Source organism: Dipodomys spectabilis, unplaced genomic scaffold (assembly GCF_019054845.1).
Source record: "Dipodomys spectabilis isolate Male_0828 unplaced genomic scaffold, ASM1905484v1 ptg000783l, whole genome shotgun sequence".
NCBI classification, from domain to species: Eukaryota; Metazoa; Chordata; class Mammalia; order Rodentia; family Heteromyidae; genus Dipodomys; species Dipodomys spectabilis.
Genome location: NW_024871460.1, coordinates 16,773,984 through 16,834,931, shown reverse-complemented (window position 1 = coordinate 16,834,931; position 60,948 = coordinate 16,773,984). Strand labels below are relative to the sequence as shown.

The 60,948-nt window shown below is 37.4% G+C and overlaps 1 protein-coding gene across 2 annotated transcripts; it reads right to left on the bottom strand.

Moving 5' to 3' along the window:
* Positions 1-2,576: 2,576 nt before the first annotated feature.
* Lrp12 (LDL receptor related protein 12) lies at positions 2,577-59,050 on the bottom strand. Of its 2 annotated transcripts, XM_042673141.1 has the most exons (7): positions 58,875-59,050; positions 33,863-33,919; positions 19,853-19,988; positions 13,537-13,739; positions 10,672-11,776; positions 8,875-9,007; positions 2,577-4,842 (listed from the first exon to the last, which is right to left on the bottom strand). In XM_042673141.1, the coding sequence occupies exons 1-7, from the start codon at positions 58,951-58,953 to the stop codon at positions 3,979-3,981; spliced, it is 2,577 nt and encodes an 858-aa protein (XP_042529075.1). In that variant the 5' UTR covers positions 58,954-59,050; the 3' UTR covers positions 2,577-3,978. The 2 variants fall into 2 exon arrangements, with proteins under 2 accessions (XP_042529075.1, XP_042529076.1); XM_042673142.1 differs by lacking the exon at positions 33,863-33,919.
* Positions 59,051-60,948: the final 1,898 nt, after the last annotated feature.

Here is a 60,948-nt window from a genome sequence, read left to right as displayed (position 1 = left end):
GTGTGGCTGGTCATATCCTAGCACTTCCGAGAATTAGTCCTAAGAAGCCTTGTGCTTCTATCATGTCGGGAAGCACACTTAGCCCAGTGGAAGGACTATGAAGAGGATCCCAAGCTCCTGACAGAGCTCTGGCCAGCACCAGCACTGACTCACCAGCCACGAGTTAGTGATTTGTGACTGCAGTTACTTCAAGCATAAAAGTTAGGAGTAATCTGTTATGCAGCAATAAGTAGTCAAGACATGTATGAGATCTTTATTATTATCCTTACAATAATCTTATGAGATAGCTTTGATCATTATGGTGATAAATCTGTCACAGTGAGTTTGGATAACCCAATCTAAAGACTAGTTTTCCCTGATTGTTGTATAAATTCACCTTACAGTCCATGTTAGAACTGTGAAGTCAGACATAACTAAGTTTAAATCTTTTTCTTTTATTTCTTTTTTTAGGTAGTAGTAAAAGAGAAAATTAATTAGGATCTAGGCCCCAGGGACAGCATCTTGACCTAGTAGGTTGAAACCAGGTATCAAAGAGGAATGCAAACTAATAGAACAAATTAATGATATCCATTATATTAGAATCCAAAGAAGAATCATGAGTATCTCTACAGATGTTGGCAAGGATTGTAGTGAAATTCAGCATCTGTTCCTAAAAATATGCTTAAAATAGGGATTAGTGGGTAATGTGAGGACTAAGTCTATTTCAGTACCTCACTGTTGTATTGTCAGTGTTATTTAACATCAATCCAGAGTACTAGACAATCCAACTAAATTAAGACACTCGGAAGTATGTTAACTGGAACAGTTTACTGATCTGTGTTTCAGATGACATAATTGTGTGGTTGAAAAATATAAAATAACAAACATAAGTACTACTACGAAAGTTTAAGAAAATGAAGTTTTGGGGCTGGATAAAACAGTTACACCAAAAACCCTACTAGCTTTTCTATGTACTAAAATTTAGTTAAGTAAACAAATGGGAAAAATTTTTACCTATGGCAAAGTGATAAAACTTGTGAGAGTACATTCTTTAAAAACATGTCTAAAGCAGAATGTAAATAATATGTAGAAAACAACAAGACATGAGGGTCATTAGAGGTGTCATGATTTAGATGAAAAGCAGACAATGATGTCCAATTACCTACTGTACATTAACCTCTAATAGTAAACCTATCCAGAAAAAAAAGTTTTGTAAACTCAGGAAGTTGACTCTGAAGTTCAAATGTCAAAATAAGACTACCTGAAATGTATTTTAAAATGAGTTATTATACAATGAAGTATTAGTACAAAGAGATGCAGATTGATTGGAGAGAACAGAATTAGTTTTAAAACACAGAAATATTGTGGAAATTTACTATATACAAATTCTATTTCAGTGGGGTGCTGGTGCCTCACTGTTCAAAGCCAGCCTGGGCAGGAGACTGTGAGACTCTTATTTCCAATTAACTACCAGAAAACTCTAAGTGAAACTTTGGCTCAAAGTGGTAGAGTGCTAGCCTTGGGCAGAAAATCACAGGGCCAATGCCCAAGATTTGAGTTCAAGGCCTATGCCGACCAAAAAAAAACTTCTATTTCAAATCAGTAAAGAGAGAATTATTTAGTAGCTTTGGGAAAACTAGGTAACTCCTGGAAAGAGACCAAAAAAGCCCTGAATTTAGAGAAATAATTAATTTAAAGATGCATAAATATTCAAATTCTAATGAGAATATTCCACATGAGAAAGGGTATAGCAAACATGCGCTGTATAACCTACACTACAATGTATGGCACTGATGCACATATAGTATATGTTTATATACTGTATGTCAAATATATGATTTTTTTCTGTAGAAATATACAAGAATCTGGTGTCAATTCAAAATGGAACTAAAAGATGCGTTTCAGGAGCAGGAGAGGAACTTACCTTTTACTGTTTAAACCAGGGAATTATATAAGTCAATTAAAAAACAACACAAAACAAAGTATGTCAGCAGTATGCACAAGACTCTATGTTTGATCCCCAGAACTTGAGGGAAAAAAAACAGAGAAAATAAAACCACCAACCTCTCTGGTGGATAAGACTATTAGGGCCTACATACATTAGAGGTGATTCGGGAATGTCTGGTCCCTGGGCTGTAAATGGCCAGCGAACTCACTTGATCTGGCCCAACTTCAAGTGGGACTTGAAATTAGATAAATCTAGCTTCATCAGTAACGTGAAATTAAAAAATCTAGGCATGTGAATGCTATAAATATTCACATTGGCCCTTTGCAGAAGAAAAATGCTCCTCATCCCTAAAAAGATGACTAATTTGCTAACCTGAATTCTGCCAGTACAATATTTTGTATATGAAAATAATAAAAAGGGTATATTATATGAGACACATCAATTAGGAGACAGTTTTCTTAATAGGTAAATTGATATTCAAGTCTGTAGGGAATTTTACCCTTCAAGCAAGCTACTGCTTTACTACAAAGTCAAGGTTGCTACATCTCCTTCCATTTTCTTCTAAATGTATTGCGTACTCTGATGCCTGAATTTGTACATGCGTCTAGATTCAACGGAAACAAAGAACAACTTTGGTTTAAAAAGTACCTCAAGGCAATAAAAAAAATCATTTTAATTTCTGATACATATTAAAACATTTTAGTCAGTTCTTCCTGACAGCATAACAGGACAAATACACAAGACCTCAAACATGCTTTAAAATGACATTCAGCAAAGTATTTAAAATTTAATAAATAGCAATAATCACACACAGATACATTTTTCATACTCAATCATTAAGCTACTAAAACAGACAGCTAAAGAATAAATAAATAGGAATTAACAATAAAAAAAACCCTGGGTTTTTGCAACTCACTATACTTAAAAAAGGGGGGGCAATTTGAATTTTTAAATTTGCTTTTCTTCCAGAGTATAGCATGACCCCCATGAATAAAATATACTGAAAAAAAATCACTCTTACAATAATGAAAACTTTAAATACAACAAATAAATATGAAACCAGCAAAGCAATTTCAAATTGTAATAAAAATGATCCCCCATCCCTCCAGAAAGCTATGGAAATATATAGTCACTGTGGTAGCAAAGAATACTATTTAAAGTGATAGTGCTTATGCACTAAACTCATCTGAGACCTTGTTACGATTTTAGTGCAAATCCCGAGGGCCAATACAAGAGTACCCCTAGACTAGGGAAAGACAAGACCAGCTGGAACTTAGCATGTACCATTTTTGTACACAGTTTATAAAGTTCAAGATTTAATGCATAGTAGAATATCTTCATCCATTTAATTCTGTCCCAAAATAGAGATGAAAACAGAAATATGAAATGGGATTTTACCATTTGGTTTGTACCATATTTGAGTATTAAAGTCAATATTAGAAAATCTATAAAAGGTTTGTTTTTGCCATTAATTTATCTAACTCTACCTAAATTTCATATCACTATGTTCAACATAAGAAAAAAATTTTGAGGAAGTTTTTTCCCTTTGATAAATGCATATTATAATGAAATTCAATAATGGACAAATGTATGCAAACAAGGTGAGTATAAGTGTTTTCTTTTTGTACAACAACAACCTTAACATCTAATGTAATAATTTGTGTATTGGCAAAAGCATAAAAGACTCAATTAGAAGACATTTTGTACAAACAAATCTTTTTTAACATAGGACGGATAAAATGACAGTCAACTGAGTTTAAGCAGCTGTATTTCTACTGTGAACTACAGTACCAGGATGAAAACAATTAAAAACAAATGGAAGAACATTACTGAACAATATGAACACATAATGTAGTTTTAGCTGCTAAAAGAGTAAACTCTACGTTCATAGAGTTACAAGTTGTTTAACTATGCAGGCTAACATATAATAAGAAATCATCCTGCATCTTTTTTTTTTTTTTTGTAAACTAAAACTAGTTTAATTGTAACGTTACAAAACAATGAATGGATATTGCTCCAACTTGTATACAATCTCCCTTATGTGATTAGGACTAACAAAGTAACAAAGCCTCATCATCACTCGTTTCATTTTTCAATGCTGCTTCTAAGCAAGTGTCTGGTATCTGGGCAGTATGGACGATTCCACAGCGCTCACAGGGGCCATCGCGATTGCTTGGCCTTACTCCAGGGTTTGTTGCACTGTGCGGTTGCCTAAAGCCTTGTCCTTGATCGGAGGCAAGATCAAGAAGAGGTCTGGAGCAGTCATTAACATCAGTGTCTGAAGCTCCATCAGAAATCGGAATGAGCATTTCGACATCATCATCATCTTCTCTTCCGTTTACCCCATTATCAAGTTGTCTCAAAGGACTCTGGTTCTGACTTGCGGAATTTGATCGACCTAATGTAAAACGTACCCAACGTAGTCCCTGAGTCATACGACTGAAAGCACTGGAAAGCTGGTGCCGGGCTGGACTCACACTTGGGGGTTCCACACTGGTCACTTCTCTTCCATTATCTGGGTGACTGCCTCGGGTGCTCTGAGTTGAGGAACTTCCACCTGCTCCCACGACAGCCTCGACTGCGGTTGTGGGAGGGACTTTTTGGGGCAAAGGTGCTGCAATCCCACCAGAAGCTCCAGCTGTATCTCTTCTCTCACTCTCTGTGTCTGTGTCATCAGACTCCACGGAAAACAAACTTCTGTGAGCATTTCTTTCAGGTTCTCTGCTGGCATTCTGACTAGGGACAACCTCATCTCCATCTGCTGAGACCAAAGCCAATGACCCTGAATGACGTGATCTTGCAAAATTAAAAATGCGATTCCAGATGTTGCTTGATCTGCCTGCCATAGGAAGCCTGATTGAAGTAAAGCCAAGCTGAGATCGTACAGCTAGCCTTAGGTTTTCCAAAACAGAAGCCTAGGAAAATAAGAAAAAATCTTAAGTAACACAAAGAATTGAGATGGGTAACATTCTTGTATTAAGAATATGTTGTGGCTAAAACTTCTTCTACTCATTGTTATTAGGATGGATTAAATTCTCTGGCCTCTATCCTGTAGAATCTAATCTATACCTTGAATCATGTCTCTCTGTTTAAGATCTCTCAACTCCTTCCTCTCTTACTTCTCTCTCCAACTAGCTCTTTCCTCTCCCTCACTCACACTCCAGTACTGAGGTCTAAACGCATGGCCTTGTACTTGTTAGGCTATATCCCTTGAGCCATGTCCTTAGCCTTTTTTACTTTGGTTATCCATTTTGGAGATAGTCTTGTTTTCATCTTGGCTTGAGACCCATCTACTTACACCTCCTGTGTTAGATTACGGTTATACACCACCATACCTAGCTTATTTGTGGAAATGGGGTCAGGGAAGGAAGAGTTTCATTAACTTTTTGTCTAGGCTGTTCTTGAACAAAATCCTTCTGATCTTTGCTTCTTGAGTAGTAGTGTGGGTGTGGACCATGTCCTGCCCCTGGAAGATTTTCTTGATTCTTCATTTTAAACATTCAACTTAACAATGATTCTTAGTGTCAAATATAAAAAGTTACTGTTTCAAAACTATAATTATCCAATTCTAAAGTACAGTGTAACAAAGGTAGGGCATAAAATAACTTGGTACTTCTACAACTAGGAAGGAAGGCAAACATCTTTCATATGATTTTGCTAAGAGGCTAGTGTGAAAACTAGGCTTCTTTTAATGTTTGGTTTTTTAAAAAAAATACAAACAAGTTATACTTGATTTATAAGGCTGACCTGCACAAATATGTAAGAACTATATTTCAGACTTGGTTTTCAAGGATTTGTTGAATTAATAGATACTGAGGCAACACCAAGGTTATTATAGGCATTTAGATTCTGTCTTAATTTTTAAGGGTTATTTTGTTTTCTACAGTTTGTGTTGGGCATAAATCATACTGGTTTCTCTGCTTTTTTTTTTTTTTTTAGTGGTGACTTTTTTTCTCCCATCATAGTGTGTCTTTATCACTAGCTCCAATATGTCTCCTACTTTGAGCTTTTAATTCTGTGGTTAATAAAAATTGATTTTTAATCAGTACATATGAAAATGTCTAGCCCAACTAAAAGAAAAATGTATTTTCTCTAGATGGATAAAAATATTTTTACAAAATGCACGGAATATAGTCTTCATGCTCCACCTAGTGGTTATAAAACAAAGTATTCAAACTTTGAACCACTGTACTCAACCAGGCATTAATGATCATTTAAAATAAGGTGTATTGATATTCTCTCCTTCAAATGAAAAGCCTTCCCACAAACTCTTGTCTTTCCCCTCACAGAAAAAAGAAGAGAAGTGTCTGAGGAAAGTAGGATAGCTATGTTCTCCATTGGTCATTGTGACTGGTATGGATATTTTGTGGTTTCCACATAGGTCTTTCCATAGTGCTAGGAATGTCATCCAAGGAAGGCCACGAAGCTACTAAGATAGGAAAATGTCAGAGTTTAGTTTTACTAAAGTACAGATTGTCAACAGGAAATGTGGGTATCAGTACACATAGACCTGCAGTACAAGGGAGTTAGATTTTTCTCACCAATTAAGAGATACATAATGAAAAAAAGAAGTGGCTCCCATCAGAATGAACTCCTCCAGCAGTGATCAGTGTTTAGCATTCAGGATGTCTGGCTTTGTGTGAGCAACAGGTTGTGAAATGCTGCAGTGAATAGAAGGTTCTTCAAGTACCATTCTGTGGCTCCCACCCAGCTAAATTAATAATGTCTCCAGTATATATTAATACTACTTTTAACACTCGAGTCTGTCACAGTCCAGGTGAATAGCACCCTGTAGGGAGAATCTCACAGAAGTCTTAGAAATAATTTTCTACACTTCAGGTTATAAAACAGCACGTTCTCAGAAGGCCTTTCTTCCTTTTCTTTGGTGGTTTTGGGGTCTCAGCTCAGAGCCTGTGCTTGCTAGGCAAGTATTCTTCCTGTGGAGCTACCTCTATGCTGAAAAGCATTTATTTTAAATGAGATAATAATTTTTTTCCCCAAAACTGCTATGGAATTTTGATAATTACCAGAAATTTTAAACCTGAATTTAATCTCATTAAATAAAATTAAGCTTAGTATTCATGAACACACTTTAAATGTGTAGTTGAAGTAGAATGCTCTCACAGAAGGGTAAATTAAAACCTTGGAGAACGGGCTTTTTATCTTAGTTGAAGAATTTAATCTTACTCAAAGCCTTTGACCTGAGCTTCGGGGATATGATCTCTAAACCTCTGGAATGTCATGCCTGACAGAAATGTCTGCCTGGAGGCCTTGTGCTAGCTAGACAGCAACAACTTGACTTAGTGTGATGGTGGCTTTAGTCAGGTGATGTCAACCTTAGAAGGGTCTAGAGACTGAGATGAGCCACTTAGGCAATTAATTATGATCTTGATAAAAGCTCCAGACAGGGGGGCTTAGTTAGTGTCAAGTTGGTAATACCGCTTGTACACTATCTGTCACACGTGTGACACTGCTCTCCAGTTTCTGGTAAAATGGCAACTAAAAGTTATGTGTTCAGCATCCTTCCGAATTTCAGTTTTAATCTGAATCTAGTAATAAGTGGAAGCAAGAAGTAAACAGTCCCCAGTGACTTATCTGAGTGCTCCTACTGAAAATGAAACCCTGAGGGTTGTTGGGGGAAGCCTCTAAACTTGCAGTTGGTATTGGGAGTGAGGGAAGTCTTGTGGGTACTGTGTGCCTTCTAGTAAGTGTTCAGGGGTGCAGTAGTGAATGAGTAAGTGGAATTAACCTTGGTCTGGATTTCTACTTACAAAAAAATCCACCCCACCTCATGGCAGAGAAGATATATATAAAGAAGCCACAATTTAGATTTTTTTCCTATTCTATTTTACACACACACTTTCAAACAGTGGGAATTCTAAATTACAAGGAACATTTAGAGAAAGGTTCAAAAGCTACAAATTTTCAACGAGTATTTCCTATGAGGATAAAGACCATAATAATAAGCAAGCTCATCTATCAAAAGTGAAATTGTGCTTATTTTGAAATTACCTCACTGAGTTCTTAATTCTAATAGAGGACTATTTTTATAAATGTTTCTGGGTAAGTTTACAATTTAAATATATATGTATGTACACACACACACACACACACACACACACACACTTCTGTGCCTGATATGAACCCAGAGACATATTCTTAAATCTTAAAAAAGAAAGCTTAAGGGCTAGGAAGGTGGCTCAGTGGTAGAGTGCTTGCCTTGCATGCATGAGGCCCTGGTTTGATTCCTCAGCACCACGTAAGCAAAAGAAAAAAAAAAAAAGAAAGCTTAAAAACCCACTGGGAAATATAATAATAAATTCAGAAACATAAATAAAGAATGAGTTACTATTATATAGAGAAAATGGGTCGAATTCTTTTTTTTTTGGGTCTGGTCGTGGGGCCTGAGAGCTGTCCCTCAGCTCTTCAAGGCTAGCACTCTACCACTTGAGCCACAGAGCCACTTCCGGCTTTTTACTTTTTGTTTATGTGGTCCTCAGGAATCGAACCCAGGGCCTCATGCATGCAAGGCAAGCTCTCTACCACTGAGCCACCTTCCCAGCCCCTGCAAGAAAGATTTTAACGTAGTTCAGTTACTTTTACTTCTAACTGGTTAGTCTGACATGTGACATCATTAGTATATTAACTTTAGTATTCTTTCTCATCTTTGAATGTTTCAAGTTGAAAATAATTTGCCAGTTACTTATGAATTTTAGTGTATTAAATTACTCTAACAATGAAATGCTTAAGAATCAAACCAAATCAGAAAAATAAAAAAGTCTTTTGATTTTGTGTTAAAATATAAGAAAAATTATAATTTTAAATTCTCCATACATTTAGTCCTTAACTTGATTGCAAATTTCTACCAATCAAGGGTCCTTGTTCAACACACATTCAGGTATAGATTGTGTTTTATGAGACAATAAAAATCAGAAATTGCAATATACCTGATTAGGGGAACAGACAGGAAAATCTTCCACTGGTGGAATTAAACCCTGAGCAATCAACTGCCCATACGAAGGAGGGGCTTCTCTTCGTAACAATTCTGCTTCCACTCTTGACAACTGGGTTTCAAATGATCTTTAAGAACAGAGTATAGAAAAGGGTTAAAAAAGGCAATTACTTTCTACTACTTAAAAATATCTGAGTCTTTGTATATCTTTCTTTTTTTCTTTTTTGGTTGATCATGGGGCTTGAACTCGGCCTGGGCGCTGTCCCTCAGCTCTTCAGCTCAAGGCTAGTGATCTACCACTTGAACCACAGTGCCATTTCAGGTTTTCTGGTGATAAGTCTCACAGACTTTCCTGCCTGGGTTGGCTTTGAACTGTAATCCTCAGATCTCAGCCTCCTGAGTAGCTAGGATTATGGGCATGAGCCACGGGTGCCTGGCTTATATCTGATTATTTTTAAAGCTGAAGTCATTCAACCAAACTTAACTCTGTGTTATCTTTACCCTGGGAATGGAAAATGAAGTGGACAGTCTATCTACACAGGGCCTTTATCCTGCTTTTTTTTTTTTTTTTAACCAGTCAGGGCCTGGGCTCTGTTCCTGAGTTTCTTTTGCTCAAGGTTAGCACTCTACCAGTTGAGCCACAGAGCCACTTCTGGCTTTTTTCTGTGTATGTAGTACTGAGGAATCAAACCCGGGCTTCATGCATGCTAGGCATGCACTCCACCACTAAGCCACATTCCCAGCCCCATGCTGCTCTTTTGTTTAGGTGTGGCAGAAAGGTGCCTTGCCATTTCACTGTTCAAGGAAAAGATGCCATAACTATCATGATGCTGTGCTTTCTGTTTGTTTTTAAGCCTACTTGTCTGGTATGTCCTTTGTTAAACCTATTATTTGTGACTCCATTAGACTAGAAGTCATTGTTTCCACAATAGCCGTTTGGGGGCCTTCTGTAAGATTAACTTCTCCCAGGTCCAATTTCCTCTGCCCTACACTGAAAACTACTTTCCCTAAAGAGGTTATCCTTTTAATAGGTAATTGTCTTACTGAACTGAGAACTCTGAGGCACAGCTTTTATGAAACTGTATAATAGGATGCTGGATTTGTGCCCAATCTCATCACCTATTAGTCTTTCATGTGTGTCTTAGGCTCCAGACCAAATGAACTACATACTCATCTCCAAGCAATGCAGGGCATTCCCATTTCTACAGTCTCTTAGGTTTTTAACTCCAATGCCTTTTCTCTATTTATAGTCTACTCACACATTTCAAATGGCACCCCTCCAAGTAAACCCTTCCATATCCTTCTGTCAGATTACCACTCTGTTTTACAGCTCTTTTAGGACTTGCAGTTTGTAATATTATTCCATATACCAATTCCTTCTTCCTAACTGTAAACTGCTTGTGAGATTGTGCCTTATTCAATTTTCTTTCAATTCAAGATTGCTTTCCACAAATACATGGTATCACTGAACACTTGTAAAATACAAGTTAAAAAATTAGAACTGAGAGTTGTAGCATACAAAAGATCTACCAAACATGTTCATCTGAAAAGAAGAGATGGTAACATTGATGGGCTTTTCTCATAAATCTAAGCATTTCATAGTTGGAATGGGTTAGCCTTGAGTCTTAGGCTTTTCATACTAACATTGTAAGTTGTTAAACAATAGATACATTTCTAAACTAACATAAAACAAAAATATTTTGGCAATAACATGGAAGGACTTGTGGCAAACATAAGGGCCGTGTTTCTGTTGCAGACAGCACAATCACGCTAGTTTTACCTGGATACTGACCTTCGTTCAAACATTCTCAGGGAGTAAAGCTTACAAGTACATCCCAATGCAATGACGAGCAGCAGGCCACAGATAAGGCTTCCGATGACGGCTGCAGTTATGACTCTGGTAGGCACAATAACCGGGCAATTCTCCTCATCGCTGCCATCACCACAGTCATCTTGAGAATCACACACCCAACTTTCAAACACACAGCGATTATTTTTACAATGAAAATTTCCTGGCTGGCAAAAAAAGCAGTTTTTTTCATCAGAGCCATTTGGGCAATGGTTTTGGTAGTTGCAGCGATCAGAACGAGGATAACAGACACCATTTCGGGAACATGGAAATTCTTCCTTTTGGCACATGGTACAATTGATTTCATCCCTTCCATTTGGGCAATGCCAGTACCCATCGCACCGCTGCTGCTCAGTGTAACACCCCCAGTTGCCTCCACAGGGTATTTCCCAGGGCAAACAGAAGCCATCTACTTGGTAGGTAGCATTAAAACCTCTTGCAGCATTGACTTTATCAGCACAAAAATGTACTCTTATCTGTCCAGAAGAAGAAACAACGGTGAGAGGAGCATGCGAATCAAAGGCTGTCAACACACGTAAAAGCTTGTGTGGATTCTCCTCTAATCCATCATATATTTTCACATAGTCACCATAACCCGTACCATCAAGTTTGAAGTCAGTGAAGCGCAAAATGACTTTGCGATGGTCACCGGTGTCTATTAACCAGGTACAATTGCTCCCAGGAGGATAAAAGTCTGGATAGTTGGGCGAATTAAAAGTACCATAAAAATACTTTAGCCACTGCCCACAAGTTGGCACAGCACAGTCTATCTCATCTCCTAGGTCAAGGCAGTCAATGTTGCCATCACATTTTAAAGATTCAGGAAGACAAGTGTAAACTTTGGTAAAACGGGACAGACACTGGAATTGGTTGTAAGCGCAAGGCTGAAAAGAAGCGGCTGTTGGAGGACTGGCTTCTTTGGCACAGATCTCTTCATCGGAACTATCTCCACATTCATCCATGTTATTGCATTTCCAGGCTTCGGGTATACACTTTCCATTACCACAACGAAACTGATCACAAGCACAGTTTGGCTCCTCTGATTTCCCTGTGAGTATGTGGCCAGGGGAGCAGGAAGAAGAAAAACACACTCTTCAGAAGACATAAAGTAGGCACTGTTAAGGCTTTAAAAAAGTTCTGTTCAAAATAGGTTAAGTTCTAGTGACAAATTAGTACTGGCACTAATTACTAATTAATTAAATGCCAATTATTTTTTTCTATGAAATTCTTTGCATCCCAATCTGAAGAGAGAATGGATCAATTCTGTTTTTGCATATAGCTGGAAGCATTTACGGAACATTTAGTAAAATGGTGTACAGAACCAAAGTCAAGTAGGATATATACTGAGAATTTTAAGTAACACAATAGTTAAATGAATATTCTTTTTGTTGTTGTTGGTTGTGGGGCTTCAACTTGGGGCCTGCGTGCTGTTTCTGAGCTCTTTTTGCTCAAGACTAGTACTCTACCATTTCGAGGCACAGTGCTACTTCTAGTCTTCTGGCAGTTAACTGGAGACAAGAGTTTCACAGACTTCCCTTCTAGGGCTAGCTCCGAACTGAGATCCTCAGATCTCAGCCTCCTGAGTAGCTACGTTTATAAGCATGGGCGCCACTAGTGCCCACCTAAATAAATATTCTTAAAGAACAAAAATTCAGCTAGACACTAGTAGCTCATGCCAGTAAGCCTACCGATGATCTGGAGGAGATCTGGAGGATCTCTGGGCAAAAAAGTCCTTGAGACTCCTTCTTCAACTAACTGGCAAAATGCTGGGCTAGAGGTGTGGCTCAAGTAGCACAGTGCCTGTCCTGGCAAGAAAGCTGAGTGAGAGCTCAAGGTACCAGCACAAACCAAAAACAGAAGAAAAATTAATTCACTCCAAACACCTTCACAAACTTCTTTTCATATTCTTTACTTCCTTGTTGTCCCTCATATATAAACAAGTTAATACTTTGCTATATACATCATGGCACATTTTACGAACTTTTAGGCTTCACTTTTGCTAAGATTATCATTAAACTGTCCATATTTTATGCAATCATAACTATTTTTGTAATTTATAATTTTGTAATTTCTATTTTTAAACATAAACACAAAGTATCACAAAAAGTTAAGCTAAAGACATCATTTTTTATCAAAACACAAGGGAGAAAAAAAAGTACTGATGTGCTTATAGATTCCAACAGTTTTAGTATTCAACTTAAACAATCCTTATAATAACATAGGGTAAGCATCCAAACGACGCTAGAGTCCCACAGTTCCCAAACTGGCAATGCTGGAACAATGCTTACTTCTCCACCTAAAATTTATTATAGAAAATGTGCTTTGGAAGGTAAATATTACAAAGACTGTAATTTTAAGAAAAAAGAATGTGCATGATCTGGTTATACTTTTTGGAAATAGTTTCAGAAAAGCAAAAAAAAAAAAACTTCTGAAACTATGGAGGTGAAACTGGTCAAGTCTTTTCTTTGAAGATGTAAAGACTGATAGTAATTAATACATACAAAAGTATATTCTGAAGTAACTTTAGGATATGGGTAAGCACTTGGGAGAAAGGTCTACATTTTAGATAAATGCATTTAAGATTTTTAGGAAAAAACCAACCTCAATTTATGAACTTAATCATTTTATTAGGATTATACAAACCACCTTTTGGAGGTATAGTTCTAAGGTACTTGACTTCAGTGTCTAATCTTCAACTCAGCTACCTTGTTTACTCAGTTAAATGGACACAGAAGATTAGCTCTGAAGTGACTGAACAGTTAATACTACAGAACCTGGGTCAATAGCATCTTCTTTTTAGAAACACACCTGAAAAATATGCCAGTCTGAAGCCTTTTCTAGAGATGCTGTCATCTGAATGGAACCTGATCCAAACATGGTCTTGTGAAGAGATATATGGAGGTGGAATTGTGGAACCACAAGCTCTGTAACTTTCAATATTCTTGTACGTTTCTATGGTTAACCAGTCCAAACTGCATCTTCTGGATCCTTGAATATCAAAATCCTGAAAACTACAAAACATTTTGAAAAGTTAGAAAAGGCTACTTAAAAATTTTTGGAAAAAATTTCTTAATAATTCAATGTAACACAGGACACTGTTATAAACCTTTATAGTAACAATGATATATCTTTTCTTGGGATATCATTATTAACAAATTAACACATCATTAACAAATCATAATAGCCACATCATTAACAAATAATAATATTGCATTTATGTTCTTAATATTTGTGTTCTTTTCCAAATTCCAGAATAGCACTTCTTTTTCATAAGGTAATATGAGATTCCAAATGAATGCTCAAAACTAGGAGATAGTTGACACCTTTTTCCTTTTCCTTGGTGAGACTATTTAGAAAAACCCACTAATTTGCAACATCCTAAACTGTCTGTGTTTGAAACAGAAACACCAGTGTGTCTATCATCTCCTGAACTGAACCATACACAGAGAAAGTCAGTTTTGTCTTAGAGTAAACTTGCTCATATGCTTACTAAAAAGAAAATTTACAGCTCATACTTTTTATAAAGCAAATAGGAACAAAGTAACAAAAATGATGAAACAAGAAAGAGTTTGAAAAGCCTGAGACTGGGAATTGCTTTTATACAAATCACTTTATAAACATTATCATGTAGTTCACAAAATATGGGCACAAATAAAGAACAAAAAAAATCAAATAATAAATAAGAACATAAACAAAATCAGCCACTGCTTATGACAAAAGCAAACCTTTTTTCAGCATCTGGCAGACAGCCATTGTGGAAATGTCCAGACAACAATCATGTAAGCCAGTCTAATAAATCTACTTTAACAATTATGATGGTATGTACAGACACATTTATATTTATATATATATTATTAATTCTATCCTTCTAGCGAACCGTAATACATGATCCATTCCATCAAACTACACAAAAAAGATCTAAATAAAACTAGAATAATCTTTGATGACTTTTAAAATCAATTGTTTTCATTTATTGTACATTTTTTTCATTTTTTTCATTCAGCGCCTAGCCTTTTTTTTTTTTTTTGGTGAAAAACCCATTCAATTTTACTGTTTACCTGATTCTCCACCCCCCACCCCACCCCAGAGTTCAAACTTGAGGCCTTGCACTTGCTTGGCTTGCTTGCACAGCTGGCATTCAGCCATGTCTCCTCCAGCCTAACTTTTTGCTGGTTATTTGAAAACAGAAATCTCAGAAATTTACCTCCCAGGCTGGCTTTGAACTAAATCTCCTGGATCTCATCCTCCTGAGTAGCTAGAATTACAGGTGTCAAGAAACCATTGCTGGCTCCTTCCTTTTCTATTTTAAGGTTTACTCTGTAATTCCTTTTCTAAACCACTGAATTAAATGTTGAGCTTACCTATTTTCCATCTAACTGATTTTTAAAGTAAGAAATGCTTAATTAAGATGGTAAACTTTTCTAAGCATTCTTTTGATACACTCCCAACAGTTCTGATATACAATACTTTTTCTAAGGTTATTTAAAACACATTTAAAGGACATTTGTGGTAGTGTACACATGTATTTCCAGCTACTCAGGAAGCAGAGATAGAAGGATCACAAATCTAAAAGCAAAAGAACTGGGAGGCATGGATCAAGTGGTAGAGTACCTGCCTATATAGTGCAAGGCCTTGAGTTCAATCCCCCGTTATCATTTCCCTAAAATAGAAATTAGTCCCATTATGATTTCCTCTTTAAGGCAAGAATTATGAGTTTCTAAGAAATATACTTCCAAGCATATAGGCTTTGATACTCTATTTTGACTGTGCAGCAAGCAACAATGAGCAAACAAAAAGTGAACATTGTAGGTTTGAAATGCATGAAGAATTCTTTTGTGATTTTATAATCACTAAAAAAAAAGTCCCATATACTTGTGTATTTAAGCATAGGTATATTTAAAAACCTTCTTCTATAACTATGGCTTAGTCAAATTTGTTGGTAATTCTCTGCATTTTGCTTTGCATGTATTTTAGGCTATGTTATTAGAGACACCAAATTTGCTATTTTTTTTAATCAATCATTCTAGGGAATAATCCCATTTCATACTACTAACTAACTATGCCTCAAGCTGTATTTATTCTATCTGATGTTACTCTTCCTATATTATCATTCTCTTGGTTAGCATCTCTAAAGCTTTTTCTGTCTTCCCCTTTTAGACTTTCTATGTTAGTTTTGTTTTAGGTGCATTGTTATAAAGTAGTCTATAGTAAGATCATACAAACCAATCAATAAAATTGACTACTCAATCTGCTTTTTAAAGATTCAATATATTTGGTTAAGAATTTCCATTTCAGTGTTCTTATTTTCCTTCATTCTTGTCTCTTTCTGTGTGTGTGTGTGTGTATATGTGTATGAATTTTTTTTCCCCTACCAGTACTGAGGTTTGAACTCAGGGCCTTTTGCTTGCTTAGTTTGCTTGCTTGGCTGGTATTCTGCCACTTGAGTTATGCCTCCAGCCCAGCTTTTTGTTGGTTAATAGGAAATAGAATCACACTCACTTTTCGACCCACCCTGTCTTCAAAGCATAATGCTCTAAATCTTAGTCTTGTGAGTATCTAGAACTGCAGGAATGAGCACAGATGCCTGGCTACATCAATGTTTTTTAAGGTTCTGTTCCTCTACAAGAAGCTCAAGATTGTTATTCTTATTTCTTTCATCTATATTATATCTTTAGTTCAAATCCTAAAACATACTTTTATTTTCTAATGAAGGCTAAGTAGGAGTATTCAGTATTTCTATTTTTCCAAATTTGCAAATTATGCATAAACAATTTATAACTTTACTTTCACTAGCCTCTAGTGAAAATAAAGCCTCTATTTCTTTCAATTATGGTATAAAAACAAACCATGGTAATATTTATAATATGTGCCATTATGTCACCATTAGAAACCAATTATTTTCATATTACCTCTTAGTTTTATAAATATCAAAACACAGTACTCATACTTAAGTTACTTTGACATTACAAAAGTTATTAGACTGACTGTCACGTGCTATGTCAATGTGTTAATAAGCATATATTGTTAAGTGAGAAAAAATATATAAATAACTATTTTAATATAACTACACATACCTGTTTTGAATTAAATAACATTATGCTGGAAAAGAATCTATAGATTTTATTAGATGAAAGGTTAAGACCTTCCTGACATCATAAATCTTTAGAATGTCTGAAATAATTTATAAAATTCCAGTTTTGTTTGTTTTTTGTTTTTTTGAGACAGGGCCTTGATATGTAGCCTAGGCTAAGCTTGAAATCATGATCTTTCTGCTTCAGCCTCCTGAATCCTGGAATTATAAGTGCACACCATCATTCCTGGCTTCCAGGTTGATTTTACTTGCCATTTTTCTTAACATTTTTGGTTGTGAGTGGATTTTTTTTTTTTTTGGGGGGGGGTCTGGTTGTGGAGCCTGAATTCTGGGCCTGGGCTCTGTCCCTTAGCTCTTCAGCTCAAGGCTAGCGCTCTACCACTTGAGCCACAGCGCCACTTCCAGCTTTTTTCTTTTTGCTTATGTAGTGCTGAGGAATCGAACCCAAGCCTCATGCATGCAAGGCAAGCGCTCTACCACTGAGCTACCTTCCCAGCCCCGTGAGTGGATTTTATAGAGGGCTTTTCCTAGGTCCTTTTCCTTTCTCTCTCTTCCAGACCCTTTTCTCATTTTAAGCCCTCTCCTTCTTGTTCCTAAAGTCAGTCTCCATTCAAGATTTAGCACCAAATGGTGGTTTACAGATTCTCCACGGAATCAGTAGGTAGTAAATTCATTTATGTTTGTTAGGGTTCAGGTAGTGGTTTGTGGATTTTTTTTCTGCTTTCTTGAGCAAAATAGCTGGACTCAAATAGGATACTGAGACTCAATCTGGAATTTCAGGAAGAATACAAGTAAAATTACCTTTATATTACCAACTTCAGCCAGTTTTATACAGAGAGCTCTTGGTATTGCTTGTTTATACTCTGCAATTATTGTTTCCCTCCTTAATCCAAATTTTTTAAAACCATGTTTCTAATTTAATTTTAGTAAAGATTTTTATTTTATATTCAGGAATGAATGTGTATTTTCTTTCTACCGAAATACTTTAAAGCATCTAATCTATTCTAGATAATCATATACATTTTATTTTGACTTATAATAGTTAAATCAATGTAAAATTTCCTAATACTAACTAATTTGCATGTTAGAATGAGCTGCATTTGATTATGGAATAATATTCATTTGACTAATGTAAGGTTTTATATTAGTAATCACATGTAAAAATCTCTTTACATATATCTATGTATCATTTAAAAGTGTTTTGGTTATTACTATAAACTATACTATTTTTTTTTTACCTATTTAAACCTCAAATGATTAACTTCTGGAATTTAGGATATCTACCTGTAGACCTAGAATTCACCTCCAATTTTGTCTTTGTTAGTATACGCTTGATTTTTTTCTGCATCTTGCTCCAACACATGATCAAAACGAGATGGTATCTCCATGTAAGTCTCCTGGGCTGGCATTAACTTCCAAGTTTTTCATAGTGACCTGATAAACTGAACTTTAATGATTAGGTTAAAAGATGAAAATCTTGCTGGGCTTGCGGTTCATGCCTGTAATCCTCACTACTTCAAGAGACTGAGATCTGTGGATCACAGTTTGAAAGAGCCCAGACAGGAAAGTCTGTGAGATTCTGACCTCCAACAAGTAACAAAAAAAGCTGAAAGTGAAGCTGTAGCTCAAGTGGTGGAGTGCTAACGCTTAGCAAAAGAAGTTCAAAGACAATGCCTCGGTCCTGTGTTCAAGCCCCAGGACCAGCAAAAAAGACAAAGAAAGAAAGAAAAAAAAGATTCAAATCTCTATAAATGTTAGTTACTGTATGTTAGAAGTCTCGTATTTGGCAAAATTGTTATTATATTAGAACTTTAAAATACCCGACAGCTACGTTTAGTATAATTAGTTTGTAATATTACATTTAGCACACTTAGACTTTGTAATATTATATGTAACAGAAATAGGTCTATTTGTCAAATTCTAATGGTACTATTGCAGAAAGATAACTGTGCTGGTTTATCTTTCTTGATCAATCTGCCTGGAGGAGACAGACTGAGGGAAACAATGGCCCATTCCCACAGGAAAAAGCAAAACAGAGACAGTTATGTTTCTCAAGAGAATGGTTCTCTTATTAGTTTAAAAATATAAAACAGGAGTTGTGGACCATAGCAGAGTGCCCGCGCTGACTAAGCCTCAGCATTGTAAATCAAAAGGAAAAAAGTAAATAATAAATAAGGAAGATGGAAAAAGATGGGAAGGTAGGCTGTTAAATTAGAACTGTGAAATCCCTAGACAAGGGAACCTTTATCCTTTTTACTTTATTTTTCAGATAAGGTGTTTGTTTTTTTCTTTCTGAGGGCTGTTTTTGGACTTTGACAGGGCTGGCCACCCTCTTGCCTCTACCTCCAAGCCAAGCCGCTGGGATTACTGGTGTGGAACACTGTTTCTGGCCAAAATTAATTGTAACTTTTCTTATTATATCATATTGTCAGAAACTTAAAATTATGTTTATTTTGCTTTTTGTTTTATAGTGTCTTCCTTCCCTCTCTCCCTTCATCCTTCCCTCCCTTTCTCCTTTCCTCTTCTTCCTTCTCTTCCTCCCTCTGAACTCAGAGCTTATATATACTAGCACTCTACCACTGGGTTACATGCCCAGATCTCATTTTGTATCCTTAACAATGTTTTCTGTTTTAGTTACAAAAAGAAAAAAAAAAACAAAAACATAAAAAAGATTTTTCTAGATGTAGCATTCGCTTGTTTAAAGTTTCATATATATGTACATGCACAAATTATGTGCATGTACATATCAGTTTTAACTTCTTTAAAAATCAGTTTTAACTTCTTTTTGTAGAGGACTCACCTAAGGAGACATAAGCTTGATCTTCAAGAGGATTAGTAAATTTTATTTATCTCATTGCCCAACATTACTTAAAACACATGTTTTGAGTATTACTCTAACTCTTAAGATGACACTGTCACAACTTATTTGTATTTCTGAAAAATCTTTTTCAGTCACCATACCTTACAAGTTCCAATTTGGAAACTGAATTTGTTTTGTAATAAAGTATCATATAGTAGTACAAAAAGAATTACCTTATAGTAATAATTTCCCCTGGGTTTGCCCTAATGAGCCAGCTACAGTTGATTTTGGAAGGATATTCAGAAGGCCAGCCTGGACTTGTGATTATTCCACTTGGTGCTCGAATTTGTTCGGGGGTCTCTCCACAAGCTGGAAGATAGCCAAAGAAACTTTGGAAATTATCATGCTTTAAAACACAGAATTAAATAAGTCACCATTTACCAAAAGACCCCAACATCTTAGGCATTAAATTGCATACAATAAAGTACGGTTTACCAATCTTAGAAAGCTTCTACCATTCCAATGTGATATTTAATTTCTTTCCTTTTAGAGAAAGCACTTCACCCTAATTAAGAACATACATGCATTGGGCAGGCAAGGAAGGTTTCAAATTGGATCTTTTATGTTTGGATTGCTAGATAACTGAATCATCCATGTTTTTCTTTTTCAGTACTAGGGCTTGATCTCAGGGTGCTAACATGGTTGGTGCTCTACCATTTGAGCCATACCTCCAGCTCAGCTTTTCACTCATTGCTCTAGAAATGGAATTTCCCAGATTTTTCTGCTTAGATTGGCTTTGAACCTCATCCTCTGAATCTTTGTTTGAGTAGCTGGAATTACAGGCGTGATTTACCAATGCCCAGCTCATCCATATTTTCTTTTTAGCTCATTTGTTTGTATTTATCTTATTTTAATTTACCTAAAGCTCAATATTTACTGAACGACATATTCAGATCTTTAAAATCATCATGTTGCTTTTACAGCACTTTATATATAAGCACAGTACAGTAAGATACTAGATTGAAGATTCTGTTAATAAGTTAGTGAATGATTGGATAAAGACAACAAAATATTCAAAATTCCTGCAAAGTAGAAATTTATACCATTAATACTCTTAAACCTATTACAGAATTATAAATGATTCCACTTATTGAAAAATAAACTCATAAAATAATGCTTAAAATATTATTTGGCTGGGCACCAGTGGCTCATGCCTTAAATCCTAACTACTCAGGAGGCTGAGATCTGAGGATCACCGTTCAAAGCCAGCCAGGGCAGGAAAGTTCATAGGTTCTTATCTCCAATGGTGCTGTGGCTCAAGTGGCAGAGTGCTAGTCTTGAACTGAAGAGCTGAAGGACAGTGCCCAGAAGAGCTGAAGGACAGTGCCCAGCCCAGACAAAATAAATAAATAAATAAAAAATATATTATATATCTGATTATCACAGAAGAAAATCTTTTAGCTTATAGAGTAAGTTAAAACTAATGCCAACACTTTCCTGAATTATTAATTCTTGTATTATCCTGAAGTCTCATTGTAACATAGTTAAACATTTCAACAATCTTGAATTCAGGTCATGATCTGGTCATTTATTTTCCCTCAATTAAAAATAAAGTCACTTAGCTACAAAAAATAAACAAATAAATGAGAAAAGCTCAATGCCTCAGCAGAATTTAAAAAGCACAACCTCTTATTTAATAAAACCTCAACAAGTTAACATCTTGATTTTTAAAGTAACAGAGAATTAGGAACTATAAATGGTAAGTATGGAGACTAGGTACAAAGGTTAAGAGTTATTAGAAATACTGGGAAATTCTTAGAAACTGCACACTGAACTTAAAAAAAACACATGAGAACTCAAAGTATATATATTACTGCTTGTCTTCGAAATCACAAGGAAAGAGGTATATTATTAGTAAATTTATTCTCATACCCATTAAGTTGCTGAGTGGGTGAATGAATCAAACAAAGTACCTGGCACACTAGACAGATTAAGCTACCATGCTCTTTAAGTTCTGCTGAGTTTAAAAACCAGGTAACCTAATTTGTAGATAGCCAAATAACCTTACTGCAATTATAATTCGGAAAAAAGAGGTTTTTTTTCTTTTTGGTAACAGATATCATATAGTCTTTTCAACTTAGATTAATAATGCTGGAAAATATCTTATCAAAAAAAACTTTATTCCTAATAAAGCCAAGCCACATTTCTACAAAATAACCCATTCTCTAAAGAAAATATGCAGTCAAGGGTTTAAAAATATATTCTGCTGGGCTGGGAAGGTGGCTCAGTGGTAGAGCGCTTGCCTTGCATCATGCCTGAGGTCCTGGGTTCGATTCCTCAATACCACATAAGCAAAAAGAAAAGAGCCGGAAGTGGCGCTGTGGCTCAAGTGGTAGAGCGCTAGCCTTGAGCTGAAGAGCTGAGGGACAGCGCCCAGGCCCAGAGTTCAGGCCCCAAGACCAGACCCCCCTCCCCCCAAAAAAAAGAAAAAGAAAAAAGAAAAAAAAAGACTTAAAAAATATATTCTGCTGCAGAAAATGTGTTCAGGTCAAAAAAGTGTCTACAATGGAATCAGAGTATATTACAAAAGGGATCTTGCTTTTAATTGCTTTCAGGACACAGAGATCATTGCACAGGATACACAGGCCCAACACAAAGAGCTTAGCAATCATCTCCACTGCCAGCATAGCCAATACTTCCTTCTTTTGTTGTTTTTTCTACTGGTCTTTAAGTTTATTAAGAGTAAATTCCCTTGTAAGAAAAATTTTAATGAATGATATGTTAGAGAAAAAACAGCTTTTCCAAATGCAATTTTATTTTAAGAGCTGATAATAAAATACTAGTTTAGCTGCTTCTTTGCTCTGAGTTACCTTAACAAGAATAAAAAGATAACAAGATCTGTTTTGTTTCTTAGCAAAGCATACTGAAGAAATTTTTAAATTCATGCAGAAACAAACATACAAATAAGCAGGCAAAATAATCAAAATATGAAAAATTATTCTCCCACTGTGAAAATTGTTCATTTTCATTCAAAGATTAATCTACATTAAAACTAGTAACAATTTTCAGTTAAATTATATTAACTCCAAATTATAGTATCATATCAGCATATACATACTCAAATACTGCTGATTTGGTAGCAGTGCTATGTAGCAGACAATTATATGGGAGCACTGTCTCACAAACAGACAACTTTTAAATAACCAATAGGCTAATTATAGAAAATAAACTTGAAAGAATTTATCAGGTTTTTATTAGGTTTAAAACTATATTTTCATATACCTGAGAAGCCTGTAGGTGGTGCTCTTATATCAAAAACTAGAGTTAATCTCTTATATGATGCTCAGAAACATGTTACAAATATTTTCATACAAATGTACAGGGTAAGATATGCCCCCACAAACCGTGTTAAATTAAGGGCTGGAGGTGTGATTCAAGTAGTAAGAGTGCCTGCCTAGCAAGGACAAAAGCCCTAAGTTTAAACCCTAGAAGAGCAGATAAACAAATTATTAAGATTATTTCTAATTTCACATGTACTTTGGCTAATGTTATTTTGAAATACCAATGATTTCCCCTTAAAAAAAACCCACTATAGCACCAAAGTTTCTGCTTGAATTCACTGACTTCATTTTACACATTTGCAAAATGGATGAATTTGGTATTTTTGTTCCAGTGGCTTTTGAAATATATATTCTTTAACACATAAAAATATAAGAGCTGTATATGTGAAGGATGTAACTTGTAATGTTTTGATACATGTACTATTACTGCATAATGTTTAAATCCTGTTAAACATGCTAGCTCCTTAAATATTTATCAGTCATTTCTTTATGATGATTCAGAGACTTCTTAATCAACACATTTTCCCAAGTACTAAACACACCCTAATCACAACTTATTTTCTTTTGTATTTAGGAAAGAATAGATTTGATCCCTAAAAGAAACCACTGAATTTTCCCCACTGTTTTGGGTTAAAAGTTTGTCTATACATACTGGTGAATATGCAATCATTAAACGCAGATGCTGTTTGTTCCATCTGCCACTTCTTAGCTTTGTCACACTATAAACTATTACAACTTGTTCGGTGTTAAACTTCTTCATGTGTTAAGGAGCTGCTATTTGAATTCCTCCGTGGTCTATTTCAGCCCTCCTGTTACCCTCATTATCATGATGTATTTTCACATGCTCATGAGAATGCATCAATACATTTTTCATTTCCTCACTCACAGGTTTTTCTTTGACATGCTGAAATCAGATTTTCAATTCTTACCCATACTAGGAAGCAAAGGCCATTTATTACTCATCTCACTGCCTAATCCAGCGTACCCTCAGTTTTCAACGAACTTGATCTTTCCAGAGCACTTGACATTTACTTTCTTTTATTCTACCTTGACTTTGCTGAGAACACCCCTCTACTTTTATTTCTGTGCCAGTTCTCTGGCACTAGATCCTCCTTCCTCAGCTATCCTCCATTATAGTAGTGTTCACACTTTTTTCTCAAGTCTCCTCCTCCTTTCACTCTCAATGGAAGATTTCATCTACTCACAGAATTTCAACTATTATCTATACGTGATGTGTTTAAACTCTCAAACCTGGAAACTTCTCTTAATGAAATATCCACTGGACTTTCTAAGTTCAAATTCATTAACATCAGATCTATGTGTTTCCAAATCCTCTTTATTCTATATTCTGAATTTTCATTGGCTTAGGCATCACTTGGCTGCATCAAGTAAAAAGGGGCTTTAAAAACCTGTGGTTAACACCTGTAACCCTAGCTACTCAGAAGGCATACTTGAAGATTGTGGTTCAAAGCCAGCCTGGGCTGAAAAGTCCCTGTGAGACTCTTATCTCCAAACAACCCCTCAAACCAGAAGTGGTGCTGTGGCTCAGAGTGGTAGCTTTGAGCAAAAGAACTCCAGGACAGTGCCCAGGCCCTGAGTTCAAGCCCCACAACTGATTAAACAAAAACGAAAACCACCACCACCACTACCAAATCACAAACAATATTAGGATTTTTAAGGACAGGAAATTAGAATAAAAAAGACCTCACAATGTCAAAAACTGTAAAAGTCAGTCAGAAATAGAGCTTACTTTTTACCACCTCTTAGAGAATCAGAGGTGTTTTACTGCTTACATTTTGTCTGCCCAAATCTTCCAACTGCTTTCTTCTGGACCCTATTTCTTCCATGATTTCAGTGCCTTATACACCACTTCCCAGTCCTCACTCATTGTAACACTTCAGCTCTGATACCCAACTCAACTACAATTTTATTCTACTGAACTTATTTTAGTCAGTGTCCTCAGTCATAAACAAAATTTAGGCTTTTTGGATGATTATATGACAAATACACTTTCTATAAATTTCCTTTAATTCCAGAAATAGAAGCCCCTCCCTCCTTCAAATTAAAGGGCTTTTTTAATTCAGTGTCCTCAGTCATAAACAAAATTTAGGCTTTTTGGATGATTATATAACAAATACACTTTCTATAAATTTCCTTTAATTCCAGAAATAGAAGCCCCTCCCTCCCTCAAATTAAAGGGCTTTTTAGTATTGGTTAAAAAAAAGATACCAACTTTAACACACACACACACACACACACACACACACACACACACACACACAATAACCTTAAAATAACAACAAAGAGAAACTTTCAATGTGGACAACATCTTCTTTTGGATTATGTTATCTATTAGTTGCTCAAAAAGTATGTTAATTTAATTCTCAATGGGTCTAGTATTCAGGACATTTGGAATAATAAACACAACACAGTGGTTTTAACCTGGTGGTTAAGCTACACTAAAAGGTAAATATACACTGTTTGCATTTATGTGTATGCTGTCATTAGGAACGAATATACTAAAGAATGAATATAGGCAGAACTTCTTCAATGGATTTCTTAAAAGATTTTGGTTTTGGGGCTGGGAAGATGGCTCAGTGGTAGAGCACTTGCCTTGCATGAGGCCCTGGGTTCAATTCCTCAGCGCCCCATAAGCAAAAAGAAAAAAGCTGGGAGTGGCTCTGTGGCTCAAGTGGTAGAGCACTAGCCTTGAGCTGAAGAGTTGAGGGACAGCACCCAGGCCCTACGACTGGACAAAAAAAAAAAAAAAAGATTTTTGGTATTAGTTTTCTGGCTTAAAATACAAATAATGATATTGTATAGTTCAGAAAATCAGGTGAAAACTGACTGAAAAATGCTCAAAACTTCTACGTGCTTTTACTGAAAACATTTTAATATTCTCATGGAAAAGCACAGAAAGATGTTTTTAAAACTAGACTGATGTATTAGAGCTATTAAAAAAAAAATTCAAAGTGTTTGCCGGGCACTTGTAGCTCATGCCTGCAATCCTACCTAATCTGAAGGCAAAGAATGGAAGAATATTGTGGTTAAGTCAAGCCTGGGTCAAGGTCAATGAAAATCATTTCAATCAATACCTAGACACACATGTCATTCTAGCAATTTGGAAGGCTGAGATTGGGAGGATCACAGTTCTAGGCCAGTTTGGGAAAAAAGTGTATGAGATTCCCATCTCCACAGAAAAAAAGGTGGAGGTGGTGCCACACAGCTACTGTGGCCCAGGAGATACTCTATCTCAAAATTAATCCAGAGTAAAAGTGCTAGAGGTGTGGCTCAAGGAACAGTGCCACTTGTCTAGTGCAGCTCTGAATTCAAACTCCAGTACTGCCCAAATGCAAAGAAGCTGAGTATGATTCCATTGTGCCTGTATACCACATTCTCACGATCCATTCATCCACTGAGGGGTATCTGGGCTGATCCAGATCTTGCTATGATGAATAATGCTACAACAAACATGGTTGTACCAGTGGCATTTCTGTAACTGTGTACTATTGGATAAATGCCCAGGAATGGGATTGCTGGGTCATAGGATAGTTTTGTTTACTATTTTTTTTGAAGAACCTCTATACTGCTTTCCAGAGTATATACAATGGAATTTTATTTACCCATTAGAAAGAATTATATTGCATCACTTGTAAGGAAATGGAAATACTTAGAAAAAATTTAAGTGAAGTTAGCCAGATTCAGAGCAACAAAGGTTGCACGATTTCCCTCATTTGTGGTAGCTAGAATATACCTATAAATCTATAAACAGACTGGTAAGCTCCAAGCTGGGAGGGAGCTATGGGGAAAGGGGTAGACCAATGAAGGGGAGAGAAGGTGGAATGAAGCTAAAAATTCATTGCATATACCACAAAATTAAGAAAAATAAGAGAAGGGGTGAGTCAAAGGTGGGGGTGAGAATGCTGAAGGGGTGACACTGATCACAATACGTTGTATTCATAAACTGCTTGGTTATTTGGCACTTCCTTTGTAAAACTACTCAAGACAATGACTTTTTTTTAAAAGAAAAGAACCAGTAAAATAGAAAACTGATGAATGAATATGCAAAAACTTTCAAATAGAAAAAAAAAGAATTTGAAGTGTTCACATGGTCTTTATTAAAGAGACTACACGGGAGAAGAGAGGACCACTTCAAAATAGTGTCAAATAAAATGCCTTTCAATTTGGATTTCAAACTTTTTTAAAGCTTAGAGAAAAAGAAGTAGGCAAAGAAATTTATGATTAGAGCTTACTTATCTACCAAAGAAAAAAGTACAATTTCCTGTTCAAAAAATAAAAACATAGGTTTCTTTTTAAAACTGACAACCTTTAACACCTTACTGCAAAAAGCAGTTGAGACTAAAAGGGGCATGAAAACCGTGTCAGGTTTTAATAAATAGTAAAACTAAAATAGAGTCAAAAGTAAGCTATGTTCACTGACCACTTAATTTCCTGCGACAACTTGTAACAATTATGTATGATTAGCTGAATCTAAGAAACAATTCACCTGAGAGCACACAATACAATATAGAAAGAATGAAATGATAAAATGTAAACTACATATATAAGGTTAGATACATGGTATTTTAAATAGGCGACTAAATTTATGAAAAATGTATTATACGTGGGTACTTACTAAACACTACATTGAAAATGAACTATACAACTTGTGGGTAGGGATGGGAATGAAAGGGAAAAACTAGGAAAGAGCGAGAAAACAAGTGACACTATCCAAAAAGAAATGTCCTCTTCACCTGACTTATATAACTGTAACCCCTCTGTACATCACCTTTACAATGATAGTAAAAAAGTCTGAAAAATGTATTACATAAGTTTAGGACAAGGAGGGATTTATTATAAACAAACACTTTTTTCTTAATATAGAAATAAATATAGCTTAACAGAAACATATTGTTAGAAGAATTTAGTAATTTTATAAACACCAGTTAAACAAAGGTGGATTTACTATGAAAAGAAGGAATATGATGCATATCATTTTGTGAGAAAGCAGTGTTGCAAAGAGATCATCTAAAAATAAAATATAAAAGCTCCTCTTCTTAGATAATTTTATTTTACAAAAATTTTACTATGGAGTAAAACCAAGCTCATGCTGATCATAAGGAAATGACAGTGTTTATGGGTGACCGTAGTCATCTATTTTTTTTTAAGACTACAGTACAGAGTCTTATAAATACTTGTGATTTCATTATTTTATGAATACAAGGAAATGCCAAGTTCTGGAAATACGAATAAGCCTCTCTGGCATCTTGTCTCACCATGTGTTCTCTCTCTCCCTGGCAAGAGCTTGCCACGGTGCCCTTTACCCAGTGTGACTCAACCAATAGGCCTTTTCCTAATGAGACCACTGATTTTGGCTGCTTCTGCTCAAAAGGCAACAGGATCAGCTGAACTGGGACAGTGGAGGCCTCTTAAGAACCTGTCCCTGACTCCTGAAGCCTGGCCTACAATCTCTACAAGGTTGTTTGTGGTCCCAGGACAATGATGAAGACCCAGGAAGAGTAAAGGGGAAGACACAGTGCTTGCCTCTGGGCCTTAGTCAGTCAGGGCTCCAGATAAATCAGATGGCCATGGTGAAAGTATCAGAAGTGGATGTATGGTAAAGTTGGATCCTTCTCTTAGGCCAGGCAACCTGAAGCTGGGACTGCCAGTTATCTGGTAGGAGGCTGGTGCCTTCGTGAAAGCACAGCTGTTCTGGATACTTTACCATTATTCCTTGCCATCTGAAGCCATGACTCCTGCTCCAGAAGGCCTTTCTCAAATCACAACTGCTCTAGACACCCTGCACTTGGAAGACAGCATCTCAGGAAAGATTCCCACTGAAGATGGGAGTGAAAGTATCTCCTCATAACTCAGCCAGTGACTGGTAGAACTGAAGATGGGCTGTGATTATTACAAATACAATTCTACTAAAAAATAGTGCATGCTGCATTCATGCCACACATATACTTTCCTGGCCATGGAAGGAAGCTGTTTAGTGTGTTTTCTCCTCTCTCCTCTCTCCCTTTCCTTCTCTGTCTGTCTCTGTCTCTGTCTGTCTGTCTGTCTTTCTCTTTCTGTGCCAATTCTAGGGTTGTACTCAAGGCCTGGGTGCTATCCTGAGTTTTTTTGCTCAAGGCTAGTAAGCTACCACTTGAGCCACAGCTCCACTTCTCACTTTTTGGTGGTTCATTGGAGATAGAGCCTCACAGGCTTTCCTGCCTGGATTAGCCATGAACCTCAATCCTCAGGATTGCAGATTACTGAGTAGCTAGGGCTAGAGCCGTAAGTCACTTTTTGAGTTAGCCCAACACTCTCCTGTACTGCCCATTATTGCAATCTTAGAACATATAAGTTTGCAAATGTTAAATGGCAATGATACATTGAAAAATTAGAATATGTAGTTAAATGACTACCCTGAATATTATATATCTACTGACCAACTGTCAATTTAGGAGACCAATCAATTGCAATTTGAAAAAGTACTGCTGATCAGATTTCTGTTGCAAATTAGAAGTTTATAGTTCTGAAGTTCAAGATCTCTGTATATAGTTTTTGGCCCATAGATCCATGATGCTAAAAATTGGCTAACATGTATTTAGCTCATATTATCTGTCAGGACCTTTTTCTCATTTAAATCTTAGTATTATCATCCCTATTTAGCAAGTGAGGGGGAGGGGGACAAAAGAAACAGAAATAAAGTAATACTTTTTGGGCAACAAAGAAACAAAAAGCAAGTGTCATAGTTGCAAGTATGGGCGCCAGGTTTCAGAAGCTAGACACTTAACCACCAAGGCAAATGCCTGTCCACTAAGGAGCTCTCCATAATGAGTAAAGTAATTATCAGAGGAGTAAAAGGAAGCTGCTTAAACAGAATTTCAATGAAGAAGAGTGACCTATTGGCCCTATATCAAGATGGATGTAGAGGAACTATAACAAATAACTATAGGGGAAAAATAGTATACTTAGCTTTAAAGCTTCTGAAGACGAAATCTTATTTGCTAAAATTCTAGGGACAATAAGTAGTACTAAGTTGCTTCTTAGTATCTCTGAAATTAAAAATAAAAAGAGATTTTATAAACAGCACCAGTTATGGTTCTGAACATCAATGTCTCCTAAAAAGGTTCACAAGGCTTGGTCACCACCTATGGTGCTACTGGGAGGCGGTGGCATTTCTCAAAGGAGCATATCTTGGAAGGCAGTTGGTCACTGCGGTGTGCCCTGGAAGGGGATATTAGGACCCTGTCTCCTTCCTCTCTGTCATGTGCTTTCTAGCCACCATGATAAGCAGTCTTCTGCTCTGTGCTTCCATCATGGTGTCCAGCTTTGCCATAGGCCCAAAGCAAAAAGGCCAAAAGACCATAAACTAATACCTCTAACATGATGAACCGAAATAAAGATTTTCTCCTTCAATGTTTATGTTAGGTGTCTTTGTAACAAAACTAACACACATCCTATATTCTACCTTTCATGATAAGCAGAATTCACACATAGCTAACTATGGTATGATGCTTAAGGGCTTGGAATAAAATAGTTGAAATAAAAGGCTAAGTGGAGACTGAGGAAATTACTGATTTTTTAAAAGAGGAATGGATGGTGAAAGCACGTACAGCTGAGTATCTACAGTAGTATTCTCAAATATGTTAGGATGGGATGGCTAGTTACTTTGAAAGCAAGCATACAATAAAGTCTATGGGTCATTAATAACACAGGAAAAGTGAGCAAATGAGTGTTGGAATCTCTAAGATGAATGAAGTTAAAAGAGTACTACAGTAGCTCTTTGTCTGAATGCTGTGGTGTCTGCAAGCTGAATAGGAAACTTAGGAAGCCCAAGGCTAGGAAGAAAAAAAATGGCTTAAGTTTCAAAGCTTTTTCTTCTAACTTAACTGGATTTGTTGCCTAAGTCTTGATTTATTTAACCCTTTGCTGTACAGATTCCTTGAATGAATTTTATGACCACAGAGAAACTAAGCTGAGCTCTCTCACAACAGAAATGTCAGAACAGTCAACTAATTAAGGCTGGAAGACAGTTGAGTGGACACAAAGATGGGCCATAAATAGAATTTCCTAAAAATTACTCCAATTTTTTTCATTCTTTTAAAGAAGTCAGAAGAGAAGCTAGGTGTCAGTAGGCTCATGCTTGTAATCATAGCTACTCAGGAGGCTGATATCTGAGGATCTAGTTCAAAGCCAGCCTATGTAGACAAATTAGCAAGATTCCTATCTCTGGTTCACAAGCAAAAAGTTGAAACTGGATAGGAAAGTTTTAACTTAAAATGTAACAGTTAAGAATAAGTGCAAGAAAAATTTTGAACTGTCATTCCTACTCAGAACTCTCATTAGTCTCAAAGCAATTACTAGAAATCATTTTCCTATGTCAAGTGGGAAATCCTATATCCACAGCTGCTTATAATGTACATGAATATTCCTGTCTCAGTTTATATTTAAGAACAGTAGCAACAGGATTATTCCTTTGTGATATGTCACATTCTTTAGTAACTAAAATATTTTACTTGGACATTAACTCTAATCAAACCAGGTAATTCGTTGGTCTCTTCAAGATCACCAACAAACAGTAATGAAGATTTATGTGAGAGTAAAGGAAACACAAAAAAAGGTAGAAAGGGTACAAAATACACATAGAGAAAAGAAAAAAATAGAAAAACAGGGCCATAATAAAATACAATAAAAAAACTTACATTCACTCTAAAGTTTCTAAGTGGGAAGAATAACTGATCTTTGCTAGCAAAGCCTAAGATGAATAAGGAAGATTCATCCTTCAATGCCATTTTTTAAGGGTAGAAGAGGACCATCTTTTTTTTCCCCTGCCAGGGCACACAGACCATTGATACAGTCGTGACATTTTCTAATTTCTCCACCACAAAAGACTAAAATGTAAAGCAAGCTATACTTCTATTTCCCAAGTGTGTAAAACTACTAATATTTGAAGTTTGCTGTGACTCTTGCTGAAAACACAGAAGAGATGAGGCAGAGATCAGTTGTTAAGAAACAAACTGGCCTTGGAGCTCATGATTTAATAAGTCTTCTCTAAATACCTCCACTAATCTTGCACTTCTTAAGGCTCCAACCCTCTCAAAATCACTTATCCAAACTATTTACTACCTGCTATGTAGTGACTTGCTTTTTAAAAAAAAAAAAATTCTCTTCCAGTACTTGCAGGACTATCTCAATGATGATACTATTAGCTTTTTAAAGCTAATAATTTAGCAGTGGCCTCTTCAAATTAGGGACATATAAAGGATGATATATAAATTGCAATTGATTTGATTACAAATTAACAGCATTTTGTGATAATCATAAAACCTGATAGTAAACTAGATTTTGTTTTTAACCACTGATTTAAGGTCAGATATTGTTACAGAGTATTTTGAGGCTTTGCTGGAAGGGCATCAATACTAGATAGAACATTCACAACTCTAGAATATTTAAGATCTTATAAAGAATCTGAAAGAAAATAAAACGTAAGCTGTGATTATTTGATGGCAGTTTGCAGTTACTTCTGGAATACAGGAAAATTATACCTGTAAGCAGCAGGCAAAGTGGTCCTTTCTCACCTTTCCTATAGGACTTAGTAACAGTTAATTAGGTGTCTCTTGCTAGTTACTAAATATAATTTTGCAGGTTCTTTTGACCAATTCTACATGTTGTCTTTGATCAATGTTTCAGATGAAAATGAAAAAGAAACAAAGCAATAAGGAAAACTTCCAAGCAAGAAAAACGTGGTCATACCCAATGTAAGTGCTCTTTTTTTTTTTTGGTCGGTCGTGGGGCTTGAACTTTGGGACTGGGCGCTGTCTCTCAGCTCTTCAGCTCAAGGTGAGCGCTCTACCATTTGAGCTACAATGCCACTTCTGGTTTTCTAGTGGTTTTATTGGAAATAAGAGTCTCACAGACTTTCCTACCCAGGCTGGCTTTTGAACCGTGATCCACAGATCTCAGCCTCCAGAGTAGCTAGGATTACAGACGTGAGCCACCGGGGCGCCCGGCTATGTAAGTGCTCTTATACATGGCAAAGACCTGTGTAAATTGGTACAACCCTTTTGAAAGCAACTTATTAAAGTGTTTCTGGAGTTGTTAAATTATTCATGACCTTTGATACAAAATTTTACTCTTAAAAATTAGTGCTAAGGAAATGGCCTTAGAAATTTTAAAAAGGGCTAGATAAAGAAGCCTTCTACAAAATGATCCACACCAGGAAGATTCATTGGAAAGAACACATTCATATGTACAAAAAAATTAACTGTAATATAGCTACTTGATGAGAATTTTAAGCAAGCATTAAAATAATATGTAAGTACTAAAGAAAAAATAAATGTATTCTCTGAGATGTTAAAATACTATGAGAGTGAGTAAGGTTAATGCGTAGTTTTCTTATACATTTATTTTTTTTGTGTGCAAGCCAGGAATTGGTGACTGATGTGTAGTAATCTTAGCCATTCAGTAGGATGAGATCTGAGGATCAAAGTTTGAAGCCAGCCTGGGCAGGGAGGTCCATGAGACTCTTATCTTCAATTAACCAGCAAAAAGCCAAACAATTTCTAAGGTTTTAAATCCTAAGGACAACTGCATTCAAAACTACATTTTAATTCACTTCATTTCAAATAAACTTTGAATGGAAAGAAAATACTAGTTCAACTTACCCAACTTTTCTCTTGGTTTAAAATAAGCAGATCGCTTGAAAATATAATTGAACCACAGGCATGTAAAGTATCATTTTTATCTTATGAGACTTTCTCTATGTTCCAGTTACTTCATTCCCTATTATATGTTGCAAAAGCAGTAATAATTTTTATAGCCAAATATCACTTTATAAGATACCAGGTGGCTTTCAATATTTACCACATAAATCATGCATGAAATTTAAACATTACAAAAATGACTTACCAGTTGATACTCCTGAAATATGCACATTTTCAGAATGTTCTGCAAGAGCACCATTTCCTAAAATTAAACATAATGAATAAACTAATTTCCAAGATAAAATTTGTAAAGAGAAACAACTACACCGAGCTACTTTTAATATTTACAAAATAAAGTTTTCTTTTTATAATAATCTTAAAACACAATATTAAGGAGCCTTGAACCATAATAGTAGTAGGGCAAAAAACAAACACTTTGGAAATCATAACAATATACTGTAATAAAAAGGCCAAATACATAGACCTAATTGACACCAGAAAGAAATTTCTAACAAGGAGTCATCAATAAGGAAGTTCTGGTGCCACTATTGAAGAGAGGAAACCACAGCTCAGTTTAAACAGAATTCCTCTAAGAGTGTCTAGTCAGCCACAGGCTAGTGATTACTGTAAGGTTCACATGTTGGTCCTTTTTTTTTTTTAAACTCTATCTTATAAACATTTTAACCTTTCTGCACCAATAATTCTAATTGTTTTAAAAGCAGGGGTAGAATTATATCTTGGTTCTCTATACCCTGTTCCCCATGGAAGTACTCGAGTAACTAACTGAAGGGACAGTATAGAGTTAGGTGAAAAGAAGATTAAGGAATTCTTGTTGTGTTTTGGCCAAGAGTATCTGATGGCACTGATCCAACAGGGACATAGTGCAATTGCCATTGGACTTCCTTTTTCTTTGATGGCACCATTCTCCATAAGCCCAGAGAGGGGCTTGCCTAAGTCCCTAATAAAAGTAGTGTTTATGTTACCTGTAAAAACATGATTCTAAGTCAGTCCCTTTAAAAGTACTGTGGCTATTTCTCCCTCAAATTAATGTAAACAAGTGGGAAAGTTACTATGACTCAGAGAGAGTGGAAGAGGAAAGGGGTGACTGATCAAGATGCACTGGATACATAGATGAACATGTTAAATTGTAATCAACCTTTAAACAGCCATTTGAAAATAAAAAAATTAAAATAATATAAACAGTATCTCTTTATTTTCTAAAAAATTGTTACAAATTATTTCTATCTGTCTCTGCTTCTCTAAATTTTATACTTGTTCACTGCTAGCCCAGAAGACAACCCCTCCTTCCCCACCAATTCTAAAACCCTATCAGGCAAAAGACATTCCATCTCTATAGGTATATAGCTGCCACTCCTTGGCACTGGGGACCCTTGGGGAAAATGAGCTTTCCTTTTGGAACAAAGATGTCTGATCCAGGGGTAAGGTCCTATGAGTTCTCTTTTTGGAGGTGGCTAAATACTTGAGTACCTTTTTAGTTCTCTTTGGTAGGGGGGGTCACAAAAGAAAATGACACACAGCACTGTGTAACATTTTTCTATAACTAACCTATAATGGCTGCTCAAAGGCTATTTTCACTAAAATACTTTCATTTTGTAGTAATTTAGTCCAAATTCAAAATTTTTGTAAATGTTCTAAAAAGAAATCAGATAAAGGCAAAACCAAAAGGTTAAAACATATCACAAAAAGGTCTGTAAAGATGAAACTTAGAAAAATAACTGCTGTAAACTAGCTATCATTAAAGGTTATTTAAAAAATTCTCAAGGCCAAAGTTTAATGCACTGATATAAAAATATTATGCCCCAAATCAAGCTTTTTAAAAATAACGATCCTCTATTAGTAACATATGTAGGAAAAAAGTTCAACAGTAAAGTATTTACCAATGTAACTGGTAAAAACACAAAGCAGAGAGCTGGATTAGATGTAAAAAGTGACTGTTAAGTGCTATGCCAGCTATTAAGACAATCAGCTTAAAAAAAAAAAAAAAACACTAGATTTTGTTTAGGGGAAAAAAAAGTGGATAAATTCTAGCTGTCTCCAGGAACAACTGTGTAATCTTAACTGGAAGTCATAAAAAAAATATAGATTCCCAGTCCTATTAGATCTTCTGAAAATATATGCTTCAGCCTTTCTTAGTATATTGCCATTTTGATATTTTAGTATATATCCAAGTATATTTTCAATTACAAAACTGATTTTTTAAATTTATTTTTAATTTTTTTATTGTGAAAATACTGTACAGAGGGGTTACAATTACATGGGCAAGATAATGAGTACATTTCTTATCAAGCACTGTAGCCTCCTCCTTTGTTTCCCCTTCCCATCCTCCCCCTGTCCCCCCCTCCTCCCCGCTTCCTCCTCCTCCCCCACCTCCCCCACCCCACTTCCCCACTCCCCATCCCTGGCACCAAAGTTGTAAAGTTCGTTTTCGACATAACGACTTGTACATCTCATTGTTGCAATGGGTCCACCTGTATCCCTATTTAAACGATTTGTTTTTCCCCTTCCCCTCCACAAATTATACCGACATCAAATACAGTGAAAGCAGGGGTTATACTGTGGGGGAGGGGCATACAAAGCAACAAAGAAATAACCTTATAAATGTGTTAGAAACAATCGCATGAAAGAAAAAAAAAACATTTGAATACATATCTTAGGGTTCATTTCCCTAACATCACCTTATCTGACCTTTTCTGCTCAACTCGGACATATACTAGATATTGCAAATAAGGGAAACCATGGGACCTATGTTTCTTTGGGCCTGGCTTGCTTCACTTAATATAATTTTTTCCAAGCCTTAAATTTCTAGCCTATTCCAAGTTTAAGAGTCTCAGACTTCTTTTGCTTAAACAGCCAGAGGTTTGCACTCCAAGATATGCAAATAGCCCTAACAGGACATGTTATGGAAGTTAGACCTCTACCTCTGTACAACTCCTAAAGATTAAGGGCACTTGAAGCGTGGGGAATGGCAGTGATGAAGTAGGCTAAATGAAAATTGGACAAAAAGAGGCAAACTTGAGGTGTCTTGAGGTTGATGCAGGAGAGCATGGAACAAAAGACCAAAAAAAAAAATAATAATTAAGACAGCAAAACAAAAGACCACTCAAAAATCAGATGCAGTACATTTGTCCAACAAAGACAATTGCTAATTGTCCTTTGCTTCACTGTTTCATTTAATGGCATCTCTGTATGATTAGCCTTACAAAATGGCTGTTTCCATGCATCTGGTATAGGGACACATGTAAAAATCTCACAGAAGGGCAGAAAAGGGCATTCCAATTCCAAGAAAAGTCCAACCCATGTCTGGAATTTCCCTCTTTTTCTCCATCTTATCTGATTACTAGCCTTTCCATTAAAGTTTGATCAAAAGATGAGTTACCCAAACTCCTCAGGGAGGCAACTCTCTCTGTAAGAAAACTTTTCCAAACTTCTAATTTTGTCTTACCTCCGAATTCTTTCTTTGATGGTGACAAGAACCAGAAAAATACTGGGCATAGGTCTTAATCTGGCATCTCTATTTCTGGGACCTCCCCAGCCTTCCCTACCAAGTAGTACAGTACTACGACTGAGCTACAACCTCATCCTCACTGTTCTGTCTTGGACAATGCTCTTTACAGTTTTGTTTCTCTCCATCCATTAGCTGGATCTGGTATCACAAGAGTGTGGAAGCCAACAGGGAAAGAATTTTATGGGGATGACATGGGCAAAGAAGCTAGGTGGGAGAATCTTAGAAAGCAAAAGAATTTTTTTTTTGCAACGATCACATTTCTATGGTTACTGATTATTGCAAACATTCAGAATGGCATTAAGCTGTAGAAGAGTCTGTGTTTATTTTATGTACCACTGTATGTATAGCTCCCAAAACAGTGTGGATGCTGGAATAGCTGCTGGATGAATAAAATGAAGGATGACATGGTAAGGTAAGCGAAATTATGCCCATTAGCACTTGATACAGTACCTGACACTGAATAAGTACACAGCATTGAATAAGCATTCATTTTTTTTAGCTATGCAAGCTATTATTACTACTAAAGAATAAACCAATAGTGACAAAATCAAGTTTTTATTCAACTCCACCTAAATCCTTCACAATAAATTGTTTCCCTCAATTAAGCACGATATAGTAGACCAGGTAAAATAGGTTTGTCAGTCATATCAAATATATAAACAAAACATGATTACAGTTATTTTATGAAATGTGTGTCAACACCATGTAAGACACAATTTCTTTTTCCCAGCAATGTTCAATCTTACATTCATAGAACAGTAACTATTAAAAAGAACTATCCCGGGGCTGGGAAGGTGGCTCAGTGGTAGAGCGCTTGCCTTGCATGCATGAGGCCCTGGGTTCCATTCCCCAGCACCACATAAGCAAAAAGAAAAAAAAGCCGGAAGTGGTGCTGTGGCTCAAGTGGTAGAGCACTAGCCTTGAGCTGAAGAGCTGAGGGACAGCACCCAGGCCCCACGACCGGACCCCCTCCCCCCAAAAATAAATAAATACAACTATCCCATTTCTTTATCATGTACAAGTTATATACAATGGCTGCAGAAACAAAATAAGAAACTGATTAAATAAAACACCTAATAAAGTTTGCCAAAGATCAGGAAAAATTGCCTAAATCCTTGCTACTCATGAACTCAAGAACAGTACTGAAATCTTTGGGAACTTAATAGAAATATAAGGTCTCCACTTCAGGTTATTGAGTCAGAATTTACATTTTAGCAAGACTCTTTCTCTGTATACACATTAAAGTTTGAGGCACTGGTAAGGTTTTGGCTTAAGTCATCTACTATATTTTACACAACTACAAACCTTGTGGTTTATAATACTAAAGTTTCCCATATACTTACAAGAAGCACATAAAACAATCAGTTTTAATACTGGATGTAGTTTATATATTAGACATTTGTTTTTTCCAATTCAGGAAATAAAGGCTGGCAGAAGGAAAAAAAGTAAAGTAGCATAAGGTAATATTTAAGATTTGTGGATTTTGAACTAGACTGCCAGGTAATACCAGCTCCACTACTTAATCTATGTTCAAGGCTACCAAACCTCTTTGCGCCTAAATTGTGTCCTTATAATAGAGATCTGTATCATAGGATTTAATGGAATTCTATTTTATAATAGAAAAAATTAATTCTGTATCAACATGTAAATCAATAAACTGACATAGCCTTATAATAAAGATTTAATAAGCTGGAATAATCCTAGAGTACTATAAATAACTTGGAGAGCTATAAATTAAAATATTTCAGAACAGCATTAGAATACAATTGAATTTTAATTATATATGTGTAGTTTATGAGTATGTTAACGTATGCATGTCATACATACACATACACATTTATGCAAGCATTGATGAGTGTAAAAGCATATATAAACTAGGGAGAAAAGCCTGTGGAACAGAAACTACAAATACTTGCTGGGCATACTTTTATACTACCCAAATTTCTGATAGTCACCTCATGTTACTCATATTACTAAAAGACAAAAAAAAATAGGTGAACATTGGTCAAATTTATTCCTTGCCATTCTATGTAAGAGGAATCTAATTCTGTGTCAAATATTATATTTCTAAAAAAGCACTAACAATTTAAAAAATGTAACATGACATGCTAATTTCCCATACATTTAACTCCAATTTAAACAGGGTCTTATTGAAAAGTTTAAAATCATGATGTTTGTCCACATCAAGAAACTATCCATTTTGTTCTAACAGTAGATACTTAATTGGAGTGGATTACTTTATTTAGGTATAAAAATTTCTTTAAAAAATATTTTCACAAACTAACTTACATAATGATTCCTGTGTTATCAGAAGATAGCCAAAAATTGCTTTAAGACATTGGAAACTGTATTCTCTCTAGTGCCCCTCTCTGAAGACCCAAGAACTAGCAGACACATGGACATGTACACACACTGCTCTCCTGATTATTGCTACAGTGTTCAAATGAGCCATTAGAAGTCCGTGTTCTTTACTTTCTAAAAACAATTCAGTTTCTATACCAATTCCATGGCATTAAGCAGTTATTGTGTTTTACTTTTTCTCTTTTAAAGGATAGAGTCATGAATACACTTCTTGTTTATAAAATAGTGTTTAGTACTCAGGATTAAAATCTACTTTCCAAAACTATTCCAATCTGTGGGGTGGAGGGGAGAACATTAGCTTAAAATTGGAAAGATCAACCACTGCTAGCCCCTACTAGAAGTGAGTAACATGCTCAAGCATCATACAATTTCTTTTCCACTGTGCAATGATGGCAGCTATGAGACATAAATACATATATGAATATATGTGTTTATATATATATATATATATATATATAAATACATACATAAACCTAGAATAAGGAAAGATTATTTCTATTTTACTGTTCTTTGGGAAAAAGCTTAAAATGCTAAGCAGGCATATTAAGTGCTCCAGTCTGGTTCTCCCTAACTACATCTCAAGTTTTATCTTTTTTTTTTTTTTGTCGGGCGTGGGGCTTGAACTCTGGGCCTGAGTGCTGTCCCTCAGCTCTTCAGCTTAAGGCTAGTGCTCTACCACTTGAGCTACAGCGCCACTTCCGGTTTTCTGGTGGTTTATTGGAGATAAAGAGTTTCACGGACTTTCCTGCCCAGGCTGGCTTTGAACTTTGATCCTCAGATCTCAGCCTCCTGAGCAGCTAGGATTACAGGCGTGAGCCCCTGGCACCCAGCTCCTTCAATTTTTATCTTTTTTTTTTTTTTCTTCTAATTTTTTTTTTTGGGGTCTGGTCGTGGGGCCTGAACTCTGGGCCTGGGCACTGTCCCTCAGCTCTTCAGCTCAAGGCTAGCGCTCTACCACTTGAGCCACAGCGCCACTTCCGGCTTTTTTCTTTTTGCTTATGTGGTGCTGAGGAATCAAACCCAGGGCCTCAGGCATGTAAGGCAAGCACTCTACCACTGAGCCACCTTCCCAGCCCCATCAAGTTTTATCTTTTGTTACGCACTTTTCCATTTCATTTCTTGTTTTCAATCATCATGGACTTCTTTTAGAAAAGTCTATGATCTTTCCAGACTTTGAACTTTCCCTTATCATTAGTTCTTACTAGGTTCATCCATTGTGTTACAGGGACCTTTAATTTTCAGTATATGACTTTTCAAAAAATTGTCAGTTATGTGTGTAATTCCCATATTCTCTACTAATGTCCTAATCTTGGAGACTTGGGATAGCAATGGAATGGTAGCTGGGTTTTGGTCTTTTGCAACCACAATAATTAGCACAGAACACAAGATAGTCCATATCTACTCCAATAAGTGATTAACCAAGTTGATATTATAGGTATGCAAAGTACCTGCTGCAAAGATTGACAACTGAGAAAATAAAGAAGTATGTTAAACAGTAGCAAGCAATAAAAGCTAAAATTAGTAAGCTTCATAGTCAAATTTAAAGCCTTCGGTGTTTTTCTACTAGACACAGAATGCAAGACAGAATGGCCACTATCTTTTCCAATATTAGCTAGTGTGATTTGGAAAAAAACAAAACAAAACAAAACCCCCAAACTACAGGTATATGAACTGCAAAGGAAATGTAAAACTGTATCTGCAAACGATACGATTTGATAGGATTGTGTATCTATTTGAAAAATGCAATACACAAGACAGCCAATAGAAAACAATAGGAAAATTTAGTAGTGGCATACAGAAATTAAAATTTCTCATAAACACAAATAAAAAGATACCACAGGGGAATAAAAGACCTCATATTTTGTAGCAGCAAAAAAAAAAAAAAGTATTTAAAAGACTCAAACACAGGCTTCTTGCTGTTAGCCACAACAGAGTAATTGTTAAAAGACCAGCAAGTCTCTGCAGTGAACAAGTCAAAAAGCTGAGGGAAAATGTGAATAAAATTCAGACACTGGACAAGTCTGAATAAGTCTGTGATTGCCGATAAAGAGAGACAAATTAGTGTAAGCCTGATTATTGTACTGCCTAGAGATAACCAAGAGCCTGGAGCACCTAGAGGAAACCCAAGCAGAGCACGGAGATGGTGCTAAACTGGGGAGACCAGACACTGAAGTTTAGAGGTTGGGGAGCAGAAATGTTCAGAATTCCAGGGATGGAGGAACTTTGGTAAGAACAAATAATTTAAAAATCTGCCTCAGGAATACTAGACTTGGGCTGGATGCTAAACTGCAAATGTGTAAAGTGAGACTTCACAAGATAGGTTGTGTGAACAAGTCAGGAACTCCTCACACCAAGGTAGAAAATACTGAAGTTCCAATTAGAAAGAGTGAGAGAATCCCAAAGTGCAGACCCTAGGAGAACACCTACGTATGACTAGACTATTAGTCTGTACACACGGTAGGAGTAGAGTTCATTTAATTTAGCTCTAGATTAAAGGCTACTCATAACTACCCTAATACTAAAGCAAACATTTACTGGGGTTCTCAAAATCACTGCTGAGTGTATAAAATAATGCAACTACTTCAGGAAAGTTTCTTTTCAAAGTGAACATATATTTGTATGACCTAAAAAGTGCACACCTTGATAAGAGAAAAAAAATCAGAACAAAGAGAACAAAGAGGAACAAAGAGAAGTGGCTGCCATCACCAAACACCAAAGATTTCAAGAAGTACGATCCTATTATACAAAATTCTGAGGAGGAAATACTGATCTTCAGTGGCAGAAATCAGATCAGTGGTTGCATGGATGAGAAGTAAGGTGACAGACTTATAAGAGGCAGGAAAGAGCCTATCAAAAAGAAAATGCTCTTCATCATGACTGGAGTGTGTTACATGTTTAACGAATGTTAACATGCTGGATTTATACCTTAATAAAGTTAACCTTAAAAATTAAGTCAAGAAGTAGACAGGCTGGACTTAAGACGTGATTTAATTCAGAGACTAAGTTTTCTTTCTCTGTGATTTTGTTGGCTTTACTGGTTTCCTTTAGGCTAACAGAGATGGTAGCAGTTCCAGCCATCACATTCAAGAGGAAGAGATCATTTGTGTCCTGTCATTTTCAACCCAAAACTATGATTTTCCTTCAGTTTACTCACATATCCATCTCTGTCAAGAAAAATAAAATGTAATGATGACTGGCCTAAGACCAGAAATAAGCTTTTGAATTAATTTTTTCAGGAACACAAGGATATTATTAAAAACAAGAAAGAGATAAGTACATTATAGGCAATTAACAAACCAAGGTGCAGCATTTTTCCTTCCAAATAAAGCCCAACTCCTTATCCATGCACTCAGGATCTACAGAGTCTAGGCTCCAAACGTCCTTTCAATTTTTATTTCCTTGACACCTTTGTGCATTAAATTCATCTGTTTTTTTTCATCTTCTCGCTCTTGTCCCTTTAGCTTCGCTTATCAACATTTTTTAAATCAATTTTTAAGAGAAATATCAAGACCCAATTAAATGTTAACTCAGCAGGAAGTTTCTTAACAATTTGTGACGATTTAAACTCCTATAGTCAGCATTCAGAGTCATTTAATGAACTAATAACATCAGATATTTCCTTCAAAGGAAGAGTCAATGAAACTGCTTGTACCTCCTAAAGGATAAACATACACAAAAAAGGTAATGGAATTTGATCAAGTCTCCACCTAACACAGCACGGTCATGCAGAGCTTTCTGTAACTGTAGCTTATGTGGCAGCCATTAGCCACGTGGTATGAAGCCAATGTACCTTAGCAAATAGGTCACTTTTATTTTAACTAATTCAACTTTTAACAGTGGCCTCCCTAAACCCCATGACCGATTTATAGGAAAAGCAGAGACAGTACTTTAAATCTTACAACACAGACACTCTGAAGAATTTACCAAATATATGATAAAATTTTAAAAAAATGTTAATGAACTTATAGACTGAAAAATGCTTACTGGAAATTAATTAATTATGAAGTATGGATCTTATGTGGATTCTGATTCATTCTGAGAGATTAATGAGATTACTGTATATTTGATTTGTAACACCTACATTACTGAAATAGAGGGAAAACGAATTCCTGGGACTTACATTTATTTAAATCAAAGAATTCACTGTCTTTTAGAAATGTACTCTAAAATATCAGTGAATGAAAGTAAAGATGTCTGATGTTCTCTTTTCTTCTCTCGTGCCAATCCTGTGGCTTGAACTCTGGGCCTATCTATTCTACTCTACTATTTGAGCCACAGCTCCATTTCTAGGTTTTTGGTGGTTGAGGTAAGAGTTTCATCGAGCCAGGTAGCTCATACCTATAATCCTAGAGATCTGAGATCTGAGGATTGAAATTTGAAGCCAGCCATGGCAGGAAAATCCACGAGACACTTACCTCCAATTAATCACCAGAAAATTGGAAGTGGTGCTATGGTTCAAAGAGGTAGAGCGCTAGCCCTGAGTGGGGTAAAAAAAACCCTCAGGAACAGTGGCTACTCCCTGAGTTCAAGTCCCATGACCGACCAAAAAAAAAAAAAAGTCTCATGAACTTATGGACTTCCCAGCCCAGGCAGTCTTTAAAATGTGATCCTCAGATAGCAGCCGCTAGGATTACAGGTGTGAGCCATCAGCTTTGGTGTTTTCTTAAAACAAAAATAAAAACACGGAGAAGAAAGAATGTAGCAGGTCAATAAATGGCATGGGGGACTAGTCAAGATTTTGTGTGAGGATTCAATTTTTTTTTACATTCGTGTTACTATTTGTGATTATCTTTTTTAGTCATTCCACTAGGTTCATAGTGTTTCTCATGGTTTTGACATATCACTAATGAATAGATGGTAATGTTCTTTCCATACTCTTAGGGACCCTTTCTGTATATCATTTGTAAAAATGTCCATTCAAATCCTTCGCTCCTCTTAATTGATTTGGTTTTTTTTTTGGGGGGGTGGGGTTATTGTTCAGTTGCGGTTCTTTATATGTGCCATTAACCATTGTTCATATGCTTAAAAAGTGCAACTATTTCTCCCCTTCTATAGCTCGGTCTTTTCTTTTCTTTTTTTTGGCCAGTCATGAGGCCTGAACTCTGGGTCTGGGCACTGTCCCTCTTCAGCTCAAGGCTAGTGCTCTACCACTCCAGCCATAGCATGACTTCTGGCTTTTTCTGCTTATGTGGTGCTGAAGAATTGACCCAGGGCCTCATGCATGCAAGGCAAACACTCTACCACTGAGCCACCTCCCCAGCCCATTGGTGTTTTCTTTTCCTTTTCTTTTTTGTGGTACTAGGGTATTTGTATTTGTATTGTGCTCTATTTGAGCCTCTCTTTCTGCTCTGCTTTTGGCTAGTTATTTTTGAGATGGAATCTAGTGAACTTTCCTGCCAGAGTTGGCTTTGGAAAGCAATCCCCCAGATCTACCCTCACAAATAGCTAGCATTATAAGAGTGATCCATGGTATCCAGTAATTTTTTCCTTTCTTGATGACATCCTTTGGGACACATATATTGTGAGATAGTCCAATTTATTTATGTCTTTTGGTGATTTGTTCACATCATATTTATATAGTTCTGTAGTATTTTGTTACATGATCTTTACAGCTTATAACAAAAAATTCATTTGTGCTTTGTTTTTGGTAGGTAGTAGGCTAAGTTCAGAATAAGCTGGCAAAAGTTTATTAAAACATGTTTGTGTTTATATAACACACATACAAATATATAACATATTTTCACAAACTGGGTGCTGTTAGTTATGTGTTTTATTCTCATTTAAGAATATGAGCTTTAAAAGTGTATTGTTTCAAAATACTGTTTTTGCTTCTTTTTTCTTCCTGATTTATTTTCTTTTTGTAACATTTCTTTTAGGTAACATTTCTGAAAGTGGCCTATTATACTCAAAGAACAATAACCAAATTGGTAAATCTAGTTACTGCTTTGTTACATGATAATTTAATAGAGAAGAAACATGAATTTGTCAGATACAGGTAGCTTTTCTTTATTTCCCCCTAGGCAAAATCTTTCACACTGTGGGGTTAGGGCTGAGAAAGGACAGCAAGAAGCTGGTGATAATCAAGTCTATGTCATAAATAGTTGATGAAATACAAAGAAAAAAAGTAGTTCTTAGAAATCAGTTTTGTCAAGGCATATTTTCTATGAAAAAAAAATAATGGATTTTGGAGCTGCAGTTTGATGAATTCTGATGAATACATACAATACTACAACCAAAACAGAACATTCCAGCCATCATAAAAAGCTAGTGCCCCTTTGCTGTCAATCCTCTAAAAGCTGTATAACTACTCTATCTTTGCCTGACCTCAAACTTCTAATACCTCTGCCATTTCCCACTGAGTAACTGAGATTACAGGCATATGGCTGAAAAATGTTCTTGTTTTAATGAGAAGACTAGGTAAGTGGCTATATTTTCCTAGTTTGCTAACACCATTACCAAATTGACATTTATGTACAAACTAATAGAAAACAAACAGGAACAGCACTGGTTTTATAATAACAGGTAAATGTAAACATCAAAATAAAACATTAAAAATGTATTAGGATGTAGCCAGCTAAGAAATGTACTCATTACCTTGCTCATGTAACTGTAACCCTTTTGTATAGTATTTTCAAAATAAAAAAAAATTAAAAAAAAAAGAATGCATCCTAATATTAGGATGTAGAAAATAGCCCTTTAAAAGTAAAATTATAAAAAATTAAAAATCAGTTTTGTGGGTTTTTCTGTTGCTGATGCTGTTTTTTTTCAGTACTTGGGGCCTTGAGCATGCCAAACAAGGGCTATACTACTGAAGTCATGCCCTGAACTCCTCCCCCTTTTGTATTTTGTTTCTGAGATAAGGTCTCCCTCATTTTTCCCAAATTGGCCTTCTACTTGGAATCCTCCTGGCACTCCCTCCGAGGTAACTGCAAATACAGATATGCTCTACCATACCTGGACTAGTCTGGTTTTTTTTTTTTTTTACCTCCTTTTGTCGTGGGACTTGAACTGGGCCTGGGCGCTGTCCCTGCACTCTTCAGCTCAAGGCTAGTGCTCTACCACTTAAGCCTCAGCACCACTTCCAGCTTTCTAGTGGTTAATTGGAGATAAGAGTCTCATGGATTTTTCTGCCCGGACTGGCTTTGAACTGTGATCCTCAGAGCTCAGCCTCCTGAGTAGCTAGGATACAGGTGTGAGCCATCAGTGCCCAGTGACTAGTCTGTTTTTGAAGTCTACACTTTTATTTTTTTGGGTCCGGTCGTGGGGCCTGAACTCTGGGCCTGGGTGCTGTCCCTCAGCTCTTCAGCTCAAGGCTTGTGCTCTACCACTTGAGCCATAGCGCCACTTCTAGCTTTTTTCTTTTTGCTTATGTGGTGCTGAGGAATCGAACCCAGGGCCTCAGGCATGCAAGGCAAGCTCTCTACCACTGAGCCACCTTCCCAGCCCCTGAAGTCTACACTTTTAACATTTAAAAGAAACATACTAAGTTTTAAGAAAATAATAACATTTCTATATTTATTTTCTCCCAGCTTTAACTCAATGTTTTCCTTTTCTGCATCCAATATCTTGCTGTTGTCTTTTTTTTTTTCCTACCTCTATTATGCATGAAAGATGAGCACCTAAATAGTTACTGCTCTCTAGATTTACCTTCAGACCCTATCATCTCTTCAGGTCCACCTGTCTCCTTTACAAACATATTCAGACCTCTCTTGTCCATTAAAACAAAACAAAAACTTTCTTGCTAGTATACCTCTCTCTTGGTTTTCCTTCCTCCAAGATAGAAGAATCTGTATTCAGTGAACAAGCTTCCTTTTCTATCATTTCTGAATCCTCCTCCCTCACTAGTAGTTTGTTTTTTTTTTCTTAGTACTGGTACTGGAGCTTGTACTCAGGGCTTTGTGTCACACCCCCTGTCCAGCATTTTGCTGATTACACTGGGAGATAAAAAATCTCTCAGATTTTCTGCCAGGAGTGGCTTTGGATCTCGGACCTCAGATCTCAGCTTTCTGAATAGCTAGGATTTTAGGCATGAGCCACTGGCACCTGGCTTCAGTCTAGTTTTTACTCCTCACAAACGTGGATTTAGGCATGTAACTCAGTGATACGATGTCTGCCTAGCCATGAGTTTAATCCCCAGCACCCATACCACAAAGGTAACCCCTAGCAAATCTAAACATCTTGAAAGAAACAAAACAAGCAAGAGAAGTTAAATAAAATATGAAACAAGGAAATCAGTACACTATAAACCCAAACTAGAGAGCTGACTCTGGGAAGAACACCTAAAATAGAGAAACCTGTGGCAAGTCTGTTTAAGAATGATAGAGAAACAGATGGATGGGTATTAAAAATGACAAGGGTGATAATTACAGATGCAAAAAGCACTTTGAGAATATTATTTATAACTTTAAAGCAAATGAGGGTACAGATAGAATAACAGGAAGATATAAATTAGCAAAAGTAACTTGAAGAAACTGAAAAAATAATGTTATTCCTAAAGAGGCATGCACATATACTGTACTTTTAGACTTCTACTAAATCCTTAAGAAATATAACCTTTCTTTTTTTTTTTTTTTTTGGTCAGTCATGGGCCTTGAACTCTGGGCCTGAGCGCTGTCCCTCAGCTCCTTAGCTCAAGGCTAGCGCTCTACCACTTGAGCTACAGCGCCACTTCCATAACATTTCTTTCTTTCCTTTTTTTTTTTTCTTGGTTGGTCGTGGGGCTTGAACTCTGGCTCTGGGCGCTGTCCCTGAGCTCAAGGTGAGCTCTACCACTTGAGCCACAGAGCCACTTGGAGTGTCTCACAGACTTTCCTGCCCAGGCTGGCTTTGAACCACAATGCTCAGATCTCAGCCTCCTGAGTAGCTAGGATAACAGGTGTGAGCCACCAGCGCCTGAATATAACATCTATTTCTTATAAATAACCCTCTATTTTAGTTCAGAGTTTTCAAAACACAATGAAAGCATGAATAAGGCCTATAGCCAGTGTAGTTCAATGCGTATAATCCTAGCTACTCAGGAAGCTGAGATCTAAGGGCTGCTATTTAAAGCTAGTCCAGGTAAATAAATCCTTGAGACAGACTTTTATCTCCAATTAAATAGCAAAAAGCTGGAAGTAGAGTTGGGTCTCAAGTGGCAGAGCTCTAGATGAAAGCAAAAAAGCCAAGTGATAGTGGGAGGCCTTGAGGTCAATCTCCAGTATTGGGGGAAAAATCAAGAAGTCTTATATTCTGATTCTAATTCTCTCTAACCCACCTATATACATCAATCAAACCAAATACTCTAGAGGGAGGTTAGATAATAGGTACCAAAATAGAGTTGCATAGGAAGAATAGTTGTAATGTTCCACAGCACAGCAAGAAGACTGCAGTGCCAAGAAGACTGCAATTCACAACAACTTATTTCCTCCCCATGCCCCTTTCTTCATCCCTTCTTTCCTTTTTTGAACTAGCACTGGGCTTATCCCAGGGCTTCACAACCTCACTTGTTATTTTTTTTTCCTCCTCCCACTCATGGTTGACACTCTACCACCTGAGCCACACTTCCACTTCTGATAGTTTGCTGCTTAACTGGAGAAAGTCTCCAGAATGTTTGCTGGGGCTGGCTTGGAACCGCTATCTCTCCGACTCCTGAGTAGCTAGGATTATGGGTGTCAGACATTTTTGCCCAGCAATACCATACTTTATAAATAATTTTAAAAATAGAAGTCTGAAGGTCTCCAACATAAAGAAATAAGTGTTTAAGTAAAACAATGCTAACTACTCAATTTTATTATTACATGTTACATATATAAGACATATTACATGAATTAGATATATAAATTAAACACATTAAATAGGTATCATTTAATACATATTTAAATTTATACATATTTTATGTATCTATTGACAACATATACAAATGATATATATAATTATTATATTGTACCCCATAAAAATGTACAATACTATAAAATAATACAATTTTTTATTAAAAAAACCAAACTCTGTCCCTTAAGGTAATTTAGAAGAAAAAAGTAAAGTGGAATTAATCCTAGGTAAATTTAGTTATGCAAGTTTATCTACACTCATTTGAAATTTTCATATGGACCACAACTATAGCCAATCAATTTCCATGGTACTCAAAGTAACTTCTATACCTATACTAAGATGATACTGGATGTTTTGTACTTAAAAAGCATTCTATTCAACAGTGAACATATAAAATAGGTATACTGAACCTGAAGGTGATTTAATAGACTTTTAACCCCTGATTTCAGCTCAATTCACATTTGCCATCTCCATGTTAGCCTCCACAACATCTGCCTTTCAAATGTGAGTTCCAGTTCTCATAGACCAATTCATCTCCACTAAGATATCTTACTGACTTATTTAGTCTTAGGCTTATTCATAAGAGGGGATCTATATCATACAGGCTCTTCTCTATTATTATGCTCAGTGAAATGCAATTTAACCATGATAAGGATGCTATTTCTCTTTGCCAGATCGTATTAATATAATCTACTCAATTTGGCTTCCCTATCATAGTATCTGTACAATTCAAAACCAAATACAGCTCTCCTTTCCTAATTTGTGTGCTATATGTGTCTCTGTGTGTGTGTGTGTGTGTGAACTGTGGAGCTTGGTGCTGTCCCTAAGCTTTTTTGGTTCAAGGCTAGTGCTCTACCACTTGAGCCACAGAGCCACTTCTGGCCTTTTCTGAGTAGTTTGAGTCTCATGGACTTTCCTGCCCATGGCTTCGAACTGAGTTCCTCAGATCTCAGCCACCTGAATAGGATTACTGCATGAGCCAGAAGCACTTGCCTTCCTTTTTCTAATCTTAAAAAACAAAATAAACACAGTTGAAACATTAAAAGTGCACACTGATATTGTTTCTGACCTGAAATCAACAACACAAAAAGTACATGTGCATCTAAAGGAATGTATAAATAAAATATAAAAATTAGATAAAAAGTGAAAAGAGAGGCTGGGAAGGTGGCTCAGTGAGCCACTTGCCCTGCATTCCTGAGGCCCTGGGTTTGATTCCTCAGCACCACACAAGCAAAAAGAAAAAAGCCGGAAGTGGTGCTGTGGCTCAAGTGGTAGAGCGCTAGCCTTGAGCTGAAGAGCTGAGGGACAGCGCCCAAGCCCAGAGTTCAGGCCCCACAACTGAGAAAAGAAAGTTAGGTAATTGAAGAGAAGGAAGAAGAGGAAAAGTGTAGATTTACTATGGACTATATAAATGCAAAGTCTGATAAATATTAGTAAATGTATTCCAGCAGATTAAAATGCATCATTAACAACGTGGTCAGGCATTTTCATGAATGTAAAAACAGTTAAACATTAGGAATCACATGAATGTAATTTGCTCTAGTCATGAATAAATGAATTCTTCACCTAGTTGTCTGGCATTATATCAGGTATGTTTCACACACAAAACTCTAGTTCTATAGTAATTTACATAAATGTAAAACTTTTCATTACTTTTTTTGTTTTGGAAAATATAGTTGTCATTTTACACATTTTAATTTAGTATGCTATTTATAGCAATGCAAGGATTTTTTGTCATTTAAAATTAATAACAATCTTTCCATTTTAATACTATTTAAAAGAGCTCATATATCCTTTGGATTTACCAGTTGTGGAATCCTGAGACCTACAATTTTGTGAACTGCTGGTGTACTCCATTCCCTTACACTGATATGCCATAACCCATTCTATTGCTGATGTTCGAATGGGTTGTTTCTACTCTGGGACTGCAACAAATAAGAATGCTCTGAATATTCCTGTTCATATTGTTTGGCATACCTTATGTACCTACTCCTGTGAATTCATACATAGAAACAGAGTTGCTGGGCCACTGTGTATAGACAATGTATTTCCAAGTGGCTACTGAGCATTTAAAACATTTTAATTGACATGATTTATTTATAAATTTATTACAAATTATAGTTTACAATTATAATTTATATATTTAAAGTTTATAACTTTGAAGACTCAGTATGAAAAGCAACTCAGAGTATTCTATTGTTCAAATAATAATATTTTAGACATAGTACATTTTTAACTTCATCAGTTGTCTTATTTCTCTTTATAGCTAAAACTACATCCATCCATGATTTACACTTGAGGCTTACATATACGAGATATTTCTAGTTTTGAGGAACCAAGAAAGAATCCCCAAAGGTGGTGATATCCAAAGGGAAGCTGAAGGACAAGCAAAAAGTTGTAAAGGAAAGAAGGTACAGTAGGGGGAGGGAATGATGTATGTAAAGGCTAAGAAGAGCAACAAGCAGTATGGCATGAACACAACTTAGGGGGAGAAAAGGCATACGTGAAGAAGAGTCACATGAGATAGAGCAGAATGGTTAAAAACCAGCCAAGTCTTAAAGGCTCTAGTGATTTACACATGTATTCTTAAGAGTAGGGAACAGAAGCAGAATAGATATGAACTTTAGGCAAACTCACTACTCTCAAAGATCTGGTTTCTTTTGGTAATAATACCAGCTTCACAATTACTTTGAAAATTATTTATAGCTTTTTTTTTTTTTTTGGTTAAGTACTAGGCCCTGAACTCAGGGCCTAGGTACTGTCCATGAGACTCTCTAGCACTCTACCACTCGAGTCATAGTGCCACTTCTAGCTTTTTCTGTTTATGTGGTACTGAGGAATTGAACCCAGGGCTTCATGCATGCTAGGCAAGCATTACAACACTAAGCCACATTCCCAGCCCTAATTACGGCATGTTTTTGCAACCATGTCTTCTCACCATTAGTAAGAGATTTCGATATCATAAGAGGCAATAATAATTCCAGGAAACTGAATTACATTTCAGAAATCATGAGATACCAAGATTCATCTTATATTTTTCTCTCTGACATATACACTTAAAATCTTAAAGATGCTTTAATTTATTAATGAAGTTGTCAGATAAAAGGCTTATTCCCTTATATTTAATACAGTAAGTTCCAACTACTAAGCATTCCACTGTGCTCTAATTAATTCTAATATTAAAAGATTAGCATCGTTTTTCATTTCTCTAAAAACTGAGTGAATTAAAAGTAGGTATCAAAAGAACATGAGTGTAAAACAATTTCACTTCCTGACAGTACTCCTAGCAGGGCAGGGAGTTATCAAATATTAAGAAGCAAACTAGAAAACTGGACCATCAGATTCACTAACTTTGAAGTCTGGGGAACTGCTCAAGTTATAGCTTCTATAAATAAGTTACAAGATCCAAGAAAAAAGGTGAAAAGTCATGAATTCATCCAAATTTTCTCTGACATTCATTAATTAATATAGTCTTGACTCTTCCAAAGACATTTTAAAAAAGCAATTTTTAGTGGTCACTTAGTTTAAAGCATGTAATTTAGGGGGAAAAAGTATATGAAATCTAGCATTTCTCTTGTTGCTTTTTGTTTTGAAATACTCTTAAGACATTGCCAAAAAATTATATTGGTTTTATCTTGTTGACAAAAAATGATTGCCCTAAGCTGAGATTTCCATAAGACCTTTCTAAAGTTTATAACATCCTAACTCCTCCTAACTTCTGGTCATGTCTTGTATGACATAACTCTTGTACTCACTACAACATCTGTTCTCTTTTCTAAATAATTAGACGACTAAGTTGTTGTACCAAATGGAGAGAACAGAAATCCTCCTCAAACTCCTTATTTCTCCTCTTCTTTCTTATCTAATGATCTCATGTATATTGAAAAAAGAGTAAAATCTGATGTCATCTCCATCTTTCCACCCTAACATGTGTAAACAGCAAGTATACTTGCCCCACCATTTCTCTTTCTCTCTTGTAATGACAGAAGTACCTGATGCAACTTTTCTTTTTTCCTCCATCAACAGGGTAGTTCAAACTCATCTACCTTTAATATTGCAACCTGGACCAATGCTACCTTATCTTGCACCTGGACTACAATCAAACCTTCTACTTGACCATCCTATCTCTGCTCTTGCCTACTTTACAATATTCACTAAGTGGTAAAAGTGACTGCTTTAAAATATATATCATGTCACTAAATCCTCTTCACTAGTTAACAAAACAAAAACTCTCTTCAAAGTCCCTCAGTTCCTACATACTATTCTAACTCAACCATTCCCACTGTGGACCATGATTTCCCAGCCACAGTGATTTCATTCATTGCCCTTGCTCTTCCACATAAGCTGTTTGCTGGTTCCTGTATGCAAGGTTATTTTACTCTGACTCTAATGTAATTAGGCGCGCGTGCGCGTGCGTGTGTGGGTGTGTGTGTATGTGTGTACATGCACACAGGCACAGGGACCTGAACTCAAGGCCTGGGTGCCATCCCTTAGCACTTCACTCAGGGCTAGTGCTCTACCACTTTGAGCCACAGCTCCAGTCTCATGGATTTTCCTGCCCAGGCTGGCTTCAAACCGTGAGCATCAGATCTCAGCCTCCTGAGTAGCTAGGATTACAGATGTAAGCCACTGATGCCAGTCAAGGTTAGGTATTCTTTAAATCTTAAAGTATCCCTTGTTAAAGTGTTCTACTGTCTAATATTTGCTACCTCTGCCCTTTGTTTCTGCTAGAGAATATATTATAACTCACTGTAAGCACCATGAAGACAGAGACTATGTCCATCAGGTTGCTGTACCCAACACAAGACTAGACATAAACAAGCGTGCAACAAACAATTGCTTGTTAAATGGAGATAGGATTAAGTTGTTATCCTGTTGCTTCTACTTCTTAGTGGTCTGATCTTAGATAAGCCACTTATCTAAGCTTCAATTTTCTCTTCTATTAAAAAGGAATAAATACCCTATAGTATTGCTAAATGAGATCTACTAAAAATTGTCAATGAGTAATGACCAAGTACAGTGCCTACAATTTAATAAATGGTATAAAGTTAATTTAATAAATGCTGGAAACACAGTGGGAATTTCCAAGCTAATTTCAATACTGAAATTACATGTACATTTATATCTACTTAAAGAGAATAATATACACCTGAAGAGAGAGAGAGATAAATTGTATTTATAAGTTTGAATCCTAAGTGTTAGAAAGTTGGAAGAAAATTGAAATAAGAAGGATACGTCTATTACTATCTCTTCACAAAGGGGGGAAAAGTGGTTGAGGAGAAAAGAAGAAACAGAAGGAAGTGGTAACCAAGAAATTAGAGATCCTCAGTTAACTCCAATTCCTAAATTTAGAACAATCTTCATTTACCTATAAAGACCTGCAGCAAGAACAAGATTGATACTTATTTGCAACTCAAAATATTTTTTGATTATATACACACATATGTACGTCTAATATGTATATACATGTTTATTTGTACTAAAACAAATAATGTATTTGCTTTCTTTTTACTTTTATTCTCAGTTAATATTGCTGACAAAGTTTAAAGGAAAAAACTCACAACAAACCAAAAAAAGCAATAAAACACCTCAGATCAAAACCACAAAATCTCATCATTTCTTTAAATTCTTATGAGATTTTTCTAAAAAAATAACTGCTGCTCAATTTTCAGTCTAAAATCTTTTACCTTTTCTTCAAAGGGGATTTTATTTTCTAGAAACCTTCTAAATCATTTACTATATATTTTCTTCCTACACTTTAGCTGCCCTTCTAACAGTAGTTATTCCATACTTTCTGCCAGATAACCCTATACTATTGTGTGAAGACACTATTTCTATATTCTCCCTAGGATAGAGATAAAATTTAGATTCTGAATTCAAGGAAGCGTTTGTGTTAAGCAATTAATTCAGTTTAACTCAACATATTTTTTGGTAATCAAGTTTGGCTTCTTTAGCAGTAACTGGTATCAGCTTCTTTGCTTCCCCCTTCTGTTCCAGTTATTTCTACCACCTTTCTAAAATCGGTACTTCTAGTGTATCCTTATATTGGAAAAGTTTACAGTGCTGCTGAATGGTCTATAAAATTTATGGAAAAGATTCATTCATCAGATATAAAATGCAGAAGTAAAAGAATACTTTATGCTACCACAACACGGACAGTATGGATTTTTGTCTGTTTTTTTTAAAAAAAGAACTGATAACAGGCCAGTCACAATACATAAGGAAGTTTTTATTGCTATGGAATGTTTTGGTAACAAATACCTAAAAGCCAAAAACAATTGCAACTTTTCAAGGCTATTGTAAGATCATATATAGACACAACAAAGATTCTCAATTACATTTTAAGGCATCATCTAGGACAATGCTTATCAAACTAAGAAATGCACTCAATTAGTACATCCAAAATTAGGGAATTCAGACAAGTGCATTAAGAAAGGGAAGGTAGAAGGAAAAGTAAACAGAATAAAATATTTCAGTAATATCACAGAGAGTAAGGGTTCTCCTCTGTGTATATAGGGAAGGGTAAGTTTAAGTGCAAGTCAGAAAACACTGATCTGGGAGACAAACCGAAGAGGAAAGAATAAAGCAAGAGTACTTGTGTAAGTACTAAACTGTGATTTGAGAATGAGGAAAAACAATCGCTTCTATGTCTGAAAGAAATTTTAGCAATGTAACATACATTGGGAAAAAGACATCTCAACGAGAGAAGAATCACTTTCTTTCCTGATAGATGTCTAGGATACTGCCCAGAAAGGCTCACTGATGTGCACGGATGCCACTACTAAAGTACTTTTCCTTCAACCTTACAAAGAAAGCAAAGGACTTTTATTTTCTCCTCTTAGGCACATTCAATGTAGTTAAGACACAACAGCTCTTCTTGGATAATTATTGGTCCTATAACAACTACTTTAGAAAATATTAACTGTAGATTACTATAAAAATCTAAATTGGGTAACTTTACAGTTTTGAATTTCATGTAAGACTTTGGCATCCAGAAAGATAATTTGGGAATAAAATAGTTACATATGGTATTTCCACAAAAATGATCATGTGAAGGATATAAATACCAAATAAGGATTCTTTAAAGGCATATAAAATGTTTCAAACTCAAAAAACACCCGGGAGGCATTTAATGGTGCAGTTATATAAAATACTCACTGAAAATTCAGTACTAATTAACAGAGCTTTCTGATCATTTTTGAAGCCACTCTATTTTTTTATGGCATAAGAGAGTTTCATAAATTCCACTTAATATCCATTCTAAGATGCTCAATGTTATAGCTTGATTATAGAATACAACCACTAAATATCACAACTACTACATGGTTCAGTTATCCCAACATCATTATTGCCATGGAAGTACATCCTCTACTACTCCCTCCCTACTTACATAAACCCACATCTAGTTGGGAGTACAGAACACACATGTACATAGATACAGCTGTGTAGAGAATTTCCCACATGCAGGGTCAGGTTCCTTGAATCTCTGTTATTGTAAGTTAATGTTCTGCTGGGCTCAATGTCTTTTTTTTCTTATGTTCTGAAACTTGCTGTGGCTTGAGACATCAACCTTTGGCATAATCACTAGCTAGTTTTGTAATCTGGCTCTGCACTGTGGGAAAAAGGAGTGTTAGTATTTGACAACTAACAATTCCTCACTGAACACACCCAAAATATAAATTTTTTGAGAAGCGCCCACCAGGAAGTCACTTTGTATATGCATACAAATGAATATACCAAGATAAATGCTGGGGTTCAGAGTTTCTAATCTCTAGAGGGAAAAGTTTCTTTTTCTTTTTTTGAACACTAATGACACAGGAAGAGCCCAAAATCTAGTTTGATGAGACATCAGAGCAATTCAACTAGTTATAGTGCAGGACAGAAACTGCTGGACATTCCTAATTACACAAGATTAAAGATTCCTATCACTTTCTTCTTTCTTGTGGGCCATTATATCAAACCTAGAGCAGAACTATTCCCACCTTCAGGCTAGCAGAAACAACATAATAGCTTATTGATCTCTGGTGTAGACCAACCCACAAGTCATCAGCCAAGCAGGGATCACAGCCACTTGATGCAACTAACGATCAAAAGTCATGCACTGGGTTTTCTGGTCCCGCACAAGCATATCATGGGCAAATCATGCCCATCAAATGTGGCCCATACCATCCTCCTCCCCAAAATAAGAAAAATAGGACTCAGGCGAGGGGGCAACACATCCTAAATTATTGAAAAGACTATTACATCTGGCTGTCGGTAAACGCCAAAGTTAGGTTAGTTAACTGTGTATTTTTATGTAGTGTGCCTTTTCAGGTTTTAAAAATTATCACTTTCAATTCCACGGATAAATGATTTTAAAAGAGATGATACATGCTGGCGAATTCCACAGGACCAGAATCACATCATCATTTCCATTTTACAAGTCCAATTGGTGTTCATAGCCAATGACTGACTTCTTAGTAAGTCTTTCTATACAATTTACAAGATTGGTAACTTCAAATTATTTTCTTCTGGAGAATCAAAGCAATAGCCCCCAAAGGAGGAAGGGTTTAAAGACAATACTCTGAAAAGAAACAATCAACTGTTCTCTGAAATACCCCTCTGATAACTAAGGTGAAGACAGATCATCTCTCAAGCCGTGGATATTCCTTTCCAATTAATTCTACTTGACTCCGTTCTGACCCCGAGGCAATATTTAAATTTACTATTATTATTTTTTAAAGCACAGTCCTGGTAAGTCCTCAGTCCACTTTTAATCTGAAAGGAGTATGCCCAGCGCCAGCCACAGACTAGAACCAGGCAGACCGTGACCACAGTAGCGGACCGAGGACGAGGTTCGCAATGACAATTGAACTCCGGAGTCAGGGGCAGACGTGCGGTCTGGGAAACTATTTTCTGGCCTTCTCTAAGCCAGCTCCTTCTGGGGAAACAAAACAAAACAGGATCCTGCACGCCCGGGACCCACCGTGCCCAGAGCCCCGAGGTAAGGGGGGGGGGGCAGCGGCGCGGCGCGTTTTCCGGGGAGTGGGGAATGATCGGGGTCGGGGCGCCGGCTTTTTCTCCGGGGAGAGAGAACTTCCAGACTCCGGGCAGGGCGGAGGGAAGGGGGGCGGCGGGACCGTCCCGGCGGCGACCTCCCCAGCGCGCACACGGTCCTGCATCTTTGTGTGAGCACTGCACTGGGGAGCACGACGACTCCTGGAGGGGTCGGCCGGGGCCCTCCAGCCCAGGGTGGCAAGTCCGCCCGCACCCCTTGACCCCGCCGGCCGCCCCCTCCCCCCCGCCTCGCCGGGCCCCCCTCCAGCCGTTTCCCATCCCGGAGGGGGGCGAGCGGACCAGAGCATCTCCGAGCGGGGCCGGTCCCCCCGCCGCACCCACGCTCGCCGAGGCTTTGTCCCGCCGGGCGCCGGGGTACCCCCCCCCCGACCGCACACACACCGGGGGCTCCGGTCCTAGAGGCCTCGGGGCCCGGGGTCGTCCGAGCTTTGTTCGGTCAGCGGGGCGCAGGGAGGCGGACACTCACCGTACACCCCAGCGCAGAAGAGCCAGAGCAGCGCCGACCTCCACCACGGAGACTCTTTTGTGCTCCAGCGACGGGCCATAACCACGGCAGATGGAGGGAGCGAGGAGATGGAGGTGGAGGAGGAGGAGGAGCTGGGGCTAGACGCCGCCGCCGCCGCCGCCGAACCCGGCGGCTGCCTGCGCGTGCCCGGCGCGCTCCCTCCGCGGCCGCCTGCGCGCTCCTGGCGCGCGCCCACCGCGGCGGCGGGAGGAGGGGCGGGGCCGCCGCCTCCGGCGCGCGCTTCCCCGGTCGCGTGCCCGCTCCCGCTCGGGCCGCGCGAGACGCCCGACGCGGGACGGCCTTCCCCCGCGGCAGGGGCAAACGACGCCCGCGCCGGCACGACGGGGCGACGGGAGGAGGAGGGAAGCGAGGCGGACGCGGAGCTCCGACCTCGCGCCGCACTGGCGAGCCGGTCCCGCCACCCGCCAGACGGAGTGCGAGCCGGCTCGGGCTCCCATCCGTGCGATCGGCAATCGCCCGGGTTGCCTGCCGTGGGCCCCGCCCCCTGCTCCGCTGGACTTTCCCAGTCTCCAGCGGCTTTCTCGGAGGCTGGAGCCGACGGAGCCAGGCAGTAGTAATGGATGAGCGAATGCACGAACGCCGGCCGTTGGGTTCCCCGGAGCTCAAGAACTCGCGGCGGCGGGGGTGGGGGCTGGGGGGTGGGTCGGCGGGAATCCGGGCAGTTCCGGGCCTGGGCGCCATCCTCCCTCCCCCCGCCTCGTGAGAAGAGTGGGGACGAACTGAGAGGGAGAAGGTGGCCGCGTGTCGGGGAGACAGTGGGGGTCGGAAGCTGGCAACTTGGAAGTTCCTTCCCCGACCCGTCGGTGCACGCGGCCGGCTGGAGTGGGAGGTGGTTGCTGGTGACTGGGGAGGTCGCGGTCGCTGGCGGGTCCAGGTGGTCTCCAGTGCTCCGCGAGCCCCGCGATGGGCCGGGCTGGGCGCGCAGGCTCGTGTGGGGGCGCTTCCAGTCCGGGGGGAGCGGGAGTCAGCGGGGTCATCACCCGCAGGTGGGGTGCAGGCCGGCGCCAGCCCGGGTAGGCGATCGTCCCGCCCCCCCCCCCCATTGCTGCCCCGAGCTCCCCACAAGTGCGCGCCCCGTCCCCTGCCCCGCGGCCGCCCAGCCCTGGCCGAAGTGGGCGCCGACCCTGGCGAGGCTGACCTTGCGCCCGGCGCTTTTCAAGCGTTTGTCTAGGAGGTCCTGTCTCCCGCGAGATTTACCGTCGGCCTTTACCGACACCCGCTGCTCCCCGAAGCCCCACGGGGCGCCAGGCTGTCGTGTCGACACGGTGATGTCTCTAGAATCCTCACCGGCCTTGTGAGAGAAATGTTATCCATATTTTATAGGGGAGAAAGTGGGACTGGAAGAAGTTACCTTAACCTAAAAAACAAAACAAAAGCCATGGAGCCAGGAAGTCGTTGGGAACATTTGTGTGCTCTTTCCAAAGTAGAAGCACATCTCTTTCCCAAACGGTGTTTCCTGTGTCACAAGAAGCAAGCGCAATGCTTGATGCCTAGTAAGTAAACGTTGAAATCGTACACCAGCTTTCTTGGGGGAGTACATAGTCTTCTGATTTGTCCTCCTTGAGGTAATTTTTCTGAAAACCATACCAGAGGAAAGGAGAAATTTATTAACACATATTGACAAATCCCACCATCAAATATGTTTAACATTGGATAAACAAAAAGTAACCAGAACTCTAAAAATATTGTCCATTATTTGGAGAGAATAAAGCTGCTTTGGTGTTCACTGAATCCCAAGGGGTTTTTTCCTAAGCTCCACTTGCTTGCTTCTTGAGATCTCTTTCTATTAATTTCACTGCCACAGCTATGTTTTGGACAAGCCATGAGCAAAGTGAAATAAACAAGACTGTCTATTCTAGTAACATCCAGGAAACCTTGTCCCCAAATGATGTACACAATGCCCACAAGAGCCCCTGACCTTCCATCCATTTTACAGTTGGCCTTGTTTAGGTATCCTGCTGTGTCTTAAACTTGTCAGGGTCTCAGATTTGGTGGTACCTAGGTACTCTTGAAG

What these genes read in the sequence shown, in the direction of transcription:
- Lrp12 (XM_042673141.1), bottom strand. Translation starts at nt 58,953, where the DNA reads ATGGCCCGTCGCTGGAGCACAAAAGAGTCTCCGTGGTGGAGGTCGGCG. An exon ending in GGGGAAATTATTACTATAAG is followed by an intron (nt 13,740 to 19,852) that starts GTAATTCTTTTT and finishes AATGTTTTGTAG; the next exon opens with TTTTCAGGATTTTGATATTC. An exon ending in CAGACTGGCATATTTTTCAG is followed by an intron (nt 11,777 to 13,536) that starts GTGTGTTTCTAA and finishes ACATACTCACAG; the next exon opens with GGAAATCAGAGGAGCCAAAC.